Source organism: Peromyscus leucopus, chromosome 19 (assembly GCF_004664715.2).
Source record: "Peromyscus leucopus breed LL Stock chromosome 19, UCI_PerLeu_2.1, whole genome shotgun sequence".
Lineage (NCBI taxonomy): Eukaryota > Metazoa > Chordata > Mammalia > Rodentia > Cricetidae > Peromyscus > Peromyscus leucopus.
The window spans coordinates 77751359-77823447 of NC_051079.1; the positions used below are offsets into that span (position 1 = coordinate 77751359).

A 72089-nucleotide genomic window follows, 5' to 3' on the forward strand; every position below is an offset into this window, starting at 1 on the left:
AGTTTTATCAAAACCAGTACAACATACTTTAGGGAAACAAGTGAGTTCATCCAAATAAAATAATATTTAATGTTCCTTATAGCATTACTGTTATCTAAATCTTCCTATAATACCCATGTGTTGCAAGGGATGGAAAGTAAAGAAAGATTCATCATTCAAATTCACAAATAATGAATATTTAATAACAATTCCTTATAATAATAAAAAAAACTGAAATTAAATTGTCAAAGATCCTAGAAGTTTCTGTCTGTAAAACATTTAAAAGGAAGTAGTACTACATGTCATAGGAATAAAATAAAATATAATTTACTAAGTTTGACTTAAAGTACTAGATTTTAAAAAAATCATAGTTAACATAATATTTGAGTATGCATATTATGATCATCCAAAAACAGGATGTGTATACTTTGATCTCAGTCATGCTGGCAGGAATTGTGAGGCACAGTTTCCAAGGCCTTTGGCAAGAGTACTATGACCCTAGAGAGAGAAAAATTGAATGGCTTTCCAGTGACAAAACTCAGCTGTCAGGAAGAGCTCTAATGAGGGATGGTGACAGATATAAAAAAGAGGATGAGACAGGGTGTTTAAAGGAAATGAAAATAGGCACAAAGGAAATACAACCAATATGCTCTTATTTGTGAATTTGAATGAGCACATTGTTTCAAATTGCTTTGTCCTTCCTCCTTCCAAGCTGGAGGTTTGTTCTCAGGTAACTAACTATTTTATCATGTATTTTTACTTAACAGCATAGTATGGTGATATTTTATTTGTACTGAAATGTGAGTTTAATTGTATGTTAATAAATAAAGTTGCCCAGAGGTCAGAGCTATTAGAGCCATAGCAAAAGCTGGGTGTTGGTGGTGCACGCCTTTAATCCCAGCACTTGGTAGGCAGAGCTAGGTAGATCTCTGTGTGGTCAAGGATACATCCAGTATTGGAGACACATGCCTTTAATCTCAATACCAACCATAGAAGACCTGGAGTTGTATACAGACATGCAGTGAGAAAGCGGTCATGTGGTTGGGTTTACAACCAATGAGAAGGCAGAACAGAAAGTCTCTATAAAGACAAACACACAGGAAGTAGGTCTCTCTTGGCTGAAGAGAGTAGCTGCAGCAGATGGGTAAGGCTCTTAGCCCTGATCTCTTGGCTTTCTTCTTTGCCTTGGTTCTGTGTTTCTTATTTAATAAGATGGTTGGTTACATCTACAACATTCTTTCCTTATTATTTCCTAATGCAATGGAAAATTGAACAATTACCCATATAAAACCAGCTATGAATATGCTGGTTAGTTTTTATCAACTTGGCATAAACTAGAGTGATCAAAGAGGAGACTCAATTGCAGGATTATGTTCATCACATTATCATGAGGGCATTTTCTCGGTTGCTAATTGACCCAGGAGAGCCCAGCCCACTGTGGGTGGTGTCACCCCTGGACAGGTGGTCCTGGGTTGTATAAGAAAGCAAGATGAGTGATTTATGGGAAACAAGCCAGTAAGCAGCATTCTCCATGGCCTCTATTTTAGTTCTTGCCTCCAGATTGAGTTCTTGCCTCCAATGTGAGTTCCTGCCCTGACTTCTCTCAGTGGTGAACTATGATGTTGAACTATAAACTAAATAATCCCTTTTCCTCCCACAAATTGCTTTTGGTAATTATTCTGTTCCAGCAATAGAAACTTACACAGGACAATTATATGTGTATGAATCATTCAATCAATCAGTCAATCATTTAGTCAATCAATGAATATGCTCCTAATTATAAATAATAAACCAAACTGAAAACATATACACAGAAAAAATCCAGTTTTTTAAAGTTTATAAGCTCCCCTCCCTTCTGATTGACAGTTACAAAGTCTTGGTGACTTTCACAATCCTGCCCAAGTGAAGATTTTTCTTGCCATAATAATCTCCTTGTTTTTATTTCTGGCTCTCTCTTCTCTTTTTCCCTCTCACCTCTTCTAAGACTTTTTACTGAGGATATCCAGTCATATGTCTATTTATTTATGATAAAGCATCAATAATGGACCAAATAAATGATTTCAATAAAGTCTAGTTTAGTGAGTTTATTGGGGTTACTTATGGGAGCATGGATTACTCAAAGGCTCTTAAATCACACAAAAAAAATTGTCCATGTCAGTATTGTGATGACTCACTAAAGATACATCCCTCAAGCTCCTTGTACAACTTACAGACAGCTCAACACATTGGAAAGTCTTCTCTCTCCAATAATGGTCACTGCTGATTTGATTTGGGGGAGGGGACCTGTCAATCGTGAAACATTCGGTAGCTTCCTGGGGCCAACTGTAGAAAAGAATTAGCTCAATTTAACTGAGGCTGAGTATAGCAGTAATCTGAGTAGGAACACAAATGTTTAGAGAGCAATTTAGCAAGAACATCAATTTAACAAAAGAATGGTAGTTGTTGTCTCCACTGAGAAGAATCACCTGTCAGCTATAGGATTATGTTTTACAGTACCAATCATAGATGTTTTCCTGAGGAATGGGCCTCAAATCCAATCTAATATGAATATGTGGCCTTGGTTGCAGTCATGTCACAACTGAACCAGTGGGTATATCTTGCTAAACATGTTAGTAGTATATAACACAAGATCCATATTTGAGAAAAACTATTGGTGATAATTCTCCCTCAGTCCACATTGTAATTTCTGGCATTAGGAAAGACATATAATAGGAAGAAAGCTTCCAGCTCAGTCCCAAACTGATTTTTCCTAGTTCTATAGACAAAGCATATCTTGTCTTCAGCCACAGGGATGTACTACATAGCTTTGACATGAAACCAATGGCAATGGCACTACCCTTTATGTTTTCAGGGTCTCAGATATCTACCTGGTCATAGCTTATAGTAGGAAGTTCACTAAATCAGTGAACTAGAAATAAAGTACCTCCTCTCTCATGCCATTGTTTAGAAATGTCTGTATTTCTATTGCCCTCTGTTCACTGATATTCTTAGAAACATCAATTGGTGATAAGCACAAGTCTCTATCAGGAAGGATGGTCAGTTTTATTCCTCAGTTTCTCTATTTCTATTGTAGCTGGAAGTTTTCCTGTGTTCTGCAGCTCCTCAGTCCCAAATAAACATATGGAGGCTTATATAATTTACAGACTGTTTGGTCTATGGCTCAGGCTTATTGCTAGCTAGCTATTACATCTTAAATTAACCCATTTTTATTCATCTATATATTGCCACGTGGCTGTGGTGTTACTGGTCTGCTGGCATCTTGTTGGTCTCTGGGTGGCTGTATTGTGTCTTTCTTTACTCTCCCCTCTTCTCCCTGTATCTCTCTTGGATTTCTATCCTGCCCTACCACAGGCCAAAACAGCTTATTTATTAACCAATGGTAGCAACACATATTCACAGCATAGAGAAAGACCATCCATCCCACGGCATTTTATAGCACTCAAACCAATCCAAACTGAGTCTGCCTGTCTTATAACTTCACAAATCCAACTTATTAGAGGCTTTTTCATTACTTCTTTAAAGGCTTTCCCCCAATTCAACCAATTTAAATATTTAGCATTCTCTAGCTGCCACAGCATCTTCTGTTGATTGTGTCATTATGAAAGCTCCTATTTGCTGAATCATCTATTTTTTCTTCTTTTCTTCCTCTTTATCATCTGTGTTAGTTAGGGTTTCCATCATTGTGAAAAATACCATGAACAAAAACAACTTGAGGAGAAAATGACTAATTTTATCTTACAGCTTGAGTTCATCATCTAGGGAAGTCAGGCAGGAACTCAAGGGAGGAACCTGGAAGCAAGAACCAATGCAGAGGCAGTAGAGGAGTGCTGCTTACTGGCTTATTTCCCATGCTTGCTCAGTCTGCTTTCTTATAGTACCACTAGGCCAGGAGTGACACTGTCACAGTGAACTTGGTTTCCCCACATCAACGATCAATCATGAATATACATCACATGTTTCCCATAGGCCAATCTGGTGGTAATATTTTCTCAGTTGAGGTTCTCTCTTCCAAAATAATTCTAGATTGTGTCAAGTTAACATAAAATTACCAGCAAAATTGAGCCCTTGTTAACTTGACATACAAACATATCACTGTTAAACTAAAACTTTTCATTTCTTGTTATCCCCAAGATGTCATTACTAGCAATATCACAATATAAAACATATATTAAAAGTTAAAAATCATACACAAATTCATGTACTTTAGCATCATACTCTATCCAACTGAGCAATCCTGCCAGAATATAAATTTGTACACTTTAAAACTTCGGTCTCTTTAAAATAACCAAAATCTCTCTAAAACACTAAAACCTCTCTAAAATTCTAAAATCTTTCTAAAGTTCCAAAGTCTTTTTAAAATTACAAAATCTCTATAAAAGTCCAAAATCTCCTACCTGTGGGATCCTGTGAAATAAAAAATAAAAATAAAAATTTAAATACTTCCTTATTCTAAGAAGGAAGAATCAGGACACAGTCACAATTAAATCAACATAAAACCAAAGTACAACAGTAGAAGTTCAGTGCTTAATGTCTGGAACCTACCTTCAATCCTCTGTTCCAAAGGTTTAGGTAGCTAGATGTACTACTATGACCCACCATTCAAGGTACACAACATGTCTCCTAGGCTCAGGCCAGCTCCTTTCTGTTGCTGTTGCTATGCTTGGTGGTGATCATTTTGGTACCAGCATCACCAAAATGCTGGAGGCTCCTACTGGACCTAGGCTCCACTTTCACCAACAGTCTCTCCTTGACTTTCTTCACAAATTCTGATCCTAATACATGGTTCCAAGCCTCAACTTTTCCTCATGACTCCTTCAATCTTGGATCTTCCACTGCTATGAGGCTGCATTTTCAATAGTGGTCTCCATTGGCCTCTTTTCAGGAACTCCAGCCCTACCACACAGCTCCAAGTCTCAGCTGCTTTCCATGACATTTTTAAGCCTTCAAAGCCAATATCACCTTGGTGACTCTTATACTACCAAGTTTGGCTAACAGCATGAGCTGAAATCGTAGCCCCTTTGGACTTCAGGTTCTATGTGCTGATTCTGAGAAAATATTTCTGAATTTAAAATATTCAAAGCTGCTGTTCTCTTAATTGAGGCTAATTTCTCTACTCCAGCTAGCCAGCATAAGTTGTCCCTATAAAACAAAGGTTTCACATCTGTGCTCTCTCTCTCTCTCTCTCTCTGATTATAATATGGTTACAACACTTCTCCCTTCCCTTTCTTCCCATATGCCCCTCCCAGTTCTCCTTCAAATCCATTACTTCTTTTTTCACTAATTACCATTGCATGCATATGTGTATATACATAAGCATATATATTCATAAAGATAACCTGTTCTGTCCATATACTACTGGTATGTATGTTTTCAGAGCTGACCATTTGGCATTGGACAACTAATTGGCATGTTCTTCCCTGGGGAAGACCACCTCACTTATTCCCAGTTTGCATCAATTCCTCTAATATTTCTCTCAGAAACATGTGCTAGTTTATGATTTGTTTCTGAGATTTGAGGGATGTTGATCTGAGTATTCCTTTTTTTAAATGAGAACCTTAAATCCAATCTCCTTTGCTTAGCCTTTTTCCTAACCCTTAACAACAACTTGTAACCAGTCCTCCTAAACAATGAAAATTATCCTAGACCCAAAACTCATTAAAAGACAAAAAAAAAAAAAAACACCTACACCGTACCACATCTTTGGGAATGTGGGCATTGTATGCTTAAAATTGCTTCCTGCTGGGTATAGGTGAAGGTATCTTTATTCTGAAAAGAAAAATTTTGGGTTAATTGTCAAATTCTAGGAAAGGTAACTATATCCTTTGCTGTCCAGTTTGAGCATAATGCCAAAGTTCAGGGCTTATCACAAGTCCTTACTCAATTAGTCTTTGAGACTGGATCATCTCAGCTAGCCCTCTCAAAATTGCTCTGAGCACTTTGTAGTCCAAAGCTGATCTGTAGATGATGTTTGTCAGCTTAGTGGTATTATTATTGTCCACGTGGAATTATTCTTGTTGTGGGGCCCCATCTCCATGATAATGGCAGTGAAGGGTAAGAAAGGCAGGGTTTTTTTTATTTCCAGGTATAAACTTTATTCCATTTGACAGCATACAAAAATTTGAACTTAAAAGAAAAAGAAAATATGCACCTTTTATAAGCCAAAGAAAGTGAACATTTTAGTTTAATTGGTCGGCAAAAAATAGTTTAGTGGTACAAACTGTACCACCATTGGCCTACAAGAAGTCTGCAATCTTCGAAAAAGTTAAAACTGTCTTCAAGATTACTTTTTATATTTAAATTTACAGGTACTAACCAATTTACAAATACTTACATAAACTAAAAACAGTTTTAATAAACAGAATAGCCTGTATCTGAAGCTACTATTTTCATGTGGAAAAGAAATACTAAAAGAGATTTTTGTATAAACATTAAACTTTTATTTATAATTTTATTGTCTTATCTAAAACACTTTGTAGTGGCTTACTGCCTAAAAATTCCAGTTTAGATTATAATCCACAGAAATATGATTCTACAAATAGGATATAATCTTAACTTTGATGTTCAGTTTTCTGCTGTTTTTTTTTTTTATCATGAAGAAAATAAAACCAGAAAACCGGAGATAAAGCAACAGTGTACACTGTGCTATGCTCTCAGAAAGCATAGGAAACTTCATTTTTCCAAAGTATCTGAGTCAGAGACTCAGTCCATCAGCAAGTCACTAACTGCTGTTAGTGCTCCTGTTACAACAGTGCAAAATGCATTGTTTCATCACAAAACCTAAAGCAACCTCCAGTCTCTCCAAGCAAGGTGTGAAGAGCTCACTGGACACTGGTACAGACATAGTCACAGACAGGCTTCCCCAGGGAGTCAAGAGAAGACATAAGGCAATGGTCCAGTATTTCAGAAATCCACAGTGAGTTCACGGAGTCCAAGATTTCATTTGCTTCAAGTAACTCGATAACTGACTTGAATCTTCCCTTGACTAGAACTGAGCTGAACAACTGTCTACTGCCAGTTACACTGTAAATATATATTACTTAGATCCTTTGCAAAATTCCACATGCTTCTTCAGTATTAACATGTGCCACAAGTACTTAAAATTATATCAAAACCTTATTAGTTCAGGTAATTTCTCAAAATATATTTTATGCTGAAAAGTCATGCCATAATACTACTAATCATCAATGTAACCATTTTCAAAAACACATTTTTAAATCAAAGAGTTTGTTAGGAAATGTCATAATAAAATGTGTAATCTTTATATAAGTATGTCCTTTTAAAAATAAAACAAAAACAAGAACAACATTAAAAATAAAACATGATGGAGGTAAACAAATGCATTGGGATGTAACTATTGTTCTTTATTTCTTGGAAGAGTTTAAGAAGTAGAGGTCAGCTATCTCTTCAGGGTAGCAGCTCTCAAAGGCAGAACACTGTTCAGATCTCTCTTGTTTTTCAATCTCTGCCAGGACTTTAAAAACTTATCCTTGATCATATCAAACTTCTGCTTTTCATGCACAGCTCTGTTGGTATTAGTTCCATCAAAAGGTTCTTCAATACAGATGTATTTATTTCTCCATCCAATGTCTTCAGGTCTCGGGATGGCTTTGGCTTCACAAACTGGAATCATCTGAGTGTTCCAGTTAAATTCTGTAGCATAATATTTAAGAAAGCCCAGTAAGAGGTCCCCAAGACTTGAGGATTCATTCTTTGAGATGTGAGGAGGAACATTACATGGAGCATGATGTACAAGGTGCAGCTATACAGACGTACTAAAAGACTCTGGGTAAATTTTTGGAGGGATGGAAGGATGGGTTCAGGTAGGGTTTGTAAGTAGTACAAAACCATCAGTACAAGACTGTAGCTGCTTAATGTACTGCAACTGGCATCGTTTATATCATGGTGACTTGCCCACTTCTTAATCACAAGCACTAATGGACAAACTCAATTTTCCAGGTAGGCATAAGTTCTGAGAAGGAATGTGTTTCTAATTTCAATGGTATTGTTTACATTTAAGTCAAATTCCACACAACTGACTTTATCTCTGAACTTCACAACTGGCACTTTTGCACGAATCAGCTGAGGTCTCTCAATGTAGCCAGAAAGTCTAGTACAGAAGTGTTTATAGACTAAGGTGAGTATATGGCATGCTTCAGTCTTCTGATTTACTGGTTTTTCTTTAACAACTAAACATAAATTGCCATCACTGCTCCAGGCACCAAATCCATTTAAAGATGATCCAACCAAAAAAAGTCTGCTTTGTGGGAACAGCAGCTGGATCTCTCTCTGCAGCTGTGCTCTACAGAGTTCTTTGTTCTTCAAGTCACTTGCTTTCTGCTGACAAGTTTCAAACAACTCTAGTATCTGCTGACTCAACTTATCTTTGGCCTCAGGCAGTGTGATTTCTCTAGGTTCTAACAGTGGAATTTCTAGAAGAGGTGGAAAGCATTGTACTATATCTGGTACATAGTGTTTGTGAAACAATGGTGGCATGGAATATCTTCAGTCACCTGATAAAGGCACTATCTGGTTAATAATAGTTGGCTCTGGGTGGGGTGAATGGAAATGCTGCCGTTTACCATCAAGAGGAAAGTTTTTTTCATCATTTATTCTCTTCCTTCTTCGAAATAATGGGGATGTCGAGGTCTGTATTGGACTGACAGTTCCATATGTCAGGGGCTGTAAGGTCACAGCTCTAGACAAGTCTATATTTTGAAAGTTGTATTGTGCATCAATAAGTTGCTGGTGTGAATAAAGAGTTGGTGAGAAAGCAAAGAAGTTATTATGCTGTCGGTGGTTTGGAGTGAAGGGTGGACAACCCAAAATTGAGTTTGGGAACATGCTCTTGTTCACTGAAGGTGAACATGTATTCACCTACCAGCGTCCACACCGAGGGGCCAAGCAAGTCCCAGTGGCACTGCCCGCCAATGTGCTCCCAGGCCCGAGCTGCCACCCAAGCTGGCCAAGGTAGAAGCAGGCCATAACACGGCGAGGCCCAGCTCCGGCGGGTGACCTAGGACCCAGCAGGGCAGCAGAGAGGAGAATGGAGACAACCGGCCCCATGCAGGCGTGGAAGGCTGGGGGCAGCAACAACAAAGAGAAATGAAGGAAAAAAAGCAGAAGACCAAAAAGTCACTGAAAAGGCAGCATAGACAGCCCTGTCAGAGATTCAGAAAGGCAGTTTTAAGTCTCAGCTCTCAGCTACTGCTCTGACCTCTTGGGCTTTTAACTCTGTATTTGGCTCTGTGTTTCTTATTTAATAAGATGGTTACATCTACATATATGGACATAGAGACCTCTGTGATGACTGTTTTTAATAAACTTTCAAGTCTACCAAACTGACAAAAGACATTTTGGTAATAATCCAAATAAATTATATGCTTTCACCTAAAGCTTGAAGGGTCTATAACAAGAGATGTGTCAGATAAAGAATTAAGAAAAGTATTAACTGAGTCCTTGGCATTCAACAATACTAATGCAGAATGCAGAAGAATACTTACACCATTAAAGATCAGATCAGCTCCTTTGGAAGAATGGATTTAGTATACTAATGGTGTTGAGTCTCTTAACTACAGTAAAGAGGTTTGAATAGGAGAGACAAATCCCAGAGGTAAAAGAAGACCCCATGGTACCAAATGTTTTAAATGTGCTACACCAGGTCATATAAGTAAAAACTGTACATGGGGTACTCCTAGAAAATTACTCCTTTTAGGAATAGCCTAAACAGGAGAACCCAACCACCTCCAGGATTATGTAGAAGGTATGGCAAAGGCCAATATTGGACCAGTGAGTGCAGATCAAAAATAGATATATGAGGCAACCCTTTACAGGTGGGAAATGCCTCAGGGGGCCTCTTGCAGGCCCCCAAATCAAACGTAGTATGAACATTGCCAGCTACTGTGGAAGAAATTCCTCTCCAGGACAACTGAATAAACCAATGCCTAACTTAAAAATCGATACTGTAATGAATAATAAAACAGCTCTGATAGATGGATCACAGTTTACAAAGAACACTATAAAACAAATATTTTGTCAGACTTCCATAAATGAACAAAGACCAAAACTTAGAATTCGAATTAATGGCCTGGTTCTAGAGGGCCTGGTAGACATAGGTGCGGATGTGACTATAATTACACCAAAATCATGGCATCCAAATTGGCCTCTTCAAGAGGTAGATGTCCAACTTTTAGGGATTGGCACCCTATCTCAGAAAAAACGGAGTTTTAGATGTGTTGATGCATAGGGCCAGAAGACAGAGAGGAAGGCTGAAGCCATATGTAGCCAATGTAGCAGTAAATCTTTGGGGCCAAGATCTGTTACAACAGTAGAATACCCAGATTAAAATTTCTACACTCTCAGAAAAGGAATACAGACCAATGCATGTTTCTAGGAATAGTATCATGACATGCTATAAAAAACAGTCATCAACCATTCAGGCTGTATACAAACAGAGCACAACTGCTGCTGAACTCTCAGAAGTACCAACTGCCTCTCCTTTAAAATGGCTAACTAATAAACCTGTCTGGGTTGGACAATGGCCTTTGACAAACGAGAAGCTACAAGCTTTAGAACAGCTGGTTCAAAAGCAGTTAAATGCTCAACACATTGAAGAATCTACCAGCTCTTATAATTCTCCTTTATTTGTTATTTTAAAAAAAAATTATGTTAATTGGAGAATGCTGACAGATCTGAGAGCTATTAATAAAGTAATTCAGCCAATTACAGACTGGGATGCTCTTGCCCTCTCTGCTACCCAAAGAATGGCCTATAATAGTTATTAACTTAAAAGACTGTTTCTTGACCATACCCTTACAAGAAAATGATGGAGAAAAATTTACCTTCACAGTACCTAATTATAACAATTCTCAGCCAATCAAGAGATATCAATGGAAGGTCCTCCCACAGGGAATGTTAAACAGCCCTACCTTGTGCCAACACTTTGTGCAGAAACCATTGGAGATAATTTGTGTAAAATTTCCACAATCCATAATTTATCACTATATGGATGATATCCTATTAGCTGATCCAAAGTTAGACACATTAGAAAGCATGTTTGAAAAAGTAAAAAATGTTTTGCCTTGCTGGGGACTGCAAATTGCTCCTGAAAAATACAAAGAGGAGATTCTATTAGTTACTTAGGATATAAGATAGAGCTACAAAAAATTAGACCCCAAAAGGTACAACTAAGGAGAGATTGATTGAAGACTCTTAATGATTTTCAAAAGTTATTAGGAAGCATTTCCAACTTACTGGGTATCATGGGAATACCCAAAGATGGACTACAAAATACTAATTTTGCCTAATACTCTAGAAGGGGACAAAGAATTAAATAGTCCAAGAGAATTATCAGCCGAAGCTGAGAAGAAATTGGCTCTAGTAGAAAAGACAATTCGAGAAGCACATGTGGATCATGTGGATCCAGAACTTAAATGCATTCTTGTCATATTCCCCTCCAGACATTCCCCCACAGGTATTTTGATGCACAGGGAAGATATTATATTGGAATGGATATTCCTATCACATAAACCAAATAAGAAATTAAAGACTTATATAGAAAAGATCTCTGATTTGATTCAAAAAGGTAAATTAAGACTTTGCCAGTTGATAGGAATGGACCCAGCAGAAATTGTAGTACCTTTAACTAATGAGGAAATTTCATCACTATGGAAAGATAATGAATACTGGCAGAGAGCCTGCAGTAACTTTTTGGGAGAGGTTAACAACCATTATCCCAAAAGCAAGAGAATAGGATTCATAAAGAAGACTGAATGGGTCCTTCCTCACATTGTATGACAAAAGCCAATTTCTGGAGTCCTCACATACTATATTGATGCAAATAAATCAGGGAAAGTGGGATATAAATCAGGAAACTTAAGTAAAGTGGTAAAATGTCCATACAGCTCTGTACAAGAGGCAAAACTGTATGCCATTCTTATGGTACTGATGGACTTCACAGAACCCCTCAATATAGTCACTGACTCTCAATATGCAGAGAGAGTTGTTTTACATATTGAAACTGCTGAATTTATTCCTGATAATACAGAATTAACTTCATTATTCATACAATTGCAGGAAATCATCAGAAAAAGAGAACATCCTATATATATATATATATAACACATATCAGATCCCATACAGGTCGGCCAGGACCTCTAGCACAAGGTAATGATGAGATTGATCAGTTACTAATAGGTAATGTGCTAGAAGCCTCAGAATTTTATAAGAAATACCATGTAAATAGCAAAGGTTTGAAGAAGGATTTCTCCATCACTTGGCAACAAGCTAAGGATATTGCAAAAAAAAAAAAATGTCCTACTTGTTCCATCTATATCCAGACTCCATTACCTGCAGGGAGCAATCCAAAAGGTATACAATGAAATAAAATTTGGCAGATGGATGTGTTTCATTTTGCAGAATTTGGAAGATTAAAGTATGTACATCATACCATTGACACCTATTCAGGATTTCAATGGGCAACTCCTTTAAGTTCTGAAAAGGCTGATTCTGTGATTACACACCTATTAGAAGTTATGGCCATCATGATAATACCTGTACAAATTAAGACAGACAATGCCCCAGCATATGTCTTCATAAAATGAGACAATTCTTTGCTTATTACAATATAAAGCACTTTACAGGTAAACCACACAATCCCACAGGCCAAGCACTCATAGAAAGATCCAAACAAACTTTAAAGGATATGTTAAATAAACAGCAACAGGTAACAATGACTCCTAGAAATATACTGCACAGTGCTTTATTAACCTTGAATTTTCTCAATGCTGATGAGAAAGGAACAATGGCTGCGGAGAGACAATGGATGACAGACAAAACTCCTGAGCTAAACCAACCGGTTTATTTCAAGGATGTGCTGACGTCAGAATGGAAACCTGGATATTTTCTATGTTGGGGAAGGGGTTTTGCTTTTGTTCCTGCAGGAGAAGAAAAGCTATGGATACCAACAAAATTAATAAAAATTCGATTTGAACAGGAGAAACCCCTTGAGGAGAAGTAAAAGATCATCCACCAATGACATCTCTACAAGTTGTAAGAAAAATTTAACAATCAAAGGTTGGGGTAGAGTTCTGCTTTTGTCTTTTCAGGATAATGGAAATACCCATCTTCCCGAACTCATAAGGCCTTGGATATCTGGATGTTTACAGCAGAAAGAAAGAATCTATTGGTACCAATCTACACAGGGTAAAATCTCACTGTTTAACATCTATATCTCTATCAATCTAGAAAAGCTGTGGTTCTAATTCAATTATAAAACAAGCTGGTGTTGGAGGTGGAATTGGCTGACTCCTTCTCTAAACCCAAGCATATTGCTAAAAGAAAAGGTTGAGAGATTCTTCGGTCTCATATCAGAAGAGCCCTCTGGAAACTAATAAAAAGGGACCATTGTCTTCAAGATTCTAATTCTCTCCATGCTCACCCTTGATTTCTTGGAATTTTTTCTTACATGTTATGTCTTCTTTATATTCAAACTTTCCATTTTGATAAAAAATAAGTTTTTCCAATAGCAACAACAACAACACCCAATCCAGAATGATGCCATGGTAATCATCATCATACTACACTTCTTGCTAGAATTTCAGATAATTTTACCCATTGCTCTAAGACTTGCTGTGGAATCTACAGTTAGTTTAACTGAGATTCAACTATCTGAGCTTTCTCACAATACCCAAAAGAGATACCATCACCCCCAAAACAGCAGGAAACAATTCTAAGAAAATGACACCCCTTCTCCCTAAGGTTTCATATTTCTCAGGGTTATGGATGATGGTTATAGGGTTGGGGGTAGAAGAAAATATTAAACTCAGTATTCTCCTTAAAAAAGGGGGAAGAAATGGATAGGTATAAGATATTATGATAGATTATTGTATATACTAGTAAACAAATTTAGTAAAATAGCAGCCTTAGATAATTTGCACTGTAATTTGCACTGTTATGGATTCTTATATGTTGATACAAATGGAAACTATTTTTATATTCCTGTTTAAGATAATTTGTATATTGATATAAATACAGAACTATATTTGTTATAATGTACATATATTTCTACATATATTATTTGAAATATTTGTATATTGATGCAAATGTAAATTTATATGTCATACTTTATGTATGTTCTACTTCTGTTTAGGATATTCTGTATATTGCTATATATTTAAGATTATTGTCATATTGCATATTACACTATTGATTCCTACCTCTGTTATAAATATCTTGAATACTGTCACAATTTTAAAGTCATCGTTCTTTACCATACATTTGCTTATAGACTGTTTACTTGTTTACATGAAGCCTTAGTCCCTAGGTTATTTCAGTAGATAAGACTTATAGATTTATAGTCACCTATGCTTGTCATCTCTATAGTTACTTTAGTTAGATTATCCAGATTTACAGATACATAGGTCAGATGGACAGGTAATCTTCAAACATTTCATAGACCTAGAGAATATGACATTTAAATAACTTAGAATTCTGTTGACGTGAGACACAATTGCTCCTGGCAGCACCAATTTGATCCCAAGAGAATGTTGGGCTTCTAAGACATTTCCATTTGGAAGTTTGTCTTCTTGGCACAAAATGGCCTACTGGGCAAAGAACTGCCCTTGCCTCAACTGCTGACAGTATGAATGCTGTCCTTTCTGGACAAGCGGGACACAAGGAAAGCGACCACTGTACTCTGCCAAGACAGGGTAAGATGGTCTTTCAGAATTCCTGCTTCTGAAAATGGTCTGTCAGATACTCTAGGCCTGTAGCCGATTTGAATGTACCAACAATGCTGAGAAACATTAGGTGACTGTCCAGGTTGCCAGCTGTCTTCGTCTACTCTTGCAAAATTCCCGAAAGTTGCTTGAATCCATCCACCATTTCTCAGATACCATTATGTTCCTTCTCAGGTCTTTGATGGGATTGAAGACTAGCAGTTATAGTTACAACTTTGTATGTATATATATATATATATATATATATATATATATATATATATACATACATACATACATAATCTTAGATAGAACATATTAAGAATTAGTTTCAGGTTCTTTAGGACAGAACACCTTTTGGAATGATCTTTGTAACATACCATTTACCTATGCTCTAGACTTCTCTGGATTTTAGTATGTGTTTCTTACTTGATATTATTTATATTGATTGTAGTTCCATCTTGTCTAGGTCATTATCCCCCATTACTCCTGGACAATATTTGATAACCATTCCTTTGTATATAGTCTTGTATTAAGTTAGAACCTTCTTATTTAGACAAAAAGGGGGAGATGTAGTGGGTAGCCATTCCAGCTTTGGTCTGGAAGTTCCAACCCCTATTGAGGCTTCAGTAACTATCATGCCTACAAGGTGGAGCCAAGAGAGTGCCCTGAAGATGTGAGAGCTGGATGTGCCACTCTCTTGTTTCCTGGACCCTGGACACTAGAGGTAGACCGAGGAGAGTTCTCCAGAGAACATCGCCAGACTGTGCTGTCTTTTCCAGAACCCGCAGCCTAACTATCTCTTCATTTGTATGTTACTCCTCTAAATAAATCTCCTTTCTAACTATGTGGAGTGGCCTTAATAATTTCACCAATATCAAGCAAAGCTGCCACCCTGCTCTTTGTCCTCCAGCAGCAAGACAGTAAAGGAAAAGGATGAGCCAAAGAAGCACAGCAGCAAGAACACAGAGAAAGCCCAGAAGTCTGAATCCAGAGAGGGGAGGCCGAAGCACCCAGGCTCCCCTGATGTCAGGAGTTCCTTTTATGGTAGAGCAAAGGACCTCGAGTTGGAGCCAAAGAGAGCATAAGCCTTTGATAGGAGGGAGAGAGAAGAAAGGAGCAGAGAGAGGGATAGAGGGAGGAGCTCAGGTATTCATTCCAGCAGGCATGGTGGCCATTCTGAAGGGCTGAGTCATAGAAGTAGGGTCTGGATAAGTCCAATAGGCATAAAAAGCATAGGCATTCCTGGGAGCAGGAATCCTTCCATACCAGTGACCATAGACATTACTGAAGCCTATTCCAGCTGGCCAGTTCTTTAAAAATATTTTGTTGCATGAAATATCAAGTTCTCTTTGTTGTTATTTCTCTACATAGGGATATATAGGGGACTGAATTCTTTCAATCCCTTACTGACAGAGTTGTTCAGAAGGCTATAGTTTCAACAGCCAGATATCTTGGATTTAAAAAACCAAACAAATACGATCTACCGTCCCTGTGAAAATAGTTGGTACTGACCAGGGTTTGTGGCTTAAATTTGGTCTATAGACTTGGCCCTTAAACCCATAGACCTCTGATTTGAGATTGCTAGGACAGGCAAGCACAAGGCAATGCTGGAGTTCTAGCATTGAAGATGTTAGATATTTAGAGTCCAGCACTGTAGGGCCTTACCAGATGGCAGGCACAACTATAGAGAGCTGTAGCTTATGAGATTTGGAGAGCTTAATATACATGTGATAGAATTCTTAAGACCAACCAGTTCCCTCCCCTTTAAATTTCTTTTCTGGTTGTTTCATTACATCAGGGATGGAACCCAGGTCCTTGCACATGCTAGGAAAGTGCTCTCAGCTGTATCCCAGTTCCCTTTATTTTATTTTTGGTTTCTGATGGTTACATGCATCTCTTTATGTATTTTTTCTTTGTAATTTATTTATTTGTATTGAGATGAAACTCATATAAAATTAACCATTTTAAGAAAAAAGAAAAAAAGAAAGTCAACTGTGGCACTGAGCATGGCTTGGACATACAAAAGACCTCAAAGCCTACCCTCACAGTGGTATACTTCCTCCAACAAGGTCATACCTATTCCAACAAAGCCACATTGTAGTAATATATTTGTAATCTAAGAAATAAAGCTTGCCTAAATAGCAGAGGACAGAGCCAGCCACAGAGTTAAATATAGAAGTCAGGCAAATCCTAGCTTAGGAGGCAGAGAGCCATCTGGATCTCTGTGAGTTCAAGGCCACCCTAGACTACACAAAATTAGTTCAGTCTAAGAGAGAAACAGAGCCAGGCAGTGGTGGCATACACCTTTAATCCTAGCACATCAGATCTCATGTCTTGCTCCCAGTATTTGGGAAGCACATATGCCACTAATCCCAGCACTAAGAAGGTTGAGATAGGAAGTGAAATGTCTGGGCAGAGAAAGGAATATAAAACATAAGGAGACAGAAACTCATGACCCTTTTGGCTGAGGACCCAGAGGCATTCAGTCTGAGAATTCGTGGAGACAGGATCAGCTGAGGAGTTGGCAATGTGAAAAGTGGCTATGACTTGTTTCCTCTGACTTTCAACATTTACTCCAATATCTGGCTCTGGGCTTTTAGTATAAGACCATTCCTATAAATGTAATTCTAAACAGTCTTATTAAATAAGAAACACAAAGCCAAATAAAGAGTTAAAAGCCCAAGAGGTCAGAGCACTAGTGAATAGCCTTTAGCTTACCAATCACTGCCATCCTTCCCCTGAGAGAAGAGACCTACTTCCTGTGTGTCTATTTTTTTTATTGACTTTCTGTTCTGCCTTCTCATTGGTTGTAAACCCAACCACATGACTTCTTCATCACTGCCTGTCTATACAGACCTCCAGGTCTCTATGGTTGGTACTTGGATTAAAGGCATGTGTCAAGCTGGCTATGTCCTTGAACACACAGACTCTACCTGCCATGTGATAGGATTAAGGGCATGTGCTACCACTGCCAGACTTCTGCTAAATGGCTTGCTATTAGCTCTGACCCCCAGGCAACTTTATTTATTAACATACAAATAAAATCACATTTCAACACAAATAAAATATCATCATAGATTCACATTCTAAATAGTGCCACTCCCTATGGGGGTCAACTATATTCAAACTACCACACAGACCTACAGTCATTTCTTATCATTTGAAACCAGACAAAATATAAGTATGTGCTTAAATAGTAGAAATCATAATAGCCAAAAGAAAGGCAGCTTCAGTGGTTATACTCTCCCTATTGATGTCTGGAAACCCTCTAAAAATATCAATATCTATTATTCTATTCAGTAGCCTTTAGATATTAAAATTATAATCAATGTATATTGTAATTCTAGATAAAATAATCTTATTTTTATCTTAATTAAGACAATGTATCTTAATACAAGGGGTTTTTTTCTTTTCTGGGTTTTGTGGGGGGGGTGGCGATTAAATCTATACCCTCATGCATGCTAGGTAAGTTCTCTACCATTGAGATACATCACCCAAAGTTTTTGTAATTTTTTGTTTTGAGAAAATAACTAAGTTGACCAGGTTGGCCTTAGGCTTGCTTTGCTTCTCAGATAGACCTTAAACTTGTGATCCTTTTATCTCTCTGCCTTCAGAATAGTTGTGCTTTTAGGAACATAGCAATAGCCCAACTTAAAAACTGGTAAAACCTATAACCTAACATTTTTTCCATTTATTTTTTAAATAATTAAACAGGAAAACATATAAATTCTAGGCAACTGGAAAAATGACATGATAATTGTAATATAATATTTTGGCAATAAAAACTTAGACATCTTTATAGAATAATGTATTTCAAAATAAAGTGCTTTCTTCAAGATGTGTTTTAAATGTATATTATACAGGAGTCTTTCATGCCAGAAGTGAAATTTCTTCCATTAGTACTTGGGATATCTGCCCACTTGGAAACTTCTCTCACATCTAACTCCCTCTAACAATGGACCTTGGAGATTATACATGGAGGCCTCAGACTCAAAGGAGCATTTAGAAAAACAACTAATATAATGACATCACTATTTTACAGATAAAGAATCTTGACCAACAAGATTCAGTCCATCAATTCATTTCCTTTTATTAATTTTCTGGGAACTTAAATATGTTTTTGTTTAAATATTAATATTTTATGTACATCATAAGTAGTGCCTATAGGAGACCAGAAACACAAATAACACAAGACTACCACACAATACTTCTATGATTCTTATTCCCCAAACTTGTAAATTACTTCAGAGTGTTTCCCATGCTCCATTCCCAGCCTGGCTGGCCTTGATTTCTCAAGACAGTGTTTCACTGTATAGCCCTGGCTGTCCTAGAATTCACTCTGTAGATCAGGCTGGCCTTGAACTCACAGAGATCCACCTGCCTCTGTCTCCTGAGTACTGGGATTAAAGGGGTGTGCCACCACTGCCCAGCATATGTATAATTTACTATGTATAATTTACTTAGACATCTCAGAATTGTTTTTTAAAAACATATTTCAACTAAATAAGTGATTTACTTAAGGGAGAATTTTTTTCAAATTTCAGTGACTTTGTTAATTTACATTTAAGTTTTAAATATTATTATATTAATATATCTATTAGCATTTGTATATCAAGTACACACACACACACACACACACACACACACACACACACACACGGCCCAAATAGCCAAAGTCAGGTTCCTTAGTGAATCAACAATGAATGCAGAATTAGCAAGCTAAAACTAGACCTTTCTCACACTTTCATAAGAAAGCATTCTTGACAACCAGATACCTCTCCCCCCAAATTAAAATTTAAAAAGGTATGTCAAATTCAGTATTAACTCACAAAAAGAAAGATGGTTGAGAAAAGAAAATATCAAATCTTAGAAGGACCTAAAAGATGACATATTTAGAAACTTAATCAAGACACTTCCTTTGCTTATAAATGGAAACTTGTGGCCTATTAACCAATAACTTTTGTTATCATTTAATTAACTGATAACACAGTTAGTAGAGGAAAAAGTCAACTACTACCAAGATTTCCAAGTACATCAAATTGTGCAGTTGTGATCTCACTTTTAGACAATAAGTGCTAGTCTTGGTTTATGGTTATCATTTATTAGAGCTACCTCTTTTGTTAGGTTTTGTTAGTTTAATTAACACCCTTATACAAACCCTAGAGTACCAAATTAATTCCATTCTTTGTTCCTCTAATCTTCCTGCAATTCTTTAACATGAGAGTTTTTCCTTAAAAGATCAAAGTATTTTTTTCTCTTAAAAACAATACAAATTTCACCATTAGGAAACTTTGTGATGTAACTAGAAGATATTCAGATAATTATGGTATTATTGTTGATTATTGTTTAAAGAAGTGAATTTTTAAAGAGAATAACACTTAGACATAATTGTGCTTGTATGAAAACTAGCTATGCTATCCAAATATTTTAATATCACTCAACAAAAAATATACTTATGCTCAGTTATCTTACAAATTAAAGAATGTTTGTATATTATGAGCAAAGAAGAGCTGTCCTCATTACTCATCAGACACATGGTCATATGGGCAGAGGAGAGATGCCCTACCCCCATCTTCTGCCCATTAATGCCTGAGACAGATGGAGGGACTGGCCCTGGGTTTGTAAGAGCAAAAGGTCTATCCCTACTGTGGGAGGCCAGCTAGGAGACCAGCTCCCACATTTTACCCTAGGGTACTCTTGAGGAGAGAGGGATAAAAGATTTAGATAGAAGGATAGAGGGGAGAAAAACAGGTAGAAATACATAATAGCCTTGGGAGGACCTGGATCCTTATCCATCAACCTCTCCAGTCTCTTCTAAAGGGTTATTTATAAGAATGCCAAGAGGTGAAGCAAAAGACCTCCCCCTAAGGCCAGGTGGTGGTGGTGCACGCCTTTAATCCCAACACTCGGGAGGCAGAGCCAGGCAGATCTCTATGAGTTCCAGGCCAGCCTGGTCTACAAGTGAGATCCAGGATAGGCACCAAAACTACACAGAGAAACCCAGTCTCAAAAAAACAAGAACAGACATACAGGCCCGGCGGCGGCGGCGGCCCACAGAGGTAGACGGGCCCAGTGGCAGCAGCCGACAGGGACATACAGGCCTGGTGGCAACCAGCAAACACATACAGGCCCAGCGGCAGCCCGCAGAGGTAGACAGGCCCCGGCAGCAGCGACAAGCAGAGGCAGGTAGGCCCGCGGCAGCAGCCAGCAGAAACATACAGGCCCAGCAGTGGCCTGCAGAGGTACACGAGCCGGGAAGCAGCAACAAGCAGAGGCAGGGACGCCTCTAACCCCAACACCCGGGGAAGAAGCTATCTCCGTGGGACAGAACCAGAATGAATCTGAACACTCCAACTGAGGACAACCCAGGGCCCAGCTGCTGATCCTGCAAAACCCAACAACTTGGAGGTACTGGTGAGACTACCCTCCTCAGCTGAAATTCATCTGGGAGAGGATTCAGATCCCTACAGTTTGAAGTCTGAAGAAACAAAATCAGCTGAGGAGTTGACGAATGAACAAAACGTGACCTGGGAACACAGAAGGCGCTGCCCAGCCACCAAACCAGATCACCAGAATCATAAGTATATACTTCACTGACTGAGATCAGCTGCCCCTGAAGAAACAGCCCAATAGCACCAACTTAACCAAGAACTCCTACTGAACCAAGACTAAAAATTAGAACAGGGATGCACTCTCAGACACAGACACCACCTGCACAGACACTACCTCTGAGTAAAGGGCTGGGAAAAGAGGAAAAGATGAGTAGATGCCAGTGCAAAAATACAGGCAACAACATAAAGACCTATATGGCAACATCAGAACCTAGTGATTCTACACCTGCAAGACCTGAACATACCAAGACAGAAGAAACAGAAGAAATCAACCCTAAAAATGACTTTAAGGAGATGATAGAGGCCCTTAAAGAAGAAATTAAACATTCCCTTAAAAGGAAATGAAAAATTCCCTTAAAGAGGTAATGAAAAACTCCATTAAAGAGGAAATAAAAAACTCCCTTAAAGAAATGGAAGAAAAAACGAACAAAAAGTGGGAAGAAATCAAAGAAAGCCAAGAAAAAGCAATTAAACAGATGAAAGAAACATTCCAAGATCTGAAAAATGAATTCAAGACAATAAAGAAAACACATGCTGAGGGAATGCTGGAAATAGAAATCCTGACTAAATGAACAGGAACTACAGAAACAAGCATGACCAACCAATTGCAAGAGATGGAACAGAGAATCTCTGACACTGAAGACAAAATAGAGAAAATAGATTCGTCAGTCAAAGAAAACACTAAAGACAAAAAAGTCATAACACAAAACGTCCAGGAAATTTGGGACACCATGAAAAGACCAAACCTGAGAATAATAGGGATAGAAGAAGGAGAATACCAACTCAAAGGCACAGAAAATATTGAACAAAATCATAGAAGAAAACTTCCCTGACCTAAAGAAAGAAATACCTATGAAGATACAAGAAACTTACAGAACACCAAATAGGCTAGATCCAAAAAAAAAAAAAAAAAAAAAAAAGTCCCTCGCCACATAATAATCAAAACACTAAACACACAGAGCAAAGAAAAAATATTAAGAGCCCCAAAGGAAAAAGACCAAGTAACATATAAAGGCAAACCCATCAGAATAACACCAGACTTCTCAATAGAGACTATGAAAGCTAGAAGATCATTGACAAATCTTATGCAGACACTAACAGGCCATGGATGCCAACCCAGACTATTATATCCAGCAAAACTCTCAATCACCATAGGCGGAGTAAACAAAATATTCCAGAATAAAGCCAGATTTAATCAATACCTATCCACAAATCCAGCCCTACAGAAAGCACTAGAAGGGAAAATCCAACCCAAAGAAGCTAAACACATCCATGAAAAATCAAGCAATAGATAATCCCACACCAACATACACCAAAGAAGGAAAACATAACACAACCACAAAAAAAAATAACAGGAATTAACAATCACTGGTCATTAATATCCATCAATATCAATGGTCTCAACTCACCTATAAAAAGACACAGGCTAAAAAAATGGATAAGAAAACAGGACCCATCCATCTGCTGCATACAAGAAACACACCTTAACTTCAAAAACAGACACTACCTCTGAGTAAAGGGCTGGGAAAAGGTAACATTTTATAGACTAAGCAAGTTGTATTTACATATGTATTTAGAAAGAGGTATATGTAAGAATAATAAGAAAAAGAAGCCTTGAATTTGAAAGAGAGAAAGGAGATGCATGGGAGGGATTGGAGTAGAAAAAGGGAAGGAGGAAATAATATAATTATATTATAATTTTTTAAAAATTATTATAAAAATAGACCAACTTCCTATTCCACTTCCTTTATACACTCTTATTTTTAAAGTTATTCCAATTAACCCTTAAAATATTCTCTGTTATTTTTTCTTTCTGATATTTTTCAGTTAAACTATAGAAATATCGGGGAACGACTACCAGCTATGTTTCTCAAAGAAAACTTTAAAGCTTTCCTTCATTCCACTTAGAAGAACCAAAAAAAAAAAAAATCTGACTATCCTTCGCTGTTAGCATTCTTTATTTTCTTTTGGATGGACAAATTATTTCTAAATCATAATTTCCATATAAACAGGAAGGTAATGTTTTGTTAGCTTACATAATATATAAAGAGATATAAATACATTGTTGAATAAAAAAGACTTGATAAATATCTTGGATTTATTTTACAAAATTAAAACCTCATTAGTTGTAAAGAACAAAGCCCAATACAAAATAGAGCTAAGAGTTCACAGAGTCAATGCAGACAGTTTGGATCAGAAAGGAAAATATCACCTATTGCTTAGATAGAAGATTTTGGCAGCTGCAGTTAATTTATGCCGTACAAGTTCTAAGAATGTAGTGCTGGGAATGATTGGTTGTTATCTGGTTTGGCTGGCAAGCTTTTCAGAATTATTTCCAAGTTTTCATTTCATCTTTGCTGACATCCTGAAAGATTTCAGCAAAATAAATCCATCTGAGCAAACAAATCTCTAATCTATGGATGGTACTTGACACTATAGCAGTGGTTTTCAACCTTCCTAATGCTTCGACCATTTAATATGATTAACGTTGTGATAACCCCCCAGCCATAAAAATATTTTCATAATTGTAATTTTGCTACTGTTATGAATCATAATGTAAATACTTTTGGAGCTAGAGGTTTGACAAAGGGATCACCCACAAGCTGAGAACCAATGTTCTATAGTCTCTGCTTTCAATAGTCAAACCAATATGTTTAAAATTAGAGTGAAGAATTCTTGAATTTTTGGCTGAAATCTCAAAAGTATTTGGTTCCGTATTCATTTCATTTGACGCTGAATTTTGTTATATTTATCACTAACCTTGGAAATATCTAAAACTGGGATTATAAAGACACAAACAACTGGATCTTGCAACAGTTCTAAAACACTATGAAATCAAACAGCCCATTTGCCTCAAGGTAGCCTGATCAAACTTATCAAACATGCATCTTGAATAGTCTCATTTTTAAAAGATGTGTATTTGTATGATCACTTGTGTCTCTATTCAAAAGCAACCACTCACATGTGCAAAAATGAAAACTTCCTTCTTATAAATAAATTCAAATTTCCACCTGGTAGAGCAGTCTTTATATATAGCCCCACCTAACCATTAGTCCTCCTTTCCCTTCACTGCCATTTTGGGTCAATGTCAACAGCTGTTTTAGATAATCTTATTTTTGAAATTATTTTATGAAAATGAAAGAGTCATTTCATTTCCTAAGGAGTCCTAGGAGTGGCAAGAAAGCCAATACTCAATCATAAAATCACAGACTTCATTGAAAAATAGTTTCACTGAAGATATTCTTGCTTTTTTTCTTCATTCTAGTTGATAGAAATCTTTGTTATATAAGCATAAACATTATATCTTTAAATGCCAGAAATAAAGATCAAAAATGCCAAGGTATTACATCATTAGGACACAAGAGAAATAATTTCAATTTGAGGGTTAAAATCAGACTTTTAATAATAATTAAGGCTATTTGATGAGAAGAGATGTAATTCTAGATTGAAAATTAATAAAAAGTTTATTTCAAAAACAAAACTAACCTTGAAGCTGAGATACGGAAGCTGTTTCTCATTAACACTCAGCGTACTCTAATCAATGGTTACCTTTTTCATAGCTGTGACAAAATACTGACACAACTTAAAAGATATTTTTTGGCTCACAGCATTAGTATTAAATCTATAGTCTTTATCACTGTTGACTCTAAACCTGTGGTGAGGCAGGAAATCACATCATGGCAGCTGGACATGGTAAGGAGTAGGCTTGTCATCTCATAGTAGATAGGAAATAGTAAGAAAAGGGTCCATAGTCTAGCTATGACCTTCAAAAGTCTACTCACAGGGGCCTACTTTCTCTGGTAGGCCAGGCCTCCTGAAGTTCCAACCAACTCCCAAAATACCAACTGCCATCATTTGGCAGTAAGCATTCAGCACAGAAGCCTGTGGGGGACATCCCATCTTTAAACCTTAACAGATGGATGACATTTGTATGCATAGAATTGTGTACACATATTGTACATGCAACATTCAAAGCCATAAGCATACTGTACACACCTGCATTAATGAGACATACCTATAAGTGGTATATAACTTGGCCTCTGAAATTCTAAGTCTATATGCATTATCCCCTAATGTTGTATTGACTCACTTGGTGTCATGGCTTTTGTCAGCATGACACAAATATAGACATACCTGGGAAGAAGATATTTCAATTGAAGAATTGTGTCAATTATATTTGCCTGTGGGGATTTTCTTAATTACTAATTGATGTGCATAAGCCCATCCCTGGGTGGGTGGGCCTGGACTGAATAAGAAATGTACCTAAGCAAGTCAGGGAGCAAGTCAGTAAGCAGCATTTCTCCATGGTCTCTGCTTCAGTTCTAGCCTCCAGGCTTCTTATTTGGGTTCTCTCCCTATCTTCCCTCTATGATGTGACTATAAGGTAAATGTAAATAAATACTTTACTATTGCAAGTTGCGTTTTGTCATGGTGTTCATTCCAGCAACAGAAAACAAACTAGGACATTTAGTTTCTGAATCTTCCCTGAAAGTAGTACTTAGAAAACTTTCTTCATTTTCATTACCTATCATTAGGGTACTAAGTAGGATTATCCAGACCCATTTAAATATACATTCCATACTGGATAAAGAATCTATCGCCTTCAGTAATTTAACTATTTAAATAAAATTTGCATTGATATACACTAATTAATTTAAATTTTAATTCATATACATTAAATTATTTTTAGCATTAGAGTCTAAGTTTTTTTATTAAATCTATTGTAGAAAAATAACATGGTCATGTTATATTCCATTTCAATAAATTACTGACAAATTTGTGGCATTTCTTACTTTACATGTTTTATGTCATGTTCAACATGATAAAAAACTGTAATTTTTACATTTGCTCTGGATATCATAACTTTTAAAATATACAGATTCTCTTCTACTCCCCACAATAAACATATAACATATATAGTGGAAGCAAGTCCCCTTCAGAATTAGGAAGAGAGAACTTTTGAAGTTTGGAGCTTTTCATGGCTTCTGTAATTGTTCTCTAAGTTCATCTGTGGAGAGTTTGAACTGATTCTGTCAGAGTTTAGCATAAAGCCATGCTCACATCAGTCACAGAAGAACATGTCTATGTCTATGTCTAGAGTCAAAAAAGGCAAAAACAATGTTGCTACAAGGACTTGAATACGGTTTGTGGCAGTGTCTCTACCTCTTACACATGCTTTTTTCTGCTGGTGTTAACTCTGAATAGAAGCAGGTTTGAAGTGACCCTTCATGCTCAGAATTTCAAGATTAAGTCACCAGCACATTCAGAACTATCAAGAACCCCACATGTATTACAGACTCCTGGTGAAGGGTCTGGAAAGCTCATTGGGGTTTCTTTCTTAAGGAGGACATTAGACTCATTCACAAGGTTCTTATCTCATGAACAAATCACATGTTAAAAGCCCTATCTCCAACATGTTTCCATATTTATATAAATTTAGGGGGATATAAATATTTAGTCAACATCCCTCTCCCCCTAAAAAGTGGCCTTTACCACACCACTTCTGTATGTACAACCTTAGCTCAGACAGGAGTTTTTTCGTCCATGCATGCAGCCTGCTAAATTCAGCCATATACATACTAATAGCTGTTTCTCTGGTTCCTGTAATGCAGAATATGCTCTCCTTTTATTTACAGAGGACATGCAAATTTTTCTTTTCCATTTTTGATATGCTACATGTCTGAATAGGATTTCAAAAGACTGGAGAAAAAGAAATATTCTCTGTTTTCATTGTGGTTTTAGTTGTAAAACTTCTCAAATCCTTTGCAGAATAATTAACATTCAACTAAATAATTACCTTCATAAGACAAACAAATATTTTTGTTTTCCAAAGAAGAGAACTACTACATAGTGATATTAACAGCTTTGCCTACAATCAAGATGCTTTCATAAGAGGAAGCTGAATGGAGTTTCAAATGAGATTTCACAAGCTTAACACTTACAAAAATAAAAACTCACTTATGTTTTTAAACCTCAAGGTGAAGATATTAATATTAACTGTAAGTAAACAGAACTTCATATGTTTTATTTTCTTGTTTGAGATGATTCATGTTAAAACATGAACCAAAGCTGGTGGTGGTGGTGCACTCCTTTAATTCCAGCACTTGGGAAGCAGAGGCAGGTGGATCTTAGTGAGTTCAAGGCCAACCTGGTCTACAGAGTTCCAGGTACACAGAGAAACCCTGTCTTGAAAAAAAAAGAGCCAGTTCTTATCTCTTATTTTCTTATCTCTTATATTAGGAACATCCAAGTTTTTTAAAAAAATATTGTTTCTGCTAAAGAAGGGGACAAACACAGCCACACAGTCCCAAGGAGTGTCCCGTCAGATTATCTTGAGGATTTTTTCTCATATATAACATATATAAATAATGCCATTTTAATACTTAGTTATTAATTACCCATTAAGAAATAAAAGTTAAAGAAAAATATAGCTCTGTTATGAAGTTCCCACTCTTATTGCTCCTCTGAGAATACTGCCCATAGTAACCATCATCTGAATCTGGAATTTTCATTCCTATGTATGCTCCTATATGCTTACTACATAGGCAACTTACCAGTGAGGATAAACACACAAAACACAAAACCTCCTATTACTAGACTGAAACAAGAAGTTAATTGCTGCATATAAAAAGAATACAGAATGAAAAGGGATAGGACCACCTTTAGATTATGCCTCTGAATTGGTATGGAGCCTATAAGGGACATGCTATTCCTGCTGCCAGAAGTTACTGCTGAGGATCCACTACCACTATTGAGGACTAAAGAAATACTGATTTGTCAGCTAGGTATATAGCTGACCAGAGGGAGGCTGCCAAATGAAGAAATGTTGTCTCCACTCCTGGCCAAAAATGTGTCAGGTAGAGCAGTGAGATGGCTCAGTGAAAGCCAGAGGACCTCAGGTCAAATCTCCAGTACCTATGTAAAAATTAGACATGGCTGCCCATGTGACTTAAGTGTTGGAAAGTGGAGACTGACAGATTCCAGGAACCTAGCTGGCCTGCTAGTCTGACCAGAAAGTTGAGCTTCAGTTTCAATGAGACTCTTTCCCCTTAAAATAAGGTGGAGAATGATAAAGGAAAATATTTCATGTACTCTGTCTACCAGATGCATATGAACAGGCATGGATGGGCATTTGTAACATGCTCACAAGCAACACACACACACACACACACACACACACACACACACACTCTTTGTAAAGTGCCAGTTAATAAAATGGGTATCTGGCACTCAACCAGTTCAAGCTCAATCCTGTATGCTAAGATACTATCAAATCCAGTTACAAATAACAAGAAAGAATTCACATTTTGACTCTAGTCCAGGCAGGCAAATAAAGAGCTAATATTCAAAATTCATAAGAGAATTCTATAATTTGCTATCAATCAAATTCCAAGAAACTAATTTTTAAATAAAGTATTGGCTATTTCTTGAAAAACATAAAAACAGTCATGGAATATGTGAAAAGATGTTAGCTGTGCCGTGGTGGTTCACACCTTTAATCCTAGCACTCAGGAGGGGAAGGTAGGCAGATCTCTGAGTTCTAGGCCAGCCTGCTCTATAGAGCAAGTTCCAAAACAGCCAAGGCCAGACAGAACAACCCTGTCTGAAACAAACGAAGTAAGAAAAAATTTTAAACATCATTATTATAAGGAAAGTGCAAGTCAAAAACCACAATGTGATACTGCCTTGTATGTGTAAACTGATGGTTAAAAAGATGTGTTGGTGAAGACAGAGAATTTGGAACCTCTGTTATAAATGGTTAAATCCACTGTGAAAGACAGTATGAAGTTTCTTCCAGTGACTAACAATAGAACTGGCCTGTTACTTAACATTCCTACATGCAGGTAAATATCCAGTAGAATTTCAATCAGTATCTTCAAGGGATACTTGTATTTCCATGATCATTGCAGCCATGTCCATCAATAGATGAACAAAAAGGAAAATAAAATATTTATATTGCTATAATTTTGGACCTTGAATATTCCCTAAATTCCCAAATTTTGAAGATTCAGTCTTGAACCAGGGGTCTATTGAGAACAGAAACTTAAATGTTGGCCCAATTCGAAATCTGTGGGATCTGTGGGAGTTTATTCTTGAATAGACATTAAGACTCCTGCCATATGATAGGCAGCTTCTTTCATCATTCTCTTCTCTGTCACACACTGTTCTTCCACAGGCTCTAAACAACAAAGTCAGCCACACTGTGAAATCTCACAAACTATTGAGCAGAACAAACTTTTCCTCTTTATAAGTTATTATCTTACATACAGTGTCACACACAGTAACAGAAAGTGGATAGCACATGTCTAGAACATAATTTTGTCAAGTCTCTATAAAAATGTTGAATCTTGGGCCTAGGGATGTTATTGAGTTGGTAGGGTGCTTGCTTATCCATGCACTAGGCCCTGATTTCAAATCTAGTACCATATAAACCTGACATGGCAGTGTATAGCTGTAATCTAAGCACTTGGGAGGGGAAAGCAGGATGATCAGAAGTTCTAGGACATTCTTCACCACATACAAAGTGTTAGACCAGTCTGGCGCTCTCTCTCTCTCTCTCTCTCTCTCTCTCTCTCTCTCTCTCTCTCACCAAAAAAGAAAAAAAGACATTTTGCCATATGTGACTTATGTATACACAGAGGACACTGGATGAAACAAGCCACTTACAGAATTCCAAACAATGCATGAATTTCAATTTTGTGCAATATTTAAAGTAGTAAAACTCACAGAAGTGAAGAGCAAAACAGAAGTTTCCAGAGTCTTGAGGAGAGGAAATGAGAAGATAATCAATGAATATAAATGATGTGTTAAGAAAGATAAATATGTTCTAGAGATCCTCTGTAGGACACAAAGCCAACATTTAGTGAAGATGAGTAATGCACCTAAAGTAGCATCTCAGCTATGTTAAGTATTCATGCTTTAAAAAGAAAGTAGGCATGAAGTAATAAATAGATTTAGCATATTAATTATGATGATGACTTCATGGGTATTTGCCTGTATACAAACTTATCCAATTATGTATGTTAAATATATATTTTTTTATATACCAATGAAAATGTTAGTTGCTGGGGGATATCTTTCTGTATGGTGTGGTGAATATATGTTGTTCCCATTGGTTAACAAATAAGATGCTTTGGCCTATGACAAGGCAGCTTAGAGGCAGGCATGAAATCCAAGGATAGAGACAGGAATGAGAAAGGTGGAGTCTAGGGAGATGCCAGCCTGCTGCCCAAAGAACAACATGCCAGCAGACTGGTAAAGCCAAGGAACATGGGGCAAAATATAGATTACTAGAAATGGATTAATTTAAGATATAAGAGCTAGCTAGCAAGAGGCCTGCCATAGGCTATACAGTTTGTAAACTGTTTAAGCCTCTGAGTGATTATTTTATAAGTGGCTGCAGGACCTAAGAAAACTTTCAACTACAGTTGGTTTTTCAAAAGATTACAACCTAATAATGATATATAATTGATGTAATTGAATGCAAAAATAGTAAGTAATTTACCAGGAAAGAATTGTATCACTAAACTATAAAAATAGATAATTAAAAGGAAAAACTGAAATAAAATGTTTGCATATGAAAGTAAGATTATGCTTTTCCAATGATCAAAGGGGATAGAAAGCTATTCCTCATTCTAATGCAATAATACAATTGTTCATTTGTAATTCTACCATGAGAGAACTTTTTGTTCCTTTGTGAATCTTAGCATGGTTTGAGTTATGAGGGAACATATCACATTGGTTAGCAACCATTTAAGATTCTTTTCTCAGAAAAGGTTAATACATCGTTAACAGTCTTTTGAAATTTATTTTTATAGAAAAGAATTCCCATATGAAAGTATTCCAATTGGGGTTTGTTGAAGAATATTCCTTTACACTGTATGAAGATGAATCAATGTGATTGGCTTAATAAAGAGCTAAATGACCAATAACTAGGCAGGAAGAGTTTAGGCAGGACTCCTGAGGACAGAGAAGACTTGGAGGGGAAGAAAGGCAAGGTCACCAGCCAGATGCAGAGAAAATATCATGAGTGGTATAGATCAGAGGTAAGCGAGCCATGTGCCAGAACAATGACTAAAATAAAAGAGTTAATTTAAGTTATAAGAGCTAGTGGAAAAGCCTAAGCTAAGACCAAGATTTCATAATTAATAACAAATCTCCATGTCATTTGGGAGCTTGCTGGCAGGACAGAAAAAGACTCATTACAGAGATTTTGTTGTTTTTGTTTGTATTTTGGTAATATGGAAATATATTTTCACCTCTCATATGTCAGATTATAAATTTAAGAGTCTAGAAATTATATATTTTTCTAGGGTTTTTGCAATGAACTCTTAATATGGTTGCAATATAATAACAAATTGTTTTCCAAACACATACCTGGAATCTATCTGTATAAAGATTGCAACAAGATTTTAGAAACTGTGTATCTTTTAATGTGCTATAAGTTAGTAATAAAATTCAAAGTCTACTCTGTGTGACAAGGTAATTCACATGATAGTACAAATAATATAACTGAATGTCTGGTAATAATGCTGAGTACTGTCCTTGTCATCTTAAGGAAGCCAATGCCTAAGTATGCTTTATGTCATAGTGACATAGTACCCAAGACTGAATAATTTATGAAGAATGGGGAATTATTCCTTACTCTTTTGAAGGCTTTGGAAATCCAATGTCAGTGGATGTGATTTTCCTAAAAGGGCACTTTGCAGCATTGCCCCAGCCTGCAGGATTTCAACATGGTTCTTGACCACCCTAAGGAGGGAATGTAGGGACAGGAGATACAAAGGAAATACACCAAGCCTAGATTCTGATCAAGGTGCAACTTTATTTTTCTTCAGAAGGGTTTATATAGTTCCTGCAGGGTGGAGGGAGCAAGAAACTGTCATTTGCATAAGGTGGGGCAAGCTAACAGGATGTTTGTATAGGATGTTTACAGGATGAAAGGGTCAAGGGCTCTGACTCAATGTCCTGTTGCTAGACAACCTGACTGTAAGATGTTCTAGTTCCCTGTCTTATCAGGGGTCTGTATTTTTCCACTAACTAGAGATTCTGTCCTTGTCCCTGACATCTCCCCCTTCTTAGTAATAAATCTAAGGGCCAACATAAACGAGGTTTGAATGGTCTAAAAGAAGGGCTCTGAAAGAGACTTTGCATGGAGGATTACAGAGGCCCTATCCCCCTAAAGGTTGTGAGAAAAGGTCTGAGAGGGAATTTCTCTCCAGACTCAAGCACCATGGGGGTCCCCATAGTGTGGGAATCAATGGACCATGCAGTTTTTTGAGGGAGCAGAAATGGGTAAGCACAAGGCTGCTACTGCAAACCACTATGCAACAGGGTATATAATCCAGGCTCTCGGGATTTGGGGGTACCATGGTTCCCAGCCTGTGCAGTCCCAGCTGCACTCCATTCATGCCTTGAGCGAGCCTTTTTCCCACACACAGGTGCAGCCTCCCCCAAGTGATGGAGTCTGTGTGGGGCATCTCTCGTCAGGGGAAATTTCAACCCCGGAGTCCTGCATATCAAGGCAGTGGTAATGAACCTGGATCTGCCTGGCCCACAGGTCTGTTATTTGGCTTCAAATGAACCGAGTGAGCCAGGAAAGTGCCCATGGCCCAAAGGCAAGGACCAGGAGCAGGCCTACAACAGGTCCTAGGAGGGAGGGAAGAAGGGTCGTTAGCCAAGGGGAGGCAGAAAACCAATTCTAGAACCACCCAAGCTCTTGTTCTCCTTTTTCTCTTTTTTTTAGTTCTTTTCTAACCTTAACCATACTGTCCCTGACTACCCTGGTGTGGTCTGTAAAGATGCAACATTTCTCTTTGAGCACAGTGCAAAGGTCACCCTGCTGTAAAAGAGGAGATCCAGACCTCTCCTATTCTGTAAAACTACCTCAGCTAGCGAGGAAAGGGATGACTCGAGGGCAGAAATTACTCATTCAAATTGGGCAATATCCTCATTCATAGACAGGTGAAGCTCAGAGTAATGTTGGTTGGACAGGACCAGAGAGGCAATTCCTGTGTCTGTTCCCATTGCTCCAATCCCCAGAAGGACTGCTAAGGTGATGGCAGTAACAAGCTCCCATCAAGGCAGTCGTCTCAGCACAGCTTATCTTCCTAGAGATCTAGGAATTGATCTGAGGAATAATAGGTTAGCCTAGGTGGAAGGGACCTAAGTGCCCTGAGTGGCATCTCTGGTGCTACCCTGTTTGCTGTGCTACCTGCCAGTCACAGGCTGTGTCAAGCTGGCCCAACATGGTTGTGACCACCTGTGACACCAAGGCCAGCAAGTCCAACAAGGCTTTCTGACACTTTGGATGAAAATTCAGCACTGCCTTTGGAAACATGACCCCTGCTCTCAGACTGGATTTGTGACAACCAGTGTCCCTGCTCAGCCCAGAACGTGATTGACTATGGGACTTGTATACTGTGTGCAAGGTCTCAAACACAGTTTGCTGTAAAGTTCCCACTGTCCCCCCCACAGGAACTCTGAGCAGAGTGATAACAGAGCTAAAGGGCTGGTGGGGGTTGCTGTGGGTGAAGACAATAGCCTGTATTGTTTGCCGGAGGGACAGCATTTGAAACAGAAGTTTCTTCAGGAGAGGGGCTATCTCTCCTGGGCAGATCAGGCATATTTACAGCTCTAACCAGGCATTCTGGTAACCATCTGGGAGCAGAGTGTATCTAGTCAAGAATGCAGGCCAAACCTCGTCCCCATATAAGGACTGGGTCAGGGCCCTTCCAACGCCCCATGAGGGGATCTTGCCACATGGCTAGTGGCCGGATAGCATCTGGAGAAGGGTGCCAGTGCCTGTCAGCAGCAGAGTTCCCTGCAGCATCTAAGATATGGAAGTTGAGAACAAACAGAGCATGGCTCAATTGGTCTGTCGGGGAGGTAAAATGAAGGTTAGAAGACTTGAGGCCAGCCAACCAGGTCTTTAGGGTCTGGTGGGCTCATTCTATCATGCCCTGTCCCTGGGGATTGTAAGGTATCCTTGTGGTATGAATAATTTGTAGACTATCACAAAATTTTTTGAAGCCTGTGCTGGTATAAGTGGGGCCATTGTCTGTCTCTATCTTAGCTGGTTTTCCCAAGGCAGAAAAGGCAAGAATCAGGTGAGAAAGAACATCCTTTGTGGCTTCCCCAGCATGAGGAGAGGCGAAGATAAAGTCACTAAAGGTATCTATAGAGACATGGACAAATTTTTGTCTGCTAAATTCGGGGCAATGAGTAACATTCCGCTGCCAGATTTGGTTGGGAAGGAGGCCTCGATGGTTGACTCCCAAGTGTGGGACAGGGTGAGAAACAACACAAGAGGGACATTGTTTGACAATTTCTCAGACCTGTTGTTTAGAGATCTTAAAAAGAAGATGGAGGGTCTGAGAATTTAAATGGTGGATCTTATGGGCAGTTTGGGCCTGTAGGACTGAGCCAACCATGACAGGGAAAGTTAGCCTGGTGGTGGCATTGGCCTGTGCATTGCCATTGGTTAACGGTCCAGGAAGATCACTATGGGCTCTAATATGGCCTATAAGAAATGGGTGTTGGCAAGTCAGGACAAGCTGTTGAATCTGGGAGAAAAGTGGGGTGGCATTGGAGGTAGGCCTTATGGCTGGAGAGGTTTTTAACAAGGGGATGGAAAAGGCAATATAGGCACTATCTGTATAGATATTAATAGGTTGATCAGAATAGGTCTGAAAAACCTTTAAAATTGTTGAAAGTTCAACTAACTGCACTGACCGGAAAGGCGTTAGGAAGGAGGTAGGGCGGCCTTGGGTCACGAAGGCTGCAACACCATTAGCGGAACCATTGGTAAAGACTGTAAGTGCACAAGAAATGGGACCAGTTTTTATAATTTTTGGAAAGATGAAGGGATGTAGTCGGGCAAAATGGAGCAAGGGGTCATCTGGGAGGTGATTATCCAAGGTCCCCATAAACCCTACCAAGGCAACACCCCACTTATCTAAGGTTTGGAACAAAAACTGGGTTTGATCCTTGGGATAGGGTGTGAGTATGATATCAGAGTCCTTACCAAAATATTGGTGAGAGGTCTGTCATCCTTTCATAATGAGTGAGGCCACTTGTTTGGGGGTAGACAGAAATGACTCTCAAAAGGGCAGAGGGCATGTGGACCCAGAAGAGTAGCTTGCCTTTAAGTTTTGGTTCTTGAGCATGTTGCCAAAAGACTCCTGTGGGGGGGCAGAACTATAAAATATAGAGGTATGGCATAGGAAATCTGAAAACAAGAATGTTGGTTAATGGCAATGGCTATCTGAATCAAAGCCTCGTTGGCTGCAGGGGAAAGCACATGGGGTGATGTGGGGTCAGGATTGTCCCAGAGGATCTCATAGAGGGAAAGGAGAGAGTCCATAGGAAGTTTAAGATAAGGCCTAAGCCATGGGATATGGCCAAGCAATTGTTGGAAATCATTTAGGGTATGGAGATGGTCAGTGCATAAGTGGACGTGAGGAACGAGGACCCAGTTTGAATGGAGTTCCAACCCCAGGTAATTGAAAGGGTCCTGGGTTTGGACCTTATCTGGAGCAATCTATAGTCCCAATCCTTTAAGAGCTCTACTGAGTTCTTAAAAACATCGCTCAAGGGAGATGGGGTCAGGTGCAGTGAGGAGAAGGTCATCCATGTAATGTAAGATATATATCTGGGGCCAATTAAGTCTAACAGGGTCCACAGCCTGAGCCATGAATTTATGGCAGAGAGTAGGGCTGTTGGCCATGCCCTGGGGTAATACCTTCCATTGGTAGTGAAGCATGAGTCCCTGAAATTTGGGGCAAGGAAGGATGAAAGCAAAATAGGCTCTGTCCTCGGGGTGCAAGGGAATAGTAAAGAAACAATCTTTAAGGTCAATGACCATCTTGTAAAATTTAGCAGGAATGGCCACAGGCAAATGCAATTCAGGCTGAAGTGCCTCCATAGGCCTCATTACCTTATTTACTGTCCTTAAGTCTTGAAGAAGCCTCCATTTTCCTGACTTCTTTTTGATAACAAATATAGGTATATTCCAAGGGGAGTTGGAGGGCTCAATGTGGCCAGCCATAAGCTGCTCCTGTACAAGCATAGTAGTGGCCTGTAGCTTTTCTTGAGTAAGGGGCCACTGATCCACCCAGACAGGGGTCTGGGTCATCCAGGTAATTTTGTCTGCATTGGGTACAGGAGGGTCAGTTACCGCTACTAAAAACCCAAATATCCCAGCCCATGTCTATCCTCCTTGGGAACGGGCTGAATTAGTTGGACTCTCCCCTGAGCTGCCTTGCCCAAGCCTGTGCCAGGGATATAATTCATCCGTAGCATTTGTTGTGTGACTGTAGAGTTTGGGCTATATAAGATTACTTGTATTTGTAAAAGTATGTCCCTTCCCCAGAGATTAACAGGCAGGCCCAGAACCACAAAAGGAGTGACAGTCCCCTGGTTTCCTTCCTCGTCCTTCTAGGAAAGTGTCCTTGAACTAATTAAAGGATTATTAGACTGACTGATTCCTTTTAAATCGATGAAGGATGGAACCAGTGGCCAAGCGGATGGCCAGTGAGACTGAAAGATGACTGTGGTATCTGCCCCTGTATCCAAGATACCCTGAAACTTCTTTCCCTCTATAGTAAGGGTGAGAATAGGGCTATCCTGAGTAACAGGCTGGACCCAGTAGGCGTCCAAAGAGCCCAATCCAGCTGACCCCTGAGGGGTGTTTGTAATTGAGGGATTATCACAAACAGACGAGGGTAGAGGAACTAGCTGTGCCAGGCGCATACCTTGAGGAATCGTGACCATGCCATTTATAGCAGTGGCCAGAATCTTAATTTTACCTGTGAAATCACTATCAATTATGCCAGGGTAGACCTGGACCCCTCGGAGGGCCACAGAAGCATGGCCAATGACAAGTGTGCAAACATCAAGAGGTAAGGGCCCTGTCACCCCTGTAGGGAGGACCTGAGCTCCTTCAAGGGAGTTTAATACTGTTTCGGTGGCGGCACACAAGTCCAATCTGGCACTGCCTTCAGTTGCTCTCTGAAGGGAGGATAATGGCACTGGGGTGGGGGAATTTGTTGAGGCTGGAGAAGCAGGAGGTGAGCAGACCTCAAGGCCCCAGGGTGCGCTCTTGGAGGCATTGGGGCTAGGGACTGGCCCCTTTGGAAGTTTCCCGGCACCCACGGAGGAAGGGGCTGACCGAGATAATTGGTTTTCGACCTGCATTCTGTAGCCCTTGTTGCACCGGGGGCAGAGAGTGGAAGGCAGGGGCCTCATAGAGGCAGCCTCCTGAGCCGGCTGGGCTAAGGGCGAAAGGCTGTGACCTTTCTGGGGGGCATTCCCTAGCGAAATGTCTGGGTTGTTTACAGAAATAACAGGTGCGGGCTCCATGCTGTCGTGAAGACCTCAGGGTGGCACCTATTGGTAATCCCATGGCATGGGTGGCACCAACACCCGAACAGAGTCTGACATATTCAGACAGGTCCGCTCTGTTTTTATGAGGGTGGAGGACTTCCTGACAGGCAGGGTTAGCATTGCTAAAGGCCAAGTGTTTAACAAAGGTGCTTTCGTGTTCGTTTGCCCCAAAAAGTCTCTCAGCTGCATCATTTAAGCATGAGACAAAATCACTGAAGGATTCATCAGGCCCCTGAAGAATCTTAGCTAATGAGGTGGTAGCCAAACCCTTTTGGGGCAGGCATTTCCAGGCCCAAACCCCCACATTTTGAATCTGGGCCAGGAGGCCAGGAGGGAATTTTGCCTGTGCTGCATTTGTATCATAAGGGGGGGAGGGTGCCGAGGAGTTTCTTTAGCATCCAAGTTTTTGAGGATGGCTGTTCAATATTTTTTTGAGCAACTTCTTGACAATTTTCTGTAAATTCTGTTTTCTAGAGGACAAAGTCACTCCCAGAAAGAGCCGCACCAGCAAGAAAATACTAGTCATTAGGAGTTAACCAGTGTTCGCTCTGGTTTTCACCAAGGCTAAAAGGGGCCATAGGACCATACTGAGCACAGGCAGATTTCAGCTTTTCAACAAGGTGGAAATTTAATTTGTGATAAGTCTGTCCTGGGGGGGGGTCCTCTGATGACAGCTCCTCCTCTTCCCCCTCTTCCTCCTCCTCATTTTGATCTTCCAAACCCCTGAGGGGCCACTCTGGGCAGCAGCCTCGAATGAGTTGAGTCCCCAGAGGTCTGGCTCCGGGTAACAGGAAATGCCAGGACAGGCTAAGGCTTACTTTTTGATTTATTAGATTTTTGAGATGGTTTTAGCTGCCCGGGAGCCACCACTTCAAGGGCAAGATCTTTAAGTTCTTTGTCAAGAGTTTTCAATTCCCTTAAAAGCTCAACATGTTCCCTGTGAGCCTGGAGGGCCCATCACAGTGAGCCAAGATCTGGGACAGGGGGAGCCAACTCATCAAGAACAGGCCCGCAAAAGTGGGAAGATGAAGAAACATAGGGAGGGGGCATTGTGGAAGGGGGAAACGCTGGGGATTTTTGAGGTGGTATAAAAGGGCCCAAGGACTCCTGTTTTAAGGGGAGATTTTTTGCAGGGGGGCCAGTCTGGATTATGGTAACAGGCCTCCCCTTTCTCTAGGGAAGCCTCCTCAGTGGAGTCTAGAGGGGAGATAGAGGTAAAATTATTGACAGAGGGATAAAGATGGGCAGGAGCGGTTTAAAAGTCATGAGTGTCCCCTCTTCCCTAGAGCTCAGGTCGTGATCCGAGGGACAGACCTAAGGCGGACGAGAAAGCACTTGGGGGTCTTAGGGCAGGTAGAGAGGGAGTAAAAGGCTTCTTTTAAGATTTTTTCTCCTATATTAATAACCTCTTGAATGTCAGGGGAATGTTTATAGACCCTAAGAATGTCATGAATAAAGAAAAGGATTTAAGGTCTTTTTTCTTTACCCTAGTTCCTTGTGTCTTGAGGGGCTCTTTTAGGCCAGAAATGAATAAATCTTGTGATGAAGTTGCCTGTCCCATGGCTCATCACTTTCTTACCTGTGTCATCTCCGCTCTCCTCCGGGATCGCATCCTGAACCAGATGATTTCAGGGGGATCCAACAACTTCACCAAGGCCTTGGTCTTTCCTCCCGGGGGACGACATTCTGAATCCTCAGGAGGTGGTTTCATCCACATTGGGCGCCAGTTGCCCCGGCCTGCACGGCTTCAATGTGGTTCTTGACCACCCTAAGGAGGGAATATAGGGACAGGAGATACAAAGGAAATACACCAAGCCTAGATTCTGATCAAGGTGCAACTTTATTTTTCTTCAGAAGGGTTTATATAGTTCCTGCAGGGGGGGGGGCAAGAAGCTGTCATCTGCATAAGGTAGGGCAAACTAACAGGATGTATGTATAGGATGTTTACAGGGTGAAAGGGTCAAGGGTTCTGACTCAATGTCCTGTTGCTAGGCAACCTGATTGTAAGATGATCTAGTTCCCTGTCTTATCAGGGGTCTATATTTTTGCACTAACTAGAGATTCTGTCCTTGTCCCTGACACAGCATTATCTGGAAGAAGGCACAAGGTAAGAAAGGATAAGAATTAGAAAGCAACAAGGTTCTAAACTGGTCTTTCTCTCTCTCCCTCCTCCCCTCCCTCACTCCCTCTCTCTGTCTCTCCCTACCTCCCCCTTTCTCTCCTCTAACCTCCCTCTGCTTCTCTCTCTCCCTCTCTTTCTCTCCAATCCTGCAATAATGATTTTATATAACTAGATAATCCATAAGAGCCCTGGGCACCAAATTTCCAACACATTAACTGTAGGGCCCACATTCAAACTGCCACAGAACTAATAAATGATACTCCATACCCCGAGTTTTACCTCCAATAAAAATGAAGCTGTTAGAGGATGAAGTATTTAATTATTCACAAACTAAGGTGTAAAAAGTGTTGAAGAGCAATTGCATGTGGTTAAGGGAGATAGCTAATATAGAACAAATCACAGAAAAAGATAGAATACCATCTGATTGGCCTACATGAGCTAGCTATAGGCCTAAACATTTAACATGGCCAGATGAGCAGAGAATGTTTGCTCTCTTTAAATAGACTGTTTCCCAAAAGGGAAACTGGAAGGATAGTAGTTGAATCAGGCATACTTTGTTCCTTCTCTAATTTGTGGGGAGTACATTACTTCAGCAAAATCCCCTCCTACTTCTATGGGGAGTGACAGAGAGGAAAAGAACACCAATTACAGAAGTGGAGAAGAATAGGTCAGGCCAACAATACTCAGAGCTTCATTCCCTTTGCTCTCTACAAATGTAATGGCAAATCAAAACCATGTTTGTTTTCTTAAGAAAGCAAACGCTTTTCAGTAAAGATGCCCACTTTCAGCACTGACTGAATTACACACTGGAATCCAACTACTGCTCTGCGAGTAGACTTCTGAGACTATGCTCAAGTTATGGTACTATATAACTAATCAATCAAAATATAATAATATAGAACAATTATTTTTAGTGCTTGCATAAAAAGAGTGTGGATGTGTTGTCTTTGCTTCAGAGTCTCTGGGTACTTGCCAGCATGATCTAACAGCTGAGGATAACTAGATAGCAGAGAAATCTTCTGGAAGCATCTTCATGAATATGCCTAGTGAGTGATTTCAGTTGGGTGATTCTAACAGCAGAAGATGTCAACTAGTATTGTGGGCCAAATGCCTACATATTGCCAGTGTGTGGTCTAGGCCTCTTCACAGCCTGAAGAGCTCAGGGTGGTGGGATTTCTTATATAGCAATTAAAGGCTTGAAAACAAGGTGTCCTAAGAGAAGGAAGAAGAAGCTATGTGGCCTTTTGGGACTCAGCCACAGAAGTCAGGTATTTCACTTCTGATGCATTCTTTTCTTAAGAAACAAGTTCCTAAATGAGCCAGACTCAAAAGGAAAAAATAAACTTCCAATTTATAAAGGGATTATCCAAAGGTCTTTCAGATGCCTTGCCATAATCTAATAGTTGCTAGCATTTGTTTTGTCCCACCAGGATTTGAAATTGCTTAGAAGACTTTGCTGGCTCCAATCTATAATCCCAACTTTTGGGAGATAGAGGGCAATGGTAAGTTTTTCAAGGTCATGCTTTACTGTAGTGAGAGTTTGAAGCCAGCCTGAGCTACATGAGTCAAAAAACATCAAAATGCAAGCAAACACACAAAAATTTAAAAAAAGAAAAATGGGAATATATTGATATGCTCCAAGGTAAATTTCCTATCAAGTTGTAAACTAGCCCTGTCCTGTATTCTATATCAACTCTGTCCAGTTAATAAGTTCAAGAGACCATACTGGAAGAACTTCATGAAGAATAAATGACAAAAATATATTCAGATAGTAAATATATATAATATATTCTAAATATACTCAGATAAAATCCCCAACAAAATAGATCAGCTCCCCACATTTCATGATTATAATTTCTCATTAGTCATATTTCTAGTAAAATATTAAATGCAAATATTAGAAGTGTTCAAGTCCAAAGGCCTCAAAATACAAAGGTATGATATCCAAAATAAAAATCTTGCTCCTGTAAATTAAAACTTCAAAGAAATTATTGTTTTATCCAATTTCTTTTTCTGTTTGTTTAAATTAAAAAAAAAACTATCTAGTTCTTAAAGTCTGAAAGGATTTGAATGGTTTACAAGAGCTACAAAACAGGAATTTCTTACCAAATTAGCTAGAGTTCTGTGAAGTCTTAGCAGTTTCAATCCCAAGCCACCCATCAACCTCTGTAAATACTATAACAAGTTCAGATACTGAAAATTTAAGACTCCATGAGGCACATGCCAACCAATGGGATCCCTTTAGATAAAGTAATAGAGTTCAGGCAAGCATTGGGAGTTTGAGATATTTAGGTGCTGTCTCCATATAGTGTATAAATGCATCAAGGCCTCCAAAGAGATCAATGCAGAGTTCCAGTAACATGTTCATGTGGTTCTGATTCTTAATCCTACATAAAACCTATAAACAACTAAGAAATGCTGGAATCAGGAGAAAAAGTGTTCCCCAAGGAAGAACATATCCTTTGGTTATCCACTACCAAATGGTCAGTTCTGAAAACATATACATATTAGAAATATTATACAGACTAAGCAGGTTGTTCTTATGTATTCATGAATACATATAAATATACAAGTATAGATATAACAACAATTAAATAAAAAGAATGATGAATGTTAAAAAAGAGAAAGAGGATACATGGGATGGCTTGGAAGGAACATAGGGAGAAAGGGGAAATAATATAATTATATTATAATCTCAAAAAATAAAAATGTTATTTTTAAAAGTTATCTGAACATGTGACAAATAAAAATTAACTCAAACTCAAATGCATGATTAATCTAGAGTGTTTGGGACAGCCCAAGCGTTGTAGCCTTGGTTCTGAAGCAGTAAATATGCCCTTTGCATTGCACAAGCCATCATGCCATGCAATAACAATGAATAAATACTACTTGAAGCACCTGAGTTCAGATTAAGGCTGTTACATGCTGAGAATGGCAGTGTTTTGGCTGTAATTACAGTGTTTTCTGCTCTTACAGAAACAAAATGGCTGAATTTCAAAAAGAAAAGGCTTTTAGTATTTCTCTACCATTTCTGTTCAGCATTTAAGTATCAATTGAGTATATCTTTTAATTATGTCAGAATGTTGGATTTTTAAATTTTCTATTCTAGATTCTGATTTGAGTTTATTTTTCTTTTCTTTTCTTTTAAGCCATTAAATGGATCTTTATGTAGGTTAAAACTGCACTTCTAATAATTTCTTAAATGAGCTTGAACATACCTTTGCTATCATTTATACTGTGTAGTTATGTGAAGCAGCTTTCTCGGCATTGACAAATACAAAAATCAAAATATTATTAAACTCTAAAAAATGTTGAATTATTTTAAGAAGCAGACAAAAACAAAAAAACAAACACACAAACAAAAAAAACCCACAGGGGTAGACGGAAAATTAAGTCCAGGTAGAGACAGAAGTGGAAATTGAGGTGACTATAAGCTAAGGAATGCCAAGCACTACAGCCCTGCAGAGGCAGGAAGGGAAGATAAAGCTAACTTTCTCTTGGTTTGTGGAGATAACTAGCCCTGAAGGCCATTTAGTATTAAATTCCTGTTTCCAGGAGTGTGGTGACAAAGAATGTTTTCATTTTAAGCTTATTGTTGGTGACTTGTTAAGCCAAGGAAGTCACTATGTAGTTTGACTTTATTTTGTGATGCTAGACTACTGGCAGGTTTTTAACCTCCCATATTTTTCTTCTGCTCTGCATCTGGGAGTGCTGATAAAGATGTATAGATGCTCCCTCTGGTGTCCCTGGAAACTTCTGACTACCTGTGGAAATCCCAACAATAAATTATGCTGAATTTAGTCATTCCTGTTCACTTTGTGTAGATTAGATAGTAAAAACATCGCTGCTCTACTGTGTGGCATTCAATATATGTCTACAGTTCAGTATTGCCCCAGAGCTCTCCTGGTAAGATCTAATTGAAGATACACACACACACACACACACACACACACACACACACACCTGCACATTCTTGTTAGGGTAGATTCCCATATCTTGCCCTCATTCCCCATTGCTTTTCTCCTGAGAACAATCCTTCACTAAATCACTTCTACAAGAACTCTGTCTCCATCTCTGCTAAAATATTTCACATTTTCTAAGTTTGGATTTCAGTGTTCTACACATATTGGATATAATATAAATTGTTAAAAGAAAAACATACCATAAACATATCACAAATACAATGGAGCTACATTGTTTCGTAAATAAAAAAATCTAACAAAACATGTCTAAATCACAGAATTGGGACTCAACATTAAAGGGATGCACACAGCACAGTGACAATAATGAGTTTGACCACAAAAGTAGAAAAGTACAACATATAAATCTTTGGCTAAGGATATAGCACCACTGTTCAGTACTTGCCTACCATGAACAAAGCTCTGTGTTTGATCTGCAGCAACACATAACACCAAGCATGGTGATGTTCTCTTGTGTCATAATTGAGAGGTGGAAGTAGAGGAATTAGTAGCTGTTGTAGAATATTATTTTAAAGTGTGTTGCTTTTTTATGCTCTGGAACATTTGTTTAATGATGCAAAGATGTGTTTGATTAAATCAAATTCACCTGCAGTCAGGATTCTGAGTCAGCAACTAGCTGACAGGAAGTAGTAGGAACAAGCCAAATGGAAAGGGGCTTTTAAGGAGGGGCAAGTAGAAGCATGGGAGTAGGGGACTTTTGGGGGGATAAGAGCAAGGAGAGAAGGTGAGCTACTTGCTATTCAGCCTCTCTGAGGAGTAGAATTCCACCTCAACCAGTGAATCTTGAGCTCTTTAGCAGAATAGAGATTTAGTTAAGATATTCACTTCATAGCTTTGAAAGTGTTGGAGCCTGAGGGAACAGAATCCCCTTGGGCTGCCACTCTTGTGGCCAAACCACTGCTGGTAGCAGCAGAGTTAGAGTTGCTGATTTGGACAGCCACGGCTTAAAAGACAGCAAAATTTTTTTAAAAAGGGACAAGTAGACAAGGTTATCTGTGGCTACCCAGCCAATTCAAGACGAGCCTGGACTACCTAAGACCCTAAAAGCTAAAACAAAAATAAATAGAAGTCTTATATTAACTCAGTTAACATTAAAGCACTGTCAAGTTAGAGAGTTATTTTTGTTTCTTTCGAAGAGCTATTTAGGAGCTCAATATTTAAGGATACCATCATTCTTTTTGAGAAACAAAAATTCATGTATTTTCTAAAAGCTTCCAATGTTGAATGATGTTACATTCTAGTCACTCTAAAAAATGTCACATACTAAATGATTTTGTACTTTTGATTAGTCTGTGTCCTAAGGCAGCCTTTTGAATCTCATCCCTATATTTATTTATAAACAATTTTCTAACAATACTAGAAATCATGTAACTAAGGCAATGTTATTCAATAAAAATATTATTTTGTGATAAATGTGATATTTGACATTAAATGCCAGAAAAGGTAGATGTGATTAGATCATCTCTTCAGGGAGAATTGAATGAGTAATAAAAGGGAAATGTCTGCACCACCTCCTACTGCCACATGGGGTCTCTCCAAGGCAAGGTTATTAAGTATGGAAGACAGAAGACTCAAAAGACATACTTTGTGGATAAAATTAATTAGTTAGAACAGGACAATACAGGTTTTGCAACATAAGTTAATTCTAATTGCTAAAGTTATACATGGTCTCACAAGACATCAAAAAAATGTATCACTATTTGTTCTGAGGAATACCACTGTGGATCTCTCTCTATCAAACAAGATGGACAAAGAAGTCTCCATGCCTGGAAATGCTAGGATGAAAATTAGTTATATCAAAGAACTACACATTATAGAGCTTGCAGGGAACCAGATCATCTTAAAAAAAAAGAAAAGAAAAGAAAAAAAAAAACAAGGATTAGAAACAGACAAAACTAACAGTGAAATGATTGTAAGAAAAGAAGAATGTTTTGATGTGTTGGAGGAAAGACTGTTAGACATAAAATTAAGTGTAGACAGAAATCCTTTTAAAAATGAAATATGTATATTACACACCACTAATCTCTACCTATCTAGCAATATTTCAGAAATGCATGTATATAAAATCTTTTCTAAACACTCATGCAGTAAATAATAAAATTACTTAAGCTGGGCGGTGGTGGTGCACGCCTTTAATCCCAGCACTCTGGAGGCAGAGCCAGGCGGATCTCTGTGAGTTCGAGGTCAGCCTGGGCTACCAAGTGAGTTCCAGGAAAGGCACAAAGCTACACTGAGAAACCCTGTCTCGAACCCCCCCCCCCAAAAAAAATTACTTATTCCATGACATACAAGAAGTAAAGTTGATCAAATGACATCTATCAAAAGCCCCCCAGGTGCCTGCCCTGGAGATTTCTCCCAGAGTCCTGGGGAAGATGCTACAAGCAGCAGGGGTTACTGAGGGATATTTAATGAATCTCCTTACACAAAATTCTTTAGTCCATTCACTTTATTCTTCTGAGACAAAATTCTATCTACACAGCTTCAATTCTGTTCACATACTTAGCTCCTCTCTGTCTCTCCTCCTGTCCTCTCATAGTTCTAAGTTCTTTCCATCTTGTTCTCATCTTCGTCTTCATTCCTAACCCCACCTTCATTCCTTCCTCTCCTCTCACTGTGACCCATCTCCCTATACCTACAATCAGCAATAGTCTGGTCCTGCCACTTGCTGGTCTGGCATGGCAAATCTGCTCAGTTGCTAGGAAACCTGCCTCACCACTTGAATGGACCTGGAATGAAAAAGTCCTTTTATTCTGAGTTAATTGTTGGAGAGGAAATCTTGAGGTGCCACTAAGGCTGTGTAAGAAAGGAGGGTCTGAGCTTAATTTGCCTAAAAGCTATGTACCTAACATGCCTGGCCTAAGCAGTGTCTCCCTGTGGATATTACCTTAATTCAGGAGACTAGCAGGTAGTCTGAAATGCTTATTCTGTCTATCATTTGTCCTTGGATGTAGCTAAAGGAGATATTTGATTCTAATGCTAAAAAGGAGAAACAAAAGGTCTGGAAGAAGGAAGCCTTACCTGTGTGACTGTTATCCAAATACCTTAATTGTATATGCCTGAAGAATGATCAATCCTCATTGTTTAGAAGTTCTTAGGAAAAAGAATCAATTGGGGAAGCTATGATAACGCACATGAAATTCATAGCAGAAAACAACTGATACATTCAAAAAGCCAAATAACACCAATACTCCTTGAGCCTTGGCGTCTGGAAAGTCCTTGATCTTCCATGCAATAGCTTTTGTCATAGTTAGCTGAATTCCTACTTCATACTTCTGTGGCCTGCAGCAGACATCATATTTTTGTGTTCTAAATTCCAATTGTTGAAGAAATTAAAAGAAAGACTATGTAAACTTGGTATAAATTTTTAGAAAATATCAGCAGGTTGAGGAAGAAGGTAAAATATATATTTGTCAGGGACAAGGACAGAATCTCTAGTTAGTGGAAAAATACAGACCCCTGATAAGACAGGGAACTAGATCATCTTACAGTCAGGCTGCCTAGCAACAGGACATTGAGTCAGAGCCCTTGACCCTTTCACCCTGTAAACATCCTATACAAACATCCTGTTAGCTTGCCCCACCCCCTGCAGATAACAGCTTCTTGCTCCCTCTACCCTATATAAACCCTCCTGGAGAAAAATAAAGTTACACCTTGATCAGAATCTTGTCTTGGTGTATTCCTTTGTGTCTCCTGTCCCTATCATTCTGTCCTTAGAGTGGTCGAGAACCCGTTGAAGCCCTGCATATATTCATGCCACACACACATTGCTTACATTTTTGCTAAGCTGCTGATAATGCAATGGAAAGTGTATAATGAATCATGGCTGGAGTTATCAAGTATTCTTTCAAGAAATTTAGTTAAATGACTGTGATCTTTAGTCTGATAATATTCAGAAAAGCTTGACATTTATCAAACTATGAGAGGAATTAATAAGATACTCATTTTTGTAATGCTGAATTAGGAAGCACGGCTTTAAATCTGAAATAGACTCAAATTTGTAACATTTGAATAACTGTAAATACAACCCCATGGCATTTATGGATTTCTATTTGTGGTTTAAATATATACAGTGCACAAAATGTCTCCCTAGGCAAAGTGATGACAATAATATTCCCTTGATATTGTCTTAATATGGTATTCAAAACATCCTGTATCATGCTGACTATAAAATGCAGTCTGGATTTGTGGGGGAGGGTTAATGTACTCTGCCATTTAAGCTAATCTCTATGCCCCAAAGATGATAAAAGTGCATGCTTACTTACAGATAGACTAATTGGCTTTTCAAAGCTAGTCACCTCCTGTCACCTCTGTCTCTTAATAAGCCCTAAAAACAGCATCCCTTGAGGAAGGAAACTATTCTGTTCTTCCCAGAGGACAGGTTTACATCAGCTACCATAGCAACAACAGCTAACTGCTTTCTCTGACTTTTTAAGCTTAGTGTGGGTTTCTTTGCAAAATATTATTCTGTATGCCACCAGTCCTGAAAATCTTGTTTTGGAAGAGCTTGGCTTTGTCCAAACTCAATTTTTATTTTAAATAAAGCATAAATTCTGTCATTTGTCCATTTTACTTGCATGCTTGTAACCCTTCCAAAAAGAGATGCAGGCCTTTTGTCAGAACCATTGATGTCAAGCATGTAATTCTGACACATCACCATTCTTGTCACTAACAAAAAAAAAAAATAGGTACTTCTAGACTTCAAACTTAGTTTTTATAGAAAGGTTTTAGCAAAAATCATCACAATATAAACACAGTATATCCATGTGATCTAGTTTAAATTCCCCTGTATACATTCCCTTATAATAATAGATGAAAGGCCTCAGATAAATTCTCATTTGAGGCCATTTTTTGGTGGTTTTTAATTTCCTACATTTCAGTTAACTTATTATCTTATGGTTTCTAGTGCTGCCCCAAAACACCATGACCCAAAAGCAAATTGGAGAAGAAAGGGTTTATTTGACTTACACTTTCATATTGCTGATCATCAATGAAGGAAGTCAAGGACAGGAATTCAAACAGGGCAGGATCCTAGAGGCAGAAGCTCATGCAGAAGCCATAGACAGGTGCTGCTTACCAGCTTGCTTTCATCTCCTGGCTTGCTCAGCTTGCTTTCTTTTGGAACTCAAGACTACCACCCCAGGGATGGCACTATCCACCATGGGCTGGGCCCTTCCTCATTGATCACTAATTGAGAAAATGCCTTAAAGCTGTGTATCATTGAAGGCATTTTCTCATCCGAGGTTCCTTCCTCTCTGATGAGTCTAGCTTGTGTCAAGTTCACACACAAAAACAGCCAGCACACTTATCTAGAAGGAAGGGTTGCCAACTCACTACAATTGAAGTTATAGGTATTATTTTTATAACCTGTGCCATTTGTCCAATTCAAATGTGTTTTGTTTCCAGAGTATAGGGATTTTGGTCAAGGCAAACTATCATGAACACAGACTCTAAATTTGGTGGTTGTGAGTGTTTTAAATAGGATAATTTCCACCATCCAACATCTTCAATGTTTTACTAGAAAAGCACTCTTACACTCTATTCCATCAAAATTGTGTTTCCATGCCTCTTTTTAAAGGGTTCTTTTTAACATTTTCAAACTTCTGCAACTAAAATTGCCTTTCCTTTCTTTTGCTAAATATCACAAAAGGCTGGGGTATATATGTGGAGCTGTTAGCAGGCTTTTGCTTCTAGCTGCCATGGTGTTTCTTGTTTGGCCCTGGGTTGCACATCATCACTTTGCAGTTTAGATCTTATGGGTCAGGTTTCCTCTGGCAAGAGGACTTGTTGCTTATGTCACAGCTCATTTTTTTGCTTAATGCATGGCCCAGTGCTTCAACCTTGTCTGTCTCATATCACCCTTTTTATTTTATTTTGTGGCTGTTAGTGGGAATTAGAGTTCTTTGCTCTAATCTTGTTGTCCCTACCTCAAGGGTCCCCCAACATGGTGCCTGTCTTAGGTTGGTCTGCCTAATAGGCTCTTACCCACCTCTGGCTATCAGCCCTCAGAGGGTGGTTCCTCTGGAAAGCACCATGGGTGTTGGCCTTAGTATTCAGTCATTAAAGATTATGACTGTCTGCACACGCTGTGATTCACCATAGGGCCATGCCCCATGCACCATCCTTTCTGAAACACAGAAGCTGACAAATATTAACAATATCATCATATAATGTCCTCATATCATATGTACCTTCTGGGTCCCGATGCTGGACTCTCTGATATTTTACCTGCATGGTCTGAACTTTGATGGCTGCTATCCTGTTCTGAATAAAGGCCATCACTTTATTGAATAGGCAAGGTCCAAACGTTAGAATAAGACGCACTATCATAAGATGTCCTAATATTGTCAAGATTAGGATGGTGAGCCAAGGAGATGAGTTGTACCAAGACTCAAACCAGCTCTGATTCACTTCTCTCTGTTTTTAACTCCTATTAAGTCCTTCCCTGAGCTTCTCCATGGAATCTTTGGCCAATCCTGAGTTATCTATGTAAAAACAGCATTCTTCCCCTAAGGCTGCACATAGCCCAGCTTGTCTAGTCCTCAGCTATTTTGTAGTACCATTTCTTCAAGGGATGATAGGGATTCCTGTAAGTGGGAGATGGAGTTCTCAAGCTTTTCAATACCTAAATCAGTGGCAGCCCTCAGATTGGAATAGTGTTTCTCTTAGGAGATCAAGGAGGCATCCCCTGTTCCTAGCCCAGCCAGGTGGGCACCCAATAGAGGACTAATTGAGAGTGGAGTGCTGTCATTGGTTCCCTTTTATCCTCTTTCCCAAAGCTGAGCTCCATCTAGTAAGGAATTCTTCATCTGAGTGATAGAGGAGCCTGAGAACTAATCTAACTAGCAAACAACATCCCTTTCTGTTGGCAATAACCTGAATATGAGCACAGGGGGTCAGTTCCATGGAGCAAGCCCACCAAGTATCATACAAGGTAGCTGGACATGGTAGCTAAGGGAAGGGTCTTGTTGCAGAGGGAATAATGAGTAGCAGCTGTTCCTATGCATAGCCCCTTTCCACTTACCTGCTGCAGGGTAAGTGATGCCTTGGAAGTGCATCGGTATTGCTCTGAATTATTGCTGGTAGAGTAGTTTCCCAGTGTGGCTATGCCTTCATAGTAAGGATGAGCCATATCATAACAGAACCAGCAGGCATTGGTCAATTCAGGCTGTGAAGCATTTAAAACCTTATATGATTTTTCTACCAGATCTATCAGGGGGTTAATGTCATGAGCTTTGGCAGTAATCTGTGTATGGGGAGAGATGGTAGTTGTTTACTTTTTAGACTGTGATATTTTGTAAATGTCTATTTCACTCTGGTTTGTGTGAAAAGGGGTGTTTGTGGTTGCTGACATGGGGCAGTCCTCAGAGAAGGAGTAGATTTTCTTGCTGGGGGAGGAAGTGTGGGTTCCCTTTGTTGTACAAGTACAGTGTTAGGTCTGACTGCCATTCTGATGTTCTCCTGTGTGAGTCTCAGGGTAAACATTAGGCTAGGATTATGCCCAGAATGGTATAATCTCAGCCCCCATGTTTTTCCAGTAGTCTGATCATGCTTCTTGCCTTCCTCTGTAAACCTGATGATCAACTGATTGCATTTACCTCCTGGGATGGCCCAAGGAAGGTTAGGAAACCTTTCCTTGTCCTAGCAGGTACCACAATTTATTCTTTCCTCACCCTTGTATCAGATGCCCGTGCCAGGCATTTTCATGTCACCTGCATGTTGTATAGTAATAAAATCCCCTTTTGGGGGAGGGAGGGCTCCAGGTGATCCATCCTGTGGATTCACACTCCCAGGCAGCACAATAATAGTCACTAGTGCCCCTGCATTTCTTTTGTCTTGGAAGTATCCCAGGCATACATAAAATCCACAATTTCTAGTTTTACTCTGTCTCCCATGGGAATTACAATCATACCCCAGGAACAGTTCCTGGTCGAATGGGTCCCAGGTCTCTCTTATTAAGTCACATAGGTCTACATATAGGTCAGGGAAACAAGTCCCAGGAAGATATAACTTGGAGTTGGTCCTGTTGGCCAAGTTTCCAGTTTCTGTATTAACAATAAGCCAGGTTTGGTTGTTTGGAACATGACAATTATCTATTATGATCTCCAATGACAGGAGGATTAGTCCAATGACATAGATGAAAGGATGTGTAGCTGAAGTTTTCCTATGTCCCACCTGCCCATGGTCAGCACAAATCTCTCTCACCTACCAGTCCTGCAGCCGCTTGTACCCAAGTAAACACATAGAGGCTTATATTAATTAAAACTGCTCAGCCATTAGCTCAGGCCTACCACTGACTAGCTCTTACATTTAAATCAACCCATAATTCTTATTTATGTTTAGCCATGTGGCTTGGTACCTTTTCTCAGTTCTTCCTTCACATCTTGCTTCCTCTGTGTCTGGTTGGCGACTCTTGACTCTTCTCAGATATTCTCTTCTCTGTTTGTCCCACCTATACTTCCTGCCAGGCTACTGGCCAATCAGCATTTTATTTATTAACCAATCATAGCAGCACATTCACAGCATAAAGAGCAATATCCACAGCAGGGATATTTTCCTGATCTGTTGCTGATCTGATGTCCCAGATCAGCGCTCATATTGGCTTCATTTGATCTTGTGGGAAAACACAAGTATACCTTCATCCCCTGTTAACAAAGGAGTGGTAGGTTGCCAGGCATTGGATAGAAGGTCTCTCCATTTGACCAGGAGGAGTGGCATCTCTTTGGAGAGGGAGACCCAATGCTTATATGCTGGACTAAGGCCTTTATCAACAAATGATAGGAAATTGCTCTTAAACAGAACTTCTACCAATGCCAAATATGGGTCCCTCTTTGTTTCTTTTGATAATTTTTGTAGATTTTCTTTTAAGGAATGATTTTTCCTTTCTACTATCACTTGTCCTTGTGGTTTATATAGAACACCTGTGGTGTTGTCAATATTCCAGTCCTTTATGAAATCCTTGAACTCATAGGAGGTATATGCAGGACTGTTATCTGTCTTTATGGCCCAAGGCACTCCCATGACCATCATAGTGGTTTTTAATGCCTTAATGGTCTGTGATGCCTTTTCCCCTATTGTACTAGGGCATAGGTAAATGAGGAGCATGTGTGCACTATCACATGTATGTATTTAAGATTGCCAAAGGTGGAATGGTGGGTAATGTCCATTTGCCAGAGCACATTGGAAACAAGGCCCCTGGGGTTGACACTTTGTTTATTCAATGGTCCCAAGGGAGCTAGAGGGGCACAAGTGGTGCAGGTCTGGGTTAGATGTTTGCATTGTGCTATGGGCCATTTGGGCAGCAATTTGTGCAAGTTATGAGGGGACAAATGAAATTGTTGATGGAATAATCTAGCCTGTTCCAATAGGGGCAGGTTTACTGTCATGATGAGCTTGTCAACCTTATCATTGCCTCAAGTAAGTATTCCTGGCAACATCGAATGAGATCAGATATGGGTTATATACCAGGGATGCCCCTTATTCTCTAGCATGTCTTCTATTGCTTTCATGGTCGTGGAGATGGGATCTCTAAGGGGTTTTAGTTTAGCAAGGGACAACAGCTTACATGCCTGGGTCATATATCAGCTGTCTGAAAAATGTTTATGGGTACTGATTAGCTCAACTCCAGTACCAAAAGGATGGCCAGGAGTTCTCCCATTTGGACAAAGCCTGGGTGAAGTTGGGTATGAGTTATTTCTTTGCTATTGGGCATTGTGATTAATTGGCAAAAGTTTGTTCTATAGGCATCTGTAAAGGCTATAGCCGCTTGAGAAAGAGAGACATTCAAGGGGTTAGCATACGGGCTTAAAGTTAACTCAAGAAGTTGAAAGGCTGAAAAATGTTTATCTTGGAGAAATTGGTTATCCAAGGTCCATGAAAAAACCATCATCATTTGTGGTGATATTTTATTTGTATGTTAATAAATAAAATTTGCCTAGAGATCAGAGGAAATAGCAAGCCATTTTAAGTAAACACAAAAGTCAGGCAGTGGTAGCACATGCCCTTAATCCTATCACTTAGCAGGCAGGGTCTCTGTGTGTTCAAGGCCACAGTATGGAACAGAGCCAAGCATGGTGACACATGCCTTTAATCCCAGTACCAACCCTAGAGACCTGGAGGTCTGTACAGACAGGCAGTGACAAGGAAGTGAGGTAGCTGGGCTAAGAGCCAATGAGAGGGCAGAAAGAACAGCAAGGTGTTAAAGGCATGGGTAGACAGGAAGTAGCACACTTTGGAAGCTGCAGTGTGATGAGGTAAGGTTAGCTGGTAGCTATTCCTATTTCCCTGACTTCCAAGGCTTTCACCCTATATTTGGCTGCAAAATTTTTATTTAATAAGACCACTTAGAAATTAATCTATAATCATTTTTTGAAAGGGAAGATAGTCTGTTTATAAGGGCTGGGTATTTTGGACAGGGAAGAGGAGGACAATCTTGCCTGGTTCATGGCCCATGATTCTCCTAGCAGTTGCTCTTGCTTTAATGCCTATCTCAAAGGTAATAACAAACTTCAAGGTGATACTGAATAACTCAGAATGTGACAGATATATCCAGATTAGGAAGCCTGATTGCCATAGTGCTCCCAGTATGCTGCCCTTAGTCCAAAGGACTAGGGCTATCAGGGGAACCTTTGGATCATGTTTCCTCAAAGAAGTATTATAGGCAAGTTCACTAGCCCTCTTTAAGAGATCCCTGGCCCCTGTCAATCATACATTTGCAGAGGGGGAAGAATTCTCCTTGAGAAGGGAAAACAGTTATCTCATGATTTCATCAGGAATTGGGAGAAATTGAGCCAATTAATGGTGCCACAAAGTTCCTGGAGGTCTGTAAGGGAGTAGGACTCTTGTATTATTATAGAGGCATTGAGAGATTGGATGGCTTGACTGATTTGGTAGCCCAAGAAAGCAAATGGGGATAGCCATTGTTTCTTTTCTGGGGCCACCTTGAGGCAAAGGGCTCGTAAGTCCTCAAGGAGCTGGGGCAATAACTCCTGAAGTCTCTGTCTCTTCAGGTGGGCCAACAGGATATCATCCATATAGTGGATCATTAATACCTCACTGGGGACCCTAGCTAAGGTCTTTTGAACATACAACTGGCAGATGACTGAACTGTTTTTCATAACCTTCCAGTAATAATGGGAAGCAGGCTTTTGAACATTGGGCTCCCAGACAGTGAACACAGGGCTCTCTGTTCTCTGGAGCCAGTGGTATTAAGAAAAATCAATCTTTAATATCAATTACAAGAATATGCCATCCTGGTGGAATAACACCTGGGTGCAGTAGCCCTGCCTGGGGGGGGGGCATCTTTTCCATTTGTGCATTGATTTGTCTTAAGTCTTGCAGAAGGCAAAATTTTCCTGACTTTTTCTTAATTACAAAAATGGGGGTGTTAAACCTAATGCAGAAAGGTTCAATATGGCCCAGTAACAACTACTCTTCAATTAACTTTCTCAATGCTGGTAGTCTAGGTTCTATAATAGGCCATTGGTCTACCCACACAGGCTTCTGTGATGTCCAATTTAATGGTATGGGCCTTGGAATATTTATATCTGGGGGGGGGCATTAGCCCTTAGAATTGGGAGTGAAGGCTAGAATTTCTACCAGATTGACCTGTCATATCATATGTTTTTATATCCTCATAATGGCCTTATCATTTGTGGTAAGCATAGCCCCCATTTCCTCTAATAGATTGTGACCCCAAAGAGTACAGAGTGCTTCAGCTATAACAGGGCAGAATTGCCCCTGATTGCATCGAGGTCCTTCCAGTGAACTGTGTGAATGGTTGTTTTAGAAGGCTTGTCCCCTCCTATCCTGGTAATGGTTGGGCGATTTTTAAGTTTCCAATGTGGGAAGGCCTGGTCATTGTTATATCCAGATTGCCACCCCAAAGAGACCACTGAAGACCGTGGATGTCCAGAATGCAACAGCAAGGTTTATTCTATAGATACAAGTCTAGACAGGGAACTCATTCCTACACCCAATACAGTGAGGCAGGGAGGAGTTGCTCTTTCTTTGTGAGGCTAGCTATTTAAAGGCAAAAATCACAAGCCCTTCAGGGTGTTTGGGGGTTTGTCTTGGGTGCAACTGTGATTGGTTTGTTCTTATTTTTATTCTTATCTGTTCTCTTTTAATTGGGTGAGGGTATGTAACCTTTAAATTTACTGGTGGGGAGTTACAATTATCATTTTGGGGGCTGTCTGGGACAAGTCCCAGGCTTTGTCCTTGAGTTGCCATGGGGGCTGGCTGGCCTAGCATGTACTGACTATGGGGGCTGGCTCAGTGGTCCAGGCTCTGTCCTTGACTCACAAACATAGCTCTAAGTTGGTGAGGGGCCCCAGACAGTAAACAACTGGCTGAACTTTGAGCAGTCAGAGTACGTGCAGAAAGTGAGCTAGTGCAAGGACTATGTCTTTTGTTCATAGCCCTCCCAGAAACTGCTTGTTTAAGTCTCAGGAAACTGAAATTGAGGACTGATCTCTGAGAGAAGACTGAGCAGCCTGTTATGGCATCTGCTTGGTCCTTTCATGCATCAAGAGATATTACAGTGGCTTCTGCCCCAGCATCTACCAAACCCTTGGTGGGTCTGCCATCCAGATAAATAGTCATCATGGGAGAATGAGGAAATATAGGGAGGGTCCAGAAAACCTTTGGCTTTAGGGGATCCCCTCTTGTTTGCTAGGCTGAGGGGTGCCCCTCTTTAAGTTTAAAGGCAACTGGGGAGAGCTTCTACAATCACACGCCCAATGAAAATCTTTTTGGCATTTGGGGCATTTGGTCTTGGGTAAGTCTTTAGGGTAGTCTCTACAAAGGGCATATGACTGACCACAGCCCCAACAAGAATGGTTCGGTGGGTCCATAATCATTATCTTTGTAAGCTAATAGCGGGTTGACAGAGGCAGTAAGGGCTGCTATGACCCCTGCCCATGGTTGAGATCATGAGTAGCAATCAACTATTTATGAATGTCCTCATTACACACCACCACAACTGCATGGCAAGTAAGGGCATTAAGCCCTTCCCACATTGTATAATGAGCATCTCCCTGGTTGGGCCAGGATCCACCTGTTTCTCCACTGCCTCATTGACTTGGGCTACGAAGTCAGTAAACAATTCCCGAGGCTGTTGTATCATATTATGGAAGTAGGCAGTCAGATCTCGTGGAGTGCAGGATTTCAAGGCTTTACTTGCAAGTTCAGAAACCTGCTGAAAATAGGCATGCGGGCCAATTTGGGCTTGAGTCACAAGATTAACATATTGACCCCAGCCAGTCAGCATCTCTAGGGAAATAGCAACATTATATTGTATATTGAGGCATGCCTGTACTTCAGTTTGATTATCATAGGCTGCCCACTAGTTATGAAAAATGGTGGGTTCAAGCACTGCTTTCATCAAATGATAGCAGTCATAACAGGTTTGAAAGTGCATTGCCCACTGTCGCAGTACTTGCTCAAAATACGGGGAGTTGGGGCCTGACTCACTGGCAGTTTTATGGATCAAGGAAAGATCAGCTAGAGGGGTAGGAACCCATGGCTGAACCACTGCATTGGTGCCAACATTAACTGGAAATGCAAAAGGATTTGTTGGGTGATAACCAGAGAATTTAAGCTGAGGTGTGGTGGTCTCAGTTATCCCTGAGGGTCAATGGGAAGCAGAGATTAGGGAGGTATTCTGTAAGACACCCCAGGGATAAATAGTACATCATGGTTCATCATCCTTAAGGACAGATTTCCTGGGTAGTTTCTTGGGGGGAGGTGAATCTGTCTGTGAAGTGTTCTTTTCCCCATCTGAGGTACGTTCCTCATAAGTCAGTAGAGAGATGAGGGAAAGTGAGGAACATTTTTGTTCCACACAATGGTCATTAAAGGACTGGAGTACCTCCTCTGTAGTGTGTAGCTAGAGTTTTCCTGCCTTGCCCACAGTCATGACAAATCTCTCTCACCCGCCAGTCCCACAACCACTCAGACCTAACCAAGTAAATACAGAGACATATTGCTTACAAACTGTATGGCCATGGCAGGCTTCTTGCTAACTGTTCTTATAGCTTAAATTAATCCATTTCCATAAATCTATACCTTGCCACATGGCTTGTGGCTTACCAGTGTCTTCACATGCTTCTTGTCATGGTGGCAGCTGACAGTGTCTCCCTCTGTCTTCCTGTTTCCTCCTTTCTCCTGTTAGTCCTGCCTATACTTCCTGCCTGGCCACTGGCCAATCAGTGTTTTATTTATTGACCAATCACAGAGCATTTGACATACAGACCATCCCACAGCAGTAGTGCCTGATTTTATACATGCTATGATTCCCAAAAGAATTGGGACAAAGGCTGTATGGGGTGATTTCCCTTCCTGCACTTCCTGTTTCCTAGTTTAAAAAAGGTCCCTCATCTATAATGATAGGTCCCAAATGTTTTCAGGTGATATTCAGGGTGTGATAACAGAAGCCTCATTCCAAAATTTTTCTAGATGGGAAGTTTTTTTAAATTAAATTTTATTTTATTTTACAATACAATTCAGTTCTACATATCAGCCATGGATTCCCTTGTTCTCCCCCTCCTGCTGCCCTCCCCTGGCCCACACCCCATTCCCACTTCCTCCAGGGCAAAGCCTCCCCCGGGACTGAGATCAACCTGATAGACTCAGTCCAGGCAGGTCCAGTCCCCTCTTCCCAGGCTGAGCCAAGTGACCCTGCATAAGCCCCAGGTTTCAAACAGCCAACTCATGCACTGAGCACAGGACCCAGTCCCACTGCCTGGATGCCTCCCAAACAGATCAAGCCAATCAACTGTCTCACCTATTCAGAGGGCCTGATCATAGTTCATGTGTTTCCATTCATTTGGCTATTTGTCCCTGTGCTTTATCCAACCTTGGTCTCAACAATTCTTGCTCATATAAACCATCCTCTTTCTTGATAATTGGATTCCCCAGAGCTCCACCCGGGGGGTTGGGGATTTAGCTCAGTGGTAGAGTGCTTGCCTAGCAAGTGCAAGGCCCTGGGTTCCGTCCTTAGCTCCGACAAAAAAAAATCTCATGCTAGCCAGCTAGAAGGGAAGTTTTAACTCTAATTTACCTAGTCAGAAGAGGAGCTTTAAGGGACCTCAGTTGGAAAGTTTCCCATAACAAAGGAACAATAGGCAGGGGAGAGACAAACTAAAGAAGCCAATTTCCCAACCCCTTGGGGAAGAGTCAGGGATTTTGCAGTGACTGGAGAATCATGACCATGAGCAGAGGCAGGCAGATCTTTGTGAGTTTGAGGCCAGCCTGGTCTACAGAGCAAGATACAGGAAAGGTGCAAAGCTACACAGAGAAGCCCTGTCTTGAAAACCGAAAAAAAAAAAAAATCAGCACTGCCCTATTGGCTTTTAACTGGTAGTCATGTTACTGATTTGCAAAGGAGAGAAGGGTAAACAAAAGGCCACCATTTACACCCTTCAGGGCTTTGGGACACTCCCAAGGAAAGAAGAGTCTTTCAGTCAATCCCAGAGAGTTGCCCTGGGCAAAAGATATCAGTTGACTCAGAATTGTGAGGGATCCTCAGAGACAGGGCCATAGAAAAGATTGTGTGCATGGAGCCATATGAGAATGCTTTGTGAGGGACTTCTGGTGGTTAGGCCTAAGCCCTATACTCACACTGTGTCTGCAAGAGAGAGAAGACTCAGAGGGTGACCAACCCTTATGTGGAAATGCCTCGTGGATCAATCGTAAACAGAGTATACCCTAAAGACAAAATGAACAGGGGAAAGGAATGAAAAGATATATAGAGAAAAAGACCCCAATATTCACTGCTTGGGGGAGGATAATATAAAACGTGCAAATAGGTCTACTCACCGAGAACAGCTGAGGGGGTGAATTAGCACACTGAGTCGAGTGAGGAATCGGACAGCAAGTCAACCAGCACTAAAGAAGATGGATGACCCCAAAAAGGAAGTTAAAAAGGACCCAAAAGGCAAGATGCAGGCAGTCCATCACATTAGGGGCCAGAATGTTGCTGGCACCACAGCTGGGGTCTTGCTGGCCCTGATACCCCGGGGGGAGTGTGTGGGGCATTTACCCACCACCCCCACAGCTTCCCAGAGCTTTCTTGAGTGTGAGCAGCAGGAAATATTAGATAGAAGGATTTATAGTGGAGAATCTTGTGGAGATAAACAGATAGAAAATAAAGGATAGCCTCGAGAGGGCCTGGAACCTATTCCAACGGGCCTCGACTGTCTCTGGCCCAGGGTTTTTATAGAGACACCAAGGGGTGGAGCAAAAGACCTCCTCCCCCAGCACAGCCAAGTGCAGAGCATCTCAGACACCTGCACTCAGGCCCGTGGTCCTGATCATCCTCTATTCGGACCTGCTGGGTAAAGCCACGAGGAACCCCAGAACGGGTTCCCACAGGAGTGGGTGAGAGGATTCGAAGGCAATGACACAGACTCCAGAAGGTTATAAGCAAGCTCTCCTATTAAACAAAAGGCTGGGGTATATATGTGGGGCTGTTGGCAGACTTTTGCTTCTAGCTGTCATGGTGTTTCTTGGTTGGCTGTAGCTAGAGTTTTCCTGTCTGGCCCACAGTCAGGACAAATCTCTGTCACCCGCCAGTCCCACAGCTGCTCAGACCCAATCAAGTAAACACAGAGACTTATATTGCTTACAAACTGTATGGCCATGGCAGGCTTCTTGCTAACTGTTCTTATAGCTTAAATTAATCCATTTCCATAAATCTATACCTTGCCACGTGGCTCGTGGCTTACCAGCGTCTTCACATGCTGCTTATCATGGCGGTAGCTGCCAGTGACTCCTTCTGCCTTCCTGTTCTTTCTTTTCTTCTCTGTTAGTCCCACCTATACTTCCTGCCTAGCCACTGGCCAATCAGTGTTTTATTTATTGACCAATCAGAGTAATTTGACATACAGACCATCCCACAGCACTTCCCCTTTTCTTTTCTTTTTTTTTTTTTTTGATTTTTTTGAGACAGGGTTTCTCTGTGTAGCTTTGCGCCTTTCCTGGAGCTCACTTGGTAGCCCAGGCTGGCCTCGAACTCACAGAGATCCGCCTGGCTCTGCCTCCCGAGTGCTGGTTTTTTTTTTTTTTTTAAGAGGAAGTTTTTAACTTTTACACATCTCCAAAGCCAGCTTGGTATATTTGGGAATTTGGGCGTAGCTTCTCTTACTACTTCCTGCTGGAGGGGGGGGGCGCTGTATCTTATGGGGACACAAAGAAAATTTTAGGATTATGGAGTAGTCTGTGAGGGTGTATTGTCTGAGCCAGTTGCCTTGAAATGGTTCTGGATGTTGGATCATCTGGGCCATGGTGTCATCGGAGAACTTTCGGGGGGTCTTGGCTGATCAAACCTGATGTATCTTAATCTGGAACAAATCCATAGCCTCTGGCTTTCTGTGGAAACAAAAGCAGAGCCTCCTTTCCAAAGCAACATATCCTTATATCCAAATTTTGAAGTCAAGGTACCTTTAAAATATGCATTTTGGCATAACTCAACAGCTTTTGCAATCAAATGTTTTTCTTCAGTTACGACTTTCAAAGAGAACATAATCCAGATTCTCTGTGTGGTAGCCATCTTTATGTGGCTTATTTTTTATATTACCTTGAGCCTATTGCTTTAAACTGCAGCCTTTTAAGCCTGCTGACTCCGCCCACTTCAGCTTCCCAACATGGCTATGGTACATTTTCCACCAGCTCTGGGAGCCATCAATTCTCAGAAATAGTGGGTCTATGTTTCTATCAAAGCATTGTACAGCCCAGAAACCTCTTTTTTTGTTTTGTTTTGTACTAGCAAAGGCTAAATCCACCATGCAGCTTAATGTGCCACTTACAGAGTTCTCATTCCCACCAAACTGCAGGTCCAGCGCACACACCAGAAACCCGCCATAGTAGCTCAAACATGCAGGCTGCCACTAACTTGTGAGAAACAACTAGGAACTGTTTTTAACTCCATTTTAGAAACTTTTTCTTCAGGTTTTAGGTGGGAACTCTTGCCAACATGTTGGGCGCCATTTGTAGCTAGAGTTTTCCTGCTTTGCCCACAGTCAGGACAAATCTTTCTCATCCACCAGTCCCCCAGCCGCTCAGACCCAACCAAGTAAACACAGACTTATATTGCATACAAACTGTATGGCCGTGGCAGGCTTCTTGCTAACTGTTCTTATAGCTTAAATTAATCCATTTCCATAAATCTATACCTTGCCACATGGCTCATGGCTTACCAGCATCTTGTCTTCACATGCTTCTTGTCATGGCGGTAGCTGACAGTGACTCCTTCCGCCTTCCTGTTCTTTTTTTTCTCCTCTCTGTTAGTCCCGCCTATACTTCCTGCCTAGCCACTGGCCAATCAGTGTTGTATTTATTGACCAATCAGAGTAATTTGACATACAGACCATCCCACAGCAATTGGCCCTGGGTTTCACATCATCATTTTTTGGTTTGGAGCTTATGGGCCAGGTCTCCTCTGACCAGAGCGCTTGTTGTGCATGTCACAGCTCATTGTTTGCTTAAGGTGGCCCAGTGCTTTGGCTTTACCTGCCTCAATTCATATTTTTCCCTCTTCTTTTTCTTTTTTCTCTCTATGGTTCTTAGTAAGCCAGACTTACTGTAAATTCTAGAGCTGTGTTCTTAAACTCCATTACAAAGACAAAGTTTGTATCCCCCCTTGTCTCTTACCCTGTGTGAGATCACCTGCTGGCTTTGATGCCATGTCAAGTTACTTAAGTTTAGCAACACTTGGGAATTCACATAAGGATCATTGTTAGATGAATTAATAAAAAACACAGGAGCCAGATATTGGGGTGAACCCTGAAAGAACAGAGACAGAACAAGGCACATCCAACCTCACCTTGCTAATTCCTCAGCTGATCTTGTTTCCTCAGACTGAAAGCCTCTGAGTCCTCATCTGAATGGATCTCAGCTGATCTGCTGCTAAAAGCTTAACAGACTCTAGTTCCTGGTCCTCACGCCTTACATACCTTTCTGCTTCCTGTCATCATTTCCTGGGATTAAAGGCGTGTGTCACCATGCCTGGCTATTTCCAGTGTAGCTTTGAACTCACAGAGATCCAGACAGATCTCTCTGCCTCTGGAATACTAGGTTTAAAGGCGTGTGCTACCACTGCCTAAACCTATGTTTAATATAGTGGATGTTCTGTCTCTGACCCCCCCGTAAGTTTATTGGGGTGCACAGTATATCAACCATAGATCATAAACAGGGTATGTTGAGCCTGTGATTTTCTCTGGCCCTCTACACCTTTTCCTCATTTCTTACATTTTTCCTCTGTAGTTATTTTTATAAATTGCATGCCTTATTTTTGCCCCTACATTATTTATTCAATCTGTAAGAGGGTTATGGTCAAATAATTAAAAGTACAGCCCCATGCCATCATGTGTTATTCAACTGGCAAGGCCTGATCTATAACCTTGTAATTGACATTGCAAAGATGACTGAAAATACAGATTTATATCTATAGTTGTGGGAACCATGATGTCTTAGCTAGGGTTTCTATTGCTGTGAAGACACACCATGCCCAAGGTGTGGTGATATATTGTGTACCCCAATAAAGCTTACCTGGGGATCAGAAGACAGAGCCAGACACTAAATTAGACACAGAAGTCAGGCACTGGTGGCACACACTTTTAATCCTATTACTTGGGAGGCAGAGCTCTGTCTAAATCTTTGTGAATTCAAGGCCACACTGGGCTACATGAGAGAAACAGAGCCAGGCAGTAGTGACACATACCTTTAATCCCAGGAATTAATATGGCAGGACACAGAAAGGCATATAAGGTGTGAGGAAACAGGAACTCATGCTCTAAGGACTGAGGATTTCCTATACAGGTAAGAACTTGTGGATGGCTTGCTCTTTTCTGATCATTCAGCTTTCACCCAAATATCTGGCTCTGGGTTTTTTCTTTTTTTTATTAAAAGACCATCTAAGATTTGAACAAAACCAAGGCAAATCTTATAAAGGAAAACAATTAATTGGGGCTGGCTTACAGTTCAGAGGTTTAGTCCATTATCATCATGGCAGGGAACATGGCAGCATGCAGGAAAACATGGTGCTAGAGAAGGAGCTGAGAGTTCTACATCTTGACCCACAGGCAGCAACAGGAGACTGTGTATAACACTGTGTATAACTTGAGCACATAAGACCCCACAGTGACTCACTTCCTCCAACAAGGTCACACCTACTTTAACAAGGCCATACCTCCTAATAGTACCACTCATGTGGACCAAGCATTCAATTGAGGCCACACCTATTCAAACCACCATACGTGATATCCTGAAATTTAAGAGAAAAATTTAGATGGAGATGATGCCATATTATCTGTGGTCAGTGAGGGTTATAACACAAATAACTTGAATGTCACTTGGTAAAAAGCCTTTGAGAAATACAAAACACCCTTGAAGAAGAATAAGATTTCAAGATATAGTTACTATTACTTGGGCCATTTGTCGGATCCTCCATAGAAGTACTAAAAATATCCCAAACACAGGATACTCACAATATCCTGTTGGTGCTGTTTGGCACACAGAGATCAAGATATCTTTTAGGAATCAGTGTATTTCATTGAAATTAGTTATCCCATTTTATGGATGTTCACATTCAAATAACTAAGATGGCATCAAATAGAAAAAGTTTCTCAGGTCTCATGCCTTAGTCTCAGGGCCTACATCTCCTGTCCAACATAAACCCTAGCATCCAAGCTGGCTGTGTCCAGGTTCTAGGATTCTCTGGTTTGGGAAGAGGGAGCAGGATAAACAAAGCTCTGTCTGTTTGAGACAGGATTCAGAAAATATCTGTTTAGTAACCTTAATTGTGTCCTATTCTTAATCTCCTCAGCATTACAAATGGTGGGGTTTATATATGTTAACTACTCATATGTCCTGCTGGGAAGTGACATGACAATATATTCTGGTGGGGAAGAGAAGCCAGCTAAAACTCAGGCAAATATCCCCTTGGGTGACTGTTTGTGGCCTCCCTGAATCTAGGGGAGGAGTTAGGGGATAATTGAGGCCTTAGACTGTGTACTTTGCAGACTTCAGTGAGGTTTCACTGACCCCCCCATCACCTATTGTTGCTAGGAGGAAGTCTAGGCCTGGGCCCAAGTAACCATCTTCAGTGCTGTCTGAAGTGTAGCCTCAGATGGAGCATGGGTTGAGATGGAGGAGCATCCCTGAGTAGACCCTACAAACCCAAGGTCTGCTCTATGTTTATCACTGGGCTCAATGCAAACCTCTTCAGAGGGCTGCCTTTCACAGCCTGGGAGACCTTGGAAACTGGAACATATAGGTTCTTAGAATGGTGAAGGCCTAGCCCTGGCCTCTGAATATATGTCAAATCTCCATGGAGAGAAGTTCCACACCTCATTCTTTACCTAAAGCCATATTGAAAACAATGCCAAAGTGTAAAGGAATAACTCAATACTAAATAGCTCAGGTGGACTTTTTGTGGATTGTTCCCTCAGTTGGTGCAGAAAGGACATAGAGGGTAACTCCTTGTACCTTCACCATTTGCAACTTAACTCTCAAGTTTCTCCTTGAAAACAGAGGAACATTTGTAGGAAACACACACTGACTCTTGATTATCCTACACTACAACTGATTGTTGTGTCTTGTTTACAACTATTGACAGAAAGTTCGTCCCAGAGACCCATATACCTTAGGGGAATCAGGGGAAATGAAATATTTAATTGTGCCTAGGAAAGTGAAAGTAGAAAACCTTAATGACTATTTAAAGGAAAATGTTTCTCAGAAATATCTTAAAATAGTAAAACTAGGTGACTGATAATCTGAAAGTTACTTTTATTTTTTGAGAAGTATTTAGTTGATTCTAAGGCATCTGAATATGTTTACTTTTCTTTAATATTAGATATAATCACAGTTTTATAGTAAGTATAAAAGTTTTCCTAGAAAGTTTTGAGCTGTACTGATTTTAATAGTCTATGCTTTTATTAAATATACTGAGATTTCAAAATTTGAAGAGCATTTGAAAAGCATCCCTCCAAATCCATTTAACAATTAGCACATACCTGAATTAGCAATATTCTTTAGCAGACTATACACCCACTATTTAATACGTAATCAATACAGGAATGAATGGTTACTAATGTAAATAATATAATTGTTCATCTCCATGTCCACTGCAATAATCTAGATTCAATGAAATTTTAAATGGTCCAACCTAATTTATGAAGGGAATTCATTTGCATAGCCCCTAAAATTAATTTTCCAAGAAAAGGAGCTCAAGATTTTTTGGAAAGATAGGTAAGTCTAGATCAATGAAAAAATAATCTAAGAAAATGTGTTAGTTCTTATATAAGAAGCTAAGGTTTTCTTTTAAGAGTTAACAGAATTAAAGTAAGAGAGAACATGGAAAACAAATTATAGGGCTTGGACTGTGATAATATGGGCATCACACATGCAATGGTGTCTGTGGATAACACAAATATATTGAGTTTCCTGTGGTTTTGAGTCAATGCTGTGAATAAAAAAAGATATATATTGAAGAAGCTAGGGAGATCAGAACATTTCCTAGGAAATCTTATTACTCAGTCCTTGTGGTATGTCCATACATTTATTCCACCAATAAAGAACAGTCACTCAGCATTATATGTATCACTTAGATGGTATATATTATGTGGCTCAACAGAATTACCCCATCCCTGTGCTTTCTATCCAGATGAAATATATAAGACAATTACAATCAGCTATCATTTTAAACTAGTATGAACTTACTTTCAAAAATATGAATGACCTATTATATGTTTATAAGTTCTTAACATTTAGAAGAAAAGATCATAGAATTTTAGCACTGTTGATAAGTAATGTGCTAGCCAGCTACTTGATTTGCATAAGCTTGTAAACTTATATGGATAGAGAAAACGAAGATTATGGAAAAAAATTACAAGAAATGAGGCTTAAAGTGTTTCTTCAGGACATTGGATTAAAATCTAAGTTATTTCCCTGGGATCCCTCTCAAATTTTGATTAGCATCTTCAAGTCCAGAGTGACCTAGAAATAAGAATTTAAAAATTACTAAAAAGAAAATAGTGATAATATTTTAAAATTTTCATATTTTTAAATGTATAGGAATCTTGCTTATTGTAATGACAGCCTGGAATTTTTTCTGAAACATGAACTCAAGAGCCTACTTAGAATTCAGTATTAAATATATAAAAGAATCTTAGTGTTGGGGATGTCTTTATGTACACTGTGAGTATATGTTGTTCCCAATGGTTAATAAATAAGCTGCTTTGGCCTATGGCAAGGCAGCTTACAGGCAGGTGGGAAATCCAAGGAGAGAGACAGCAAAGAGAAAGACAGAATCTGGAGAGACACCAGCCTGATATCCAAAGAGCAACATGCCAGTAGACTGGTAAAGCCAGGGAGCATGTGGCAAAACATAGGTTAATAGAAATGGGTTAATTTAAGATATAAGAGCTAGCTAGCAAGAGGCCTGACATATTAAATAATATTAAGCCTCTGAGTGGTTATTGTATAAATGGCTACAGGACCGTGGGGTGGGACCAGAGAAACATGAGACCTCAGGTCCAGGAGGAACCAGAGAAAACTTCTGGCTACATCTTAGTCTGACTGCATTTATACTTTAGATCTGAATTCTATTCAGATAGTCCATGTAACCATATAAGCCCTTAGAAATAGAAGAGGCAGGGAGAAGCATCAGAACACTGCTGCTAAAGGGAAAAGGCAGAGAGGAGTAAGTAGAACTTGGACTGCTGTTGCTGGCTCAGGAAGGCAGGAGGAAGTTGGTGAATGTGTCTCTAGAAGCTGAGAACTAGTACCCTCTAACAGCCATTAAAGAAGCAAGGCCTCAGTTCTATACCCTCAGGGAAGAGAACTTCACTGGCAACTTGGAGAAGTCTGGAAGCACATTATTTTGTAGAACCTCCTGAAAAAAGCTGGGTTTCTTACACCCTGATTTTGTTTCTGTGAACCCACAGGCCTTGCTAGTTTCTTTGGCTATCTAATCTGTAGAACTTGGAAATCACAAATGTGTGCTGTTTAAATTTCACCAACAAAAAACAAGTAGTACTCTTAGCCTTTGTACTAAATAAAATCATTTAAGTACTAAATAGAATCATTTAAGAATTCCACATTGGAGGTTCATTATAAACTTCTCTCTTTCTGAAATTCTACTAATATTGGGCAAGTTAAGATCTCTGTTTAGGTATTCTTTTACATTCCGGGAAGTTGAAGGGATGCTATAATGTTTCACTGACTTCATATAAGATTGCCTCAAGGTTTTGGTGGGCAATCTGTCAATTCCTTCTTTTGTGTGCTACTTGAAGTAAAAATTTCCACAACATTCCATCCTAAATTCTTACACTTCATTTCTTCCCACCTCTTCCTCTTCCTTTTCTTTTTGATCTTCCTCTTTCATCTGTAACTATAGCCTTTTCATTATCTTGAAATCTGATATGGAATCTGGAATAAAATTCAAAACTATTCCTGTGCCCTCTTCTAATTAAAAGAACAAAATTACGTGTAGGGTTAGAATTGGTGGATTATTTTATCCAAAATCCATCATTGCCCCGAGGGGCATGCCACAGAGATTTATTTCACTGTCGTGTCAGTCCAGTACATTTTGCATGGGAGAAATTTTTTGATTCTTCAATAGACAATTTGAATAACAAGGAAAGCAGCATGGGTCAGTCATCCTTGTATATTGTACTTCTCATTGGACAAACCACAAAGACAGCAGCCAATGAAGGACACAGGGTGGTACAGTTACACATTTACTAACTTATTAGGGCTCAACTTAGATATAAATCATTTATGTAAATTTCTCAGGAGTTATTTTAGCAGAGGTTCATGAACACCATGTCTATAGCATTTTTGCAAAATGACTTCAATAGAATAATTCTTTCGTGTCTTTCATTGGCAACTTCTCATTTGTGGATGGTCTATGTTGTGGTGTAAATGACAGTATTAGCTGCTTCTTCAAAAAATGTCTAGGTCTCTTTGGTTGGGGTTCCATTTGAGAGTTGGAGACTTCAAGGCTCAACCAAAGAGAGTATGAACTTACTTTGACTCTTGCTAATTCTGCAAGCAGCAACTTAAATTAACTTGCTTTCAATTTTCACACTGCTAAACTAGGCTTAACTGAAGGGGAGTCTGAACTGAATTTAACTTATGTCAGGGCTGAAAAGAACAACTGTATTTTTCATAAACCTGATATAATTCTTGAAGTAAATGTTTTTTATCTGTAGCTGACTTCAGAATATGTACTATTCCAAACCATACAGCCTGGCAACTACCACTACACCAGCATTTCACTGTTATTTAGTTTATTGGCATTATCTTTTCTCTTTATATTAACTCCTTGAAAATTTCATACAATGTATTTTGATCATTTCAGGCCCTCCTTTAGGGAACTAAGGAAGTCCTGAGTAAGTGAAGTCCTGAGGAAATGTGTCATTTGACATGAGTCCAGCCCATTGAGGGCTCCAAGGCCAATAGACCCATCATAAATTTTCAAAGCTGTTACTCATATGTGCCAGGCTCAAGAGAGATGGCAACACTTCCCTCAGGAGTGGTTAAGAATGATTGATCAGTGTGTGCAAAGACCAGCAACTGAAGCTTCCTCTGGATGTTTATTACCTGAGACTGCCAGTATACTGAAATGTCCTATCAAGACTACCTAACCCCTCTCCTTGTGCTGTACTTAATGAACAGGCTGAGGTTCCAGGTTCTGGCCATAGGGGTTAGAGAACCCTTACCTAATGCCAGCTTCATTGCATGTGTGTTTGTGTTTCTGTCTTTTTCATTCCTTTGCTGACCCTGGCCAGGGTTACAGAACCCAAGTAGCACAGGACACAGCATTGCTGTGGGATGGTCTGTATGTCGAATTGCTCTGATTGGTCAATAAATAAAATACTGATTGGCCAATAGTCAGGCAGGAGGAAGTATAGGTGGGACAAGGAAGAGAAGAATTCTGGGAAGTGGAAGGCTGGGTCAGAGACACTGCCAGCTGCAGCCATGACAAGCAGCATGTGAAGATGCCGGTAAGCCATGAGACATGTGGCAAGGTATAGATTTATAGAAATAGATTAATTTAAGATATAAGAACAGTTAGCTAGAAACCTGAGCCATTAGGCCAAACAGTTTAAATAATATAAGCGTCTGTGTGTTTATTTTATAAGTGGGCTGTCGGACTGCCAGGTTTTGGTGGGACCCGGAGAGAAAACTCTCCAGCTACAAATGGTGCCCAATGTGTTGGCAAGAGTTTCCACCTAAAACCTGAGTAAAAAGATTCTAAAACGGAGCTAAAAACAGTTCCTACTTGTCTCTTTCAAGCTAGCAGCAGCATGTATGTTTGAGCTACTATGGTGGGTTCCTGGCGTGTGCGCTCAACCTGCAGTATGGTGGGAATGAGGCCTCTACAAGTGGCACATTAAGCTGTGTGGTGGATTTAGCCTTTGCTAGTACAAAACAAAAAAAGAGGTTTCTAGGCTACACACTGCTTTGATAGAAGCATAGATCCACTATTTCTGAGAGTTGGTGGCTCCCAGAGCTGGCGAAAAATGTACCACTGCCATGTTAGGAAGCTGAGGTGGGCAGAGCCAGCAGCCATAGCGCTGTTTCAGTCTTGGAATGCTGCAGTTTAAAGCAATAGGCTCAAGATAATATAAAAAATAAGCCACATAAAGATGGCTACCACACAGAGAATCTGGATTATGTTCTCTTTGAAAGTCGTAACTGAAGAAAAACACTTGATTGCAAAAGCTGTTGAGTTATGCCAAAATGTATATTTTAAAGGTACCTTGACTTCAAAATTTGGATATAAGGACATGCTGCTTTGGAAAGGAGGCTCTGCTTTTGTTTCCACAGAAAGCCAGAGGCTATGGATTTGTTCCAGATTAAGATACATCAGGTTTGATCAGCCAAGACCCCCTGAAAGGTCTCTGATGACACCAAGGCCCAGATGATCCAACATCCAGAACCATTTCAAGGCAACTGGCTCAGACAATACACCCTCACAGACTACTCCATAATCCTAAAATTTTCTTTGTGTCCCCATAAGATACAGCGCCCCCCTCCAGCAGGAAGTAGTAAGAGAAGCTACGCCCAAATTCCAAAATACACCAAGCTGGCTTTGGAGATGTGTAAAAGTTAAAACCTTCCTCTTTAAAAAAAAAGAAAAGAAAAGAAGGAAGGAAGGAAGAAAGAAAGAAAGAAAGAGGGAGGGAGGGAGGGAGGGAGGGAGGGAGGGAGGAAGGAAGCAAGGAAAGAAGGAAGGAAGGAAGAAAGAAAGGAAGAAAGGAAGCAAGAAAGAGAGAAAAGGAGAAGTGCTGTGGGATGGTATGTCAAATTGCTCTGATTGGTCAATAAATACAACACTGATTGACCAGTAGTCAGGCAGGAGGAAGTACAGGTGGGACAAAGCGGAGAAGAATTCTCGGAAGTGGAAGGCTGGGTCAGAGACACTGCCAGCTGCAGCCATGACAAGCAGCATGTGAAGATGCCGGTAAGCCATGAGCCACATGGCAATGTATAGATTTATGGAAATGAATTAATTTAAGATATAAGAACAGTTAGCAAGAATCCTGCCATGGCCATACAGTTTGTAAGCAATATAAGTCTCTGTGTTTACTTGGTTGGGTCTGAATAGCTGTGGGACTGGCGGGTGATAGAGATTTGTCCTGACTGTGGGCCAGGCAGGAAAACTCTAGCTACACAGCATAATTCTTTAAACTCCTCCAAGATCCACACCACCTCCCTGCTTTCATAGCTTGGTATCATTTCTTTAAACCCATCAAGTCCAATTTGTGTTACACATATACCCTAGGGTGCATGGCCATTCACTAGAGTATGATTGGCCTCCAAGGAGTCACAAACTTAAAGAAAACTCACTCTCCTTCTACAAACAGCTATCAGTTCCCAATATCTCCTCAGCTCGGGGTGGGACATCATGCTTACCTCTCCTCTCCATTGTGGGTGCCATGGGCCCTGGCCCCCGGCCCCCGACTGGGAGTGGCTGCAGCCTTGCTTGCTTGACCTTGATCAGATGTCCTCCCTATTCGGATTCCCTACCGGTATCCACCCTTCTGAATGCTTAAGGGAAGTTCCTTGTGTCCTCCCTATTCGGATTCCCTGCCGGTATCCACCCTTCTGAATGCTTAAGGGAAGTTCCTTGTTGTGTATCCTGCATTTTGGGCAGTTAACTACTTAGATGCAAGAATATAGAACATTGAGTCTGGAATGTGGACCATTGACAGCGAACTTCTGCCCTCCGGGGGTTCCTCCATTTGTGCTGTAAGCCTGTACGTATTTAAGGTTTCTTCCCTCTTTC

At 39.9% G+C, this 72089-nt stretch overlaps 1 pseudogene; it reads right to left on the bottom strand.

The window, feature by feature from the left end:
* Positions 1 to 7362: 7362 nt before the first annotated feature.
* LOC114686414 lies at positions 7363 to 8820 on the bottom strand (annotated as a pseudogene).
* Positions 8821 to 72089: the final 63269 nt, after the last annotated feature.